This window comes from Balaenoptera ricei, chromosome 7 (assembly GCF_028023285.1).
Source record: "Balaenoptera ricei isolate mBalRic1 chromosome 7, mBalRic1.hap2, whole genome shotgun sequence".
Lineage (NCBI taxonomy): Eukaryota > Metazoa > Chordata > Mammalia > Artiodactyla > Balaenopteridae > Balaenoptera > Balaenoptera ricei.
The window spans coordinates 79667068-79739156 of NC_082645.1; positions in this window are offsets into that span (position 1 = coordinate 79667068).

Below are 72089 nucleotides of genomic sequence, written 5' to 3' on the forward strand. Positions count from 1 at the left end.
GCACTTTTTTTAAAAAATTTTATTTTATTTTATTTTTTATACAGCAGGTTCTTATTAGTTATCCATTTTATACATATTAGTGTATATATGTCAATTTCAATCTCCCAATTCATCACACCACAACCACACCCCTGCCACTGTCCCCCCCGGTGTCCATACGTTTGTTCTCTACATCTGTGTCGCTATTTCTGCCCTGCAAACCAGTTCATCTGTACCATTTTTCTAGGTTCCACATGTATGCGTTAATATACGATATTTGTTTTTCTCTTTCTGACTTACTTCACTCTGTATGACAGTCTCTAGATCCATCCACATCTCTACAAATGACCTAATTTCGTTCCTTTTTATGGCTGAGTAATATTCCATTGTATATATGTACCACATCTTCTTTATCCATTCGTCTGTCGATGGGCATTTAGGTTGCTTCAGTGACGTGGCTATTGTAAATAGTGCTGTGATGAACATTGGGGTGCATGTGTCTTTTTGAATTATGGTTTTCTCTGGGTATATGCCCAGTAGTGGGATTGCTGGGTCATATGGTAGTTCTATTTTTAGTTTCTTAAGGAACCTCCATACTGTTCTCCATAGTGGCTGTATCAATTTACATTCCCCCCAACAGTGCAAGAGGGTTCCCTTTTCTCCACACCCTCTCCAGCATTTATTTTTTGTAGATTTTCTGATGATGCCCATTCTAACTGGCATGAGGTGATACCTCATTGTCATTTTGATTTTCATTTCTCTAATAATTAGTGATGTTGAGCAGCTTTTCATGTGCTTCTTGGCCATCTGTATGTCTTCTTTGGAGAAATGTCTGTTTAGGTCTTCTGCCCATTTTTTGATTGGGTTGATTTTTTTTTAATATTGAGCTGCGTGAGCTGTTTTTATATTTTGGAGATTAATCCTTTATCTGTTCATTCATCTGCAAATATTTTCTCCCATTCTGAGGGTTGTCTATTTGCCTTGTTTGTAGTTTCCTTTGCTTTACAAAACCTTTTAAGTTTCATTAGGTCCCATCTTTTAATTTTTGTTTTTATTTCCATTACTCTAGGAGGTGGATCAAAAAAGATCTTGTGATTTATGTCAGAGTGTTCTTCCTATGCTTCACTCTAAGAGTTTTATACTGTCTGGTCTTACATTTAGGTCTCTAATCCATTTTGATTTTATTTTTGTGTATGGTGTTAGGGAGTGTTCTAGTGTCATTCTTTTACATGGAGCTGTCCAGTTTTCCCAGCATCACTTATTGAAGAGACTGTCTTTCTCCACTGTATATCCTGCATCCTTTGTCATAGATTAGTTGACCATAGGTGTGTGAGTTTATCTCTGGACTTTCTATCCTGTTCCATTGATCTATATTTCTGTTTTTGTGCCAGTGTCATACTGTCCTGATTACTGTAGCTTTGTAGTATAGTCTGAAGTCAGGGAGTCTGATTCCTCCAGTTCCGTTTTTTTCCCTCAAGACTGCTTTGGCTATTCATGGTCTTTTTGTGTCTCCATACAAATTTTAAGATTTTTTTGTTCTAGTTCTGTAGAAATTTCCACTGGTAATTTGATAGGGATTGCACTGAATCTGTAGATTGCTTTGGGTAGTATAGTCATTTTCACAATTTTGATTCTTCCAATCCAAGAACATGGTATATCTCTCCATCTGTTGGTATCATCTTTAATTTCTTTCATCAGTGTCTTATAGTTTTCTGCATACAGGTCTTTTGTCTCCTTAGGTAAGTTTATTCCTAGGTATTTTATTCTTTTTGTTGCAATGGTAAATGGGAGTGTTTCCTTAATTTCTCTTTCAGATTTTTCATCATTAGTGTATAAGAATGCAAGAGATTTCTGTGCATTAATTTTGTATCCTGCAACTTTACCAAATTCACTGATTAGCTCTAGTAGTTTTCTGGTGACCTCTTTAGGATTCTCTATGTATAGTATCTTGTCATCTGCAAACAGTGACAGTTTTACTTCTTCTTTCCCAGTTTGTATTCCTTTTATTTCTTTTTCTTCTCTGATTGCCGTGACTAGGACTTCCAAAACCATGGTGAATAATAGTGGTGAGAGTGGACATCCTTGTCTCGTTCCTGATCTTAGAGGAAATGCTTCCAGTTTTTCACCATTGAGAATGATGTTTGCTGTGGGTTTGTTGTATATGGCCTTTATTATGTTGAGGTAGTTTCCCTCTATGCCTACTTTCTGGAGAATTTTTATCATAAATGGGTGTTGAATCTTGTCAAAAGCCTTTTCTGCATCTATTGTGATGATCATATGGTTTTTATTCTTCAATTTGTTAATATGGTGTATCACATTGATTGATTTGTGTATATTGAAGAATCCTTGCATCCCGGGGACAAATCACACTTAATCATGGTGTATGATCATTTTAATGTGCTGTTGGATTCTGTTTGCTAGTGTTTTGTTGAGGATTTTTGCATCTATATTCGTCAGTGATATTGGTCTGTAATTTTCTTTTTTTTGTAGTATCTTTGTCTGGTTTTGGCATCAGGGTGATGGTGGCCTCATAGAATGAGTTTGGGAGTGTTCCTTCCTCTGCAGGTTTTTGGAAGAGTTTGAGAAGGATGGGTGTTAGCTCTTCTCTAAATGTTTGATAGAATTCACCTGTGAAGCCATCTGTTCCTGGACTTTTGTTGGAAGATTTTTAATCACAGTTTCAATTTCAATGCTTGTGATTGGTCTGTTCATATTTTCTATTTCTTCCTGGTTCAGTCTTGGAAGGTTATACCTTTCTAAGAATTTGTCCATTTCTTCCAGGTTGTCCATTTTATTGGCAGAGAGTTGCTTGTAGTAGTCTCTTAGGATGCTTTGTATTTCTGTGGTGTCCGTTGTAACTTCTCCTTTTTATTTCTAGTTTTATTGATTTGAGTCCTCTCCTGCTTTTTCTTGATGAGTCTGGCTAATGGTTTATCAATTTTGCTTATCTTCTCAAAGATCCAGCTTTTAGTTTTATTGATCTTGGCTATTGTTTTCTTTGTTTCTATTTCATTTATTTCTACTCTGATCTTTATGATTTCTTTCCTTCTACTAACTTTGGGTTTTGTTTGTTCTTCTTTCTCTAGTTCCTTTAGGTGTAAGGTTAGATTGTTTATTTGAGATTTTTCTTGATTCTTTAGGTAGGCTTGTATAGCTATAAACTTCCCTCTTAGAACTTCTTTAGCTGCATCCCATAGGTTTTGGGTCATCGTATTTTTGTTGTAATTTGTCTGTAGGTATTTTTTGATTTCCTCTTTGATTTCTTTAGTGATCTCTTGGTTATTTAGTAACATACTGTTTAGCCTCCATGTGTTTGTGTTTTTTACATTTTTTTCGCTGTAATTGACTTCTAATCTTGTAGTGTTGTGGTTAGAAAAGATGCTTGATATGATATCAGTTTTCTTAAATTTACTGATGCTTGATTTGTGACCCAAGGTGTGATCTATCCTGGAGAATATTCCATGTGCACTTGAGAAGAAAGTGTAATCTGCTGTTTTTGGATGGAATGTCCTATAAATATCAATTAAATCTATCTGGTCTTTTGTGTCATTTAAAGCTTCTGTTCCCTTATTAATTTTCTGTTTGAATGATCTGTCCACTGGTGTAAGTGAGGTATTAAAGTCCCCCAGTATTATTGTGTTACTGTCGATTTCCTTTTTTATAGCTGTTAACAGTTGCCTTGTGTATTGAGGTGCTGCTATGTTGGGTGCGTATATATTTATAATTGTTATATCTTCTTCTGGATTGATCCCTTGATCATTATGTAGTGTCCTTCCTTTTCACTTGTAACATTCTTTATTTTAAAGTCTATTTTATCTGATGCGAGTATTGCTACTCCAGCTTTCTTTTGATTTCCATTTGCATGGAATATCTTTTTCCATCCCCTCACTTTCAGTCTGTATGTGTCCCTAGGTCTGAAGTGGGTTTCTTGTAGACAGCATATATATGGGTCTTGTTTTTGTATCCATTCAGTGAGCCTGTGTCTTTTGGTTGGAGCATTTAATCCATTCACGTTTAAGGTAATTATCGATATGTATGTTCCTATTACCATTTTCTTAATTGTTATGGGTTTGTTTTTGTAAGTCTTTTATTCTCTTGTGTTTCACTCTTAGAGAAGTTCCTTTAGCATTTGTTGTAGAGATGGTTTTGTGGTGCTGAATTCTCTTAGCTTTTGCTGTCTGTAATGCTTTTGATTTCTCTGTCGAATCTGAATGAGATCCTTGCAGGGTAGAGTAATCTTGGTTGTAGGTTCTTCCCGTTCATCACTTTAAATGTATCATGCCACTCCCTTCTGGCTTATAGAGTTTCTGCTGAGAAATCAGTTTTAACCTTGTGGGAGTTCCCTTGTATGTTATTTGTCATTTTTCCCTTGTTGCTTTCAATAATTTTTCTTTGTCTTTAGTTTTTGTCAATTTGATTACTATGTGTCTTGCCATGTTTCTCCTTGGGTTTATCCTGCTTGGGACTCTCTGCACTTCCTGGACTTGGGTCGCTATTTCCTTTCCCATGTTAGCGAAGTTTTCAACTATAACCTCTTCAAATATTTTCTCTGGTCCTTCTCTCTCTCTTCTCTTTCTGGGACCCCTATAATGCGAATGTTGTTGCGTTTAATGTTGTCCCAGGGGTCTCTTAGGCTACCTTCGTTTCTTTTCATTCTTTTTTCTTTATTCTGTTCCACAGCAGTGAATTCCACCGTTCTGTCTTCCAGGTCACTTAACCGTTCTTCTGCATCAGTTATTGTGCTATTGATTCCTTCTAGTGTATTTTTCATTTCAGTTATTGTATTGTTCATCTCTGTTTGTTTGTTCTTTAATTCTTCTGAGTGTTTGTTCTTTAATTCTTCTAGGTCTTTGTTGAACATTTCTTGCATCTTCTCGATCTTTGCCTCCATTCTTTTTCCGAGGTCCTGGTTCATCTTCACTATCATTATTCTGAAAGCTTTTTTGGAAGGTTGCCTATCTCCACTTCATTTAGTTGTTTTTCTGGGGTTTTATCTTGTTCCTTCATCTGGTACATATCCGTCTCTCTTTTCATCTTGTCTTTCTTTCTGTGAATGTAGTTTTTGTCCCATAGGCTGCAGGATTGTAGTTCTTCTTGCTTCTGCTGTCTGCCCTCTGGTGGATGAGGCTATCTAAGACCTTGTGCAAGCTTCCTGATGGGAGGGAGTGGTGGTGGGTAGAGCTGAGTGTTGCTCTGGTGGGAAGAGCTCAGTAAAACTTTAATCTGCTTGTCTGCTGATGGGTGGGGCTGGGTTCCCTCCCTGTTGGTTGTTTGGCCTGAGGTGACCAAATACTGGAGCCTACCTGGCTCTTTGGTGGGGCTAATGGCAGACTCTGGGAAGGCTCATGCCAAGGATTACTTCCCAGAACTTCTGCTGCCAGTGTCCTTGTCCTCCTGGTGAGCCACAGCCACCCCCCGCCTCTGCAGGAGACCCTCCAACACTAGCAGGTAGGTCTGGTTCAGTCTCCTATGGGGTCACTGCTCCTTCCCCTGGGTCCCATTGTGCACAGTACTTTGTGTGTGCCCTCCAAGAGTGGAGTCTCTGTTTCCCCCAGTCCTGTTAAAATCCTGCAATCAAATCCCACTAGGCTTTAAAGTCTGATTCTCTAGGAATTCCTCCTCCCATTGCTGGACTCCCAGGTTGGGAAGCCTGACGTGGGACTTAGAACCTTCACTCCAGTGGGTGGACTTTTGTGGTATAAGTGTTTTCCAGTTTGTGAGTCACCCACCCAGCAGTTATGGGATTTGATTTTATTGTGATTGCACCCGTCCTACCATCTCATTGTGGCTTCTCCTTTGTCTTTGGATGTGGGATACCTTTTTTGGTGAGTTCCAGTGTCTTCTTGTTGATGATTGTTTAGCAGTTAGTTGTGATTCTGGTGCTCTTGCAAGAGGGAGTGAGTGCATGTCCTTCTACTCAGCCATCTTGAACCAGTCTCCTAAAGGAACACTCTTAAACTTACTCAAGAACATGAAGAATACTATTACTGTGTGTTGCTGAATTGGCATGAGGTGATGCAAGAACCATGCACAGGTGAATCTTCATCAGCCAACAGATGTGGTTCTATGGGTCTGTTTCTTTCAAGGAACTTCTACCTTCCAGTCGGGCAAGGAGCTCTGCCCCAGACTCAGCCCTATGGAAGTCACTACACATCGCCCCGGAGGCTCAGCACACCAGCCACATCAATAAATATTTTTGAATGAATAAATTAATCTATTACCTTGCACCTGTTCATCATTATTATTAAGTTGCTCAAACACTATTTACTTCTTGTCTTGATTTATTTATTTGAGAGAGAGGGAGCTGTGTTAATATCTCTCACTATGGTTGTGGATTTGTGATATTTTTCTCAAAAATTTAATCATGTTGTATTGTGTTATTTTAATATGTTGTGTTAAATTGTATTAAAATCATTATAGTCTGCATTTATTGTTGGCTTGTCTTTTTACCATCATAAAATGCATAGATTCTTTTCCTCATGTTGTTTTGTTTGATATTACTATTGTTCAGTTGCTGCTGTCTTCCTTGGCTTTACTCATCGAATAGGCACTGCTTGTGCCTTAGATAGGGTCTCCTTAGGGAGTTGTCTTGCCTCAGGAGAGAGTCAGCATGTGCAAACCCGATTTTGCTTTTCCAAGCAATCCTCTGCCTATGGCCTCTTTGCTTCTTCTGCTCTTCACTCCCACCACCCCAGGAGCTAAGCTCTCTCTGTGTTGTGCCCATCTTGGGCCATGGTTTCTCTCACAGGCTCTGGACTGTCATTCTCAGGGCTATTTCACTCTACCCTGCTTGCTTTCATCCCCACTGGAATTCCACACTGTCTGGCCACCTGATAATTTTCCTGGTTTGGGAGTGGATAGTCACTTAGGCTAAACTTATTTTTGTTCACTTCTATGTTTGGCACAGGGTAGTGTCACGGCAGCTTGTGCTCATTGGACTGTCTTGAAACCTGGACCTTAGCATGTACTTGAAAATGGATCTACTTTTCTATTTCTGGACAACACTATTAGTTATTACTTACATGTGAAAGGAAGAACTGAGTTATTTGTCACTAAATCATGTTTCTTTCTGAAATCAAAATAGATATTGGGACTCATTCTGTTAATTAATTGCACAAAAGTATTTTAGTAAGTGGCACCAATCCTGTAACAATCAGACATGAAATATCCCTTTCACCATTTTGACTATGGAGAAAATTGAGATTTAGCTCAGAGATCTTCATCACAATATGTGAGAAAACCTCCGTATCTTAAAATAGGTTTCTTTACAGTCTGCCACATAAATGAGCCTACCTATAAATAGTGACTGGCATCCATGTATGTGGACATATAAGATGCAATATCTGTATTAATATGACTTTTAAATTTTGATATGTTTATTGTTTTATTCCAATTTTATTTCATATCTAAACTTTTATATTTTCAGGGATATATACAGATATTTAAATATTCTTCTTCAACTGGGTAAATGAAGGATATTTTCATATTAATATACTTAAGAGGACCATGTCTTTTACTCTGGTTCCTAATGGAAATGATATATTACACTCTAAATTCAAAAAAAAAAGAGAGAGAGAATTAAATCAGGATTTTCCCCTTTTCCTTCTCTTAACAAGGGTTCCAAAAGCAGGCTTCAAAATTGATTGCTTTTTTAATGAATTATAGTCAACCATCTTTAATTTGGTCTTTTCACTAATATAAGTATTAACTTGTTTCTTCTGTATTAGAAATCAGTAAGTAATTCAGATAAGCATTTAAGGATTCTGTCTCCTGAGCCCAAGGAGTCAAAATCCTTTTGATTTTAGTATCTTTTAGCCTATACCTTATCAAGGAGATTTGCCATGGGTACTAAGTAGAACATCCTAATGTCAAATGTATTAACGAAATGCAAGTCTCTTAACCAACTTCCTGCCTTGGCTTAAGGCTACCTCTGAGTTCTCCTGCCAAGGATAAATTTAACACAATTTGTGATGTGGAAATATTATACTTTAGCTGTTTTTATAACTGTGACTTCTTCCTTGGAGACTTACTGAAGAAGTTTTCTGTCCTTACTTCTGTCTTTGATCTAAGGCTGTCAGAACTTCATTTACATTTCAGACTCTCTGGTTAAATACATGTCCTTTGGGTTTTGAAAAACTGTCAGATGACAGAATTGGACATAAAGCATATAAATGTCATGATCTATTGAAGTACTGGGTACTACATTTCATCCTCTTTGTATAGTGCTTGTCTGATATGTGTTTGTATATATATGTGTGTATGCATACACATATATAAATACCTATGCATGTACACACACATATACACAAACTTTAGATTCCATTTTTTAAAAAACTCCATATGATGCAATTACTAATATTGTATTTTGAAGAATAGCTTTAATTTTGGTTTTGCAGTCACTCTGACTTTGTAAAACAAATACTGTTGTTGCCTCAGTTTTGGCATTTCTTTTAAGAAGCACTTGTGTTACTAGAATTGTATTTTAAAATCAGCTTTCTTGACATGTTTACATTATTTTACCTGATAATTTTTTTGTTAAGATAATTGGGTTTTTTTGAGATTACTGCTAACATGCTACTTCTTCTGGTTTGTTTTACTTAATATGCTACAGAAGAGTTGATATAAATATACTTGTCTTTCTTTTGATAATAATCTAAACTGTTGGTAATATGTTTCCCATTTTAGGTAGCTATGGCCTCAGACAATTAGTATCCATTATTTTTAAACTCACTGGTTTTGTAAATATAATTAAAATACTTTCAGTTTGAAAAAAGTAAATAAAATCTAATGAGAGCAGCTATAAAAGTAGTATTGCAGTTTAATCTAAAACTTTCCCAAAGCTCAATGTTAAATTAGTTGGATCTACCAGATTGTGAAAAATACAATTTCTGTGTTTTAAACAGGGGCAGCAAGTAGCATTTCTTAAATATAAATGTTATTGGAATATCCTGTGTAATTTCTAATTTAAAAAATAGTTTAATATTAGCTTATTTTAGACAATATAAACCAGGTGATTTTCTTAATTATTCACTATCTTTACTGTTGTTTATAACACACTTGTCTCAGCCTACACCTTGAGAAGGTTAAAGAATGAGCAACAGAAATTCAGTCAATTGTTCAAATAGTTTGTGTGAAGTTTTTTCCTCCATGAATTTAGTGAAGAAAATTACTAACACAAACAAACTGTTAGACAATAAGAAAAATAATAAAAGTCGATTAAAAAAATGGAAAAATCAACATGGTAATGTAGAGTAATAGGCAGTAGAAGAAATAGGAATTAAGCCAGGGTTAAATAACCAAACCAAAATTTTCATAAAAATTTCATTGCAGAGGTCAACTTTTAATAGAATATAGGACATTTTAGACAAAAAAGAAAATGTGAAAAATTGGAACTTGATATATAAAATTTAACAAAGAATTATCTACTAACATTGACTTCAAATATAACTTTGTGTTGTGTTACTATTATGTTCTAAAAAAAAATTGTGGTTTTAAGCATTTATGAACATTAATAACCTTAACATGTTTAGATGCAATAATAACTTTAAAATAAAATACAAAAATAAATGGTTTTCATTGTTTTAAAAGTTATCTTTCTTACCCTCATCACAATTTACTGAAATGTAATTTTTAAACTTTCTGCTTAAAACAAATAAATACAAACTAAAAGCAAATATAGTGAAGAGAAAGAAGAGTCTAGTAGACATCATTTTTCATGCTTTTCAACACTTTATCCCTCAGTATGCCAACAAAATACAGTTATCCTTTCTGGGAGAGGAGGAAAAGAAGATACCTGAGGAGACTCTCAAACACATGGTACTTCCTTCTGTTCTGTTGGGCACTGAGAGTGCTCAATAAGGAATCATCTCATTTATTTATCAAGTAGTTGTCACATGACTCAAGCCAGGACAACCAGAAGCCTTCTCTAAGACTAGTTACTCTTCTTTGAGTTAGAGATTTTCCCCCTATCTTTGGGATCTTCAGCTGATGGAACAGTAACTAATTTAAACCAAAGTTATATTCCTATCCCTTTTAATTATAAAAACACCCTGAATAGAAATCTGGAAGAATTGCATTACAAGTGACATACCCTAAATGGTGGAATTTTCCATCTCAATGTGTAACTGACACAGTGAGTCTTTCCCGTTTATTTCCTGAGAGATCATTGATCATTGCAATGTGGTGAAAAAGCTGTTCTGGGACCATGTATTCTCTAAATGCAAATTCAATAGGAATCTCCTAAAACTTTAAGGGGATTTTTTTGGTCTGTTTTGGCTTGGTTTTGGTTTTGGTTTTGGTTTGTTTTGCAAAATAATGTCAGGCCTGGTGAAGAAAGCCAAAGAATATTTTTGTTATCATTAAGGCAATCTCCTGGCCATTAAACCTACACACTAATAGGAAGCAGCTTGTTCAAGTGGTCAGTCTTTAAAAGAGAAATCCTCTGTATCACTCTTTCAGATATTGCCATTAGGACATAGACAATGGGTGTCCCAGAATTCTATATCCTCTTTTGGATTTGCTCAGATATTTCCTTCTGATTTTACTAAAAACCCTCCAGGAAGATCACTTAGCACCAACTTGCTCTCTTGAAGATCGCACTGGGCAGGTTTCAATAATCACTGGAAGGATGATTTGAGTGCACTTTCTGTCTTTGGCTAAGGCCATACTCTTATCTTCTTGCACCTGTTTGGCTACCTAGACCCTCTGCAGTAGCTGCTTTTTGTTCTTCATGACTCCTAGGATATGCCTTTTAAAATCATATGAAAACAGATTCACATCTAGTTAAAATAAATTGGAGGCTACTGGAACTTGAAATGATAGTTTGCTGAGTTTTAGAAATAGTTGGAAGTTACCAGGCAGATTCTCAATTTTATTTTTCTCTTTTTTTCAAGTTTAATGGGACAGTTGATGTTATTTTAAGTAATTTTTAAAATAAAATCATCCCATTTATCACATGACAGAGAAAATTTTATATCTTTTGTTATTCATGACTCTACATTTTGACAAAGAATAACCCACTTTTTTTTTAAAACATCTTTACTGGAGTATAATTACTTTACATTGTTGTGTTAGTTGCTGTTGCATAACAAAGTGAATCAGCAATACGTATACATATATCCCCATATCCCCTCCCTCTTGCGTTGAAAGCATATAATATAAATTCTAAAAGCAATTCATAAAAAAGAGGATTCCTCTTTATGTGTATGTGCACAGATTCTCGTGGTTTCTACCCAAAATTTATATGACTAGTTGGATAATCGATTCAGGTGGCAGCACACACAAATGTTAAATGTATCCTGCCATACCACCTCTCCTCCTAGATTAATATCAAGTTAAAACTGGCATAATTATATAGAAGTATATCAATTTTATATAGATATAAAAATTATAAGGATGGCATAATTCTTCATAAGCACTCATTTGATATAAATTGTTCCTCACTCTTCACTTACTCTCTATGCTGAAGAGGAAAATAAAATCTCTGGCTCTTTTATCAAAGTCACTTCTTTCTAATTTAAATTTTTATTCTCCAAAATTTTTTATTATACTCCTTCCAGGAGAACACAAGTCAGTATCAGAACCTGGAAGAAATTTTTAATCAGTATTATTTACATTATTTTAAACATCTGTGATAGGTAGAAAACACACAAAATATACACAAGCTTTCTTTTTTATTAATTTAATTTTTATTTTGTATTGGGGTATAGTTGATTTACAATGTTATGTTAGTTTCTAGTGTACACCAAAGTGGTTCAGTTATGCATATGCATATATCCAATTTTTTTCAGATTCTTTTCCCATATAGGTTATTACAGAATATTGAGTAGTGTTCTCTGTGCCATACAGTAGGTTCGTGTTGAGTATCTACTTTATATATAGTAGTGTGTATATGTTAATCCCAAACTCCTAATTTATCCCTCCCCCCACCTTTCCCCTTTGTTAACCACAAGTTTGTTTTTGAAGTCCGTGAGTCTGTTTCTGTTTTGTAAATAAGTTCATTTCTATCATCTTTTTAGGTTCCACATACCAAGATTTTCTAATTAATATTTTCCCCATTTATTTATATCCCTTATTGAACATCATTTTAAATTTTATGTGGAAATGCTGTCCAAATAAAAATATACTAAAATATATTAAAGTTTACTTATTGATATTTCAACCAGTATTTTTATAAGTTTAACAAGGGTGAAAAATATATAACTGCAGCCCAAATCAGTAAAAGAGGTACCTATGAAATGTTAAAAAGTATATTCTATGTCTCAAATTATGCATTTCTGTTCATCCTCCTAAATGAGCTTGAAAATTATCTTTGTGGAATTTTTAAGAACTATTTATAGAAGCCCTTACAATAATATCAGTAGAAGAAGTTACTAAAATTTTATCAGTGCAGCTCCCTGGTTTTGAAGGAAGAAGATTTTTTTTAGACAACTCATATATGACCCTGTACGTCCTCCTGATTTTGGATTTATGAGTTCCCTGATGGTTTTCTTTTTATACAGTGTATCCTATTATGTTTCCATATACATAATGAGCTATAAGAAAAGATTCATTATAATGGGAAAAGTTAGAGTTATGTCATGTGAAATAACACTTATTTCAAGTTTGCATTTAGAAGACAAAGAGCAAAACATAAGTAGACTGAATTTCAATTAGGTACCTGGAAAAAGATTAATCCTATCAGTTTATATGATTAAAATAATTTTTTCTATCTATCTACCTACCTACCTATCTATCTATCTATCTATAATGGATCTACTAGGTAGAATAATCTAGGTTATTCTGCAGTAATAAATAAGCCAAGATCTTTGTGGCTTATAACAATAAATGTTTGATTCTCAGTTAGGCTACTTGTTGACTGCAGATCATTTAGAGATTCTTCTCTACGACTCTTTCCCATGGACCCAGGCTGACAGAGCAATTGCTATCTGAAGCACATCAGGGCAATGGAATGCAAGAGTGAATTACATCAACAAATTTCCTGTTGGTTGAACAGATATAGTCATATGACCCATTCAAGAAGACCAGGAACTGCATTCTTACCCTGTGTCTAATAGGAAGAAAAATGGAAATATATGATGTAAACAGTACTGGTTATATTACAGTGAAATCATAGTTTCCTATGACTACTGTAACAACATCCTTATTTAAGTTTTTGTTTTACTTGTTTTCAATTTTAATCTATAAAGGAACTGTTAGTTTTTAATCACCCCTAGGTGCAAAGAAAATATTTAAAATGAGTGACTAAAAAAAATTAACAAATAGAAAATACCCTATTGATCCTAGGTAACAATGTTTAAGTTTTGAAATAAATCTTCAATAAATAACTGTCAAAAGTAAGTTTAAATTAATAGACTTCTAAGTGATAAACATTTTTTTTCAAAGCAAAAAACAAAGATCAGGGAAATAAAAATCAAAAAACAATAACAAAACAAATCATATGATATGGTATTGCCCAAAAGACCAGAGCAAAAACTGATTTATAAAGGAATGAAAAGAAGTCATCCTAATAGTAAGGAGTAAGCCAATTATACTTCTAGTGCCATGCAACTGGCTACTTATGAAACATTAAAATCAAATCACTTCAGGCAAGTGCTTTGTAATGGATTAACTTGTCCATGATGTAATCAAACTTTAGAATAATATTACAAATGCCAAACAGGACTTTCAAACAGCAACATTAAGACCCTTTGCCAGCTGAATCTATTACTGTAGAGAGAAATCCTTCAGGCAATGTTAGGTCACTGATTATAGCAATTTATTTCTCATTAGCTTATAACAACCTGACCTCTTCATCTGTTTCTGCTCTATGAAGTTGCACTTCAGAATTTATATATACAAACTCATAAGGAATCATTTTATTGCTTTCATTCAAAAATGAATTCTATTCACTAGAATTCTAGTCAGGAATGCTGACCAGTTGGCTCTTCTAGTTGGAATTTCACAAGATAGTCATACTCTATATAATAAAATCAGAATCACACCCTGTAGAGGTGCATAATTGGAACACTCATCAAAGTATATTCAAAATAGTTAATATTGGTAGAAAAATTGAAAATTTAACCTCATTCAATAAAATTATAAAGACACAGAGCAAAATTCAAGGAACAGAAAATCCTTACGTCATTATAAAACAGAAGTTTCAAAAGTATAGAAAGTTACGTGAAACATTCTAATTCATCATTAAAATTTAGCATAACTTTGTCATTAAAACTAAATAAGTGTTCTGTCTACCTGTCTGTCTGTCTGTCTATCTATCTATCTATCTATCTATCTATCTATCTATCTATCTACCTGTCTTACCGTTCTGGAGACTAGAACTCTGAAATCAGTTTCACTGTGCTAAAGGCAAGGTGTCAGGAGGACTACCTCCCTCTGGAGGCTCTAGAGGATAATCCATTTTATTGCCATTTTTTATTTTCTCCAAATGCATTCCTTGGATCAGGCACCTTCTTCCATCTTCAAAGCCATCGGCATAGCATCTTGTTTGTCATCATATTGCCACATTTTTCACTCTGTTTATGACTTTTTTCTCCTTCCTTCTTCTCATTTTTGGGGAATTTTCTCTAAGCATTGAAAGAATGAGAACACTGGACTGGAGAAATATAAGAAATTTAAAGGGTTACTCAAAGAGAAAGCAGTCTCTGAATCTGGTTTAAAATTTCCAGTAAAATATTCTAATAGTCTCTGTATTATGTGCCTACCATTTTGTCCAAATACTGTGGGCAGGAAGATGTTTAAACATACTTAACCACTATTTGGTTATATGCTCACCACTATATCAAGCAGTAGGGTACTATGATTGCCAATCCTAGAAATATATAGACTGGGGGCTTATAAAAGGAAAGTGGAATTCCTATTATCAGAATAAGAAATGCTCAGTACAGAGGCAGTTCGTTATAAGCTGATGTACAAACAAATCTTAAGTCTATTTATCAACAGTTGATTTGCTAGATTTCTGCAACATTATGCTGGTTTCAAGAACACTAAGAGTGAAATTCCAAAACAGGCATTGCCATTCTTACAATAAGTTCCAGTGTCTTAAAATGTAGACTGTTCTGCGTTAGCTCTTAACATTAGGCATCTTGTGTCTAATATTAATAACTAATGATAATGCCTAAAAATTGTGTCTAATAATAGAGCTCTTGACTTATGAATGGAATCATCAGTCAAACACAGTGGTTCTTTCATTTCTCTTTATCCTGGGTACTGCCAATCTAATTTAAAATGTCATTTCTCTCACCTGAATAATGACAACAACATCTTATCTGTACAGTTTCACATCATGGTCTATCTACTGCAAAATATTCTCCATATCAAATCAAGCTTTCAGATTAATGTTTCTTTTTTCTTTTCACGGAATTACTAAATTATGTTCTTTCAGTTTGAAAAGGTCAGAGGTACTCTTATGTATATTAAGGAATGGGAGGTTGTTGTAATTTAAAAGAGTAAATTAAGAAAGAGTAGTGGTAAACAGGCTTGGTAAACAACCAGAAAATAGGAAGACGCACTTCAGCTTTGGTGACACAATTATCTTGCTGCCTCTTTAGAAATGGTATTTATTTTTGTGATTTTTGACTTTGTTGACTGTCTTATTGATGAGAGTCTTTGGATCAAGTACTCCTTGACCATAATCTTCATAAGGACAGCGACTGTCAATCCTGTACAGCATTATATATCTCTAATATATGATTAGCTATATACCTAGTTTCAACTAGAAAAGAAGGATGAAGGATAGATTTAGAGGAAAATATAAAAATAGATTATTTTATTTGGTATAAATGATTCTTCTTACTCAAAAGGCCAAACAGAATCAAGAGTAGAAAGAAGAGGAGCAGCAACCATAATTAAAACTATTAATCACAGTCACCTGTTCTGCAATACATGCCAAGTCATCACACAATACCTGTGTTATAGTGAAATTCATTGGGAGCTATGAATAGTAAAGAAGATCCAACTAAACATAATTACTAGCCCTGAGAAGAGAATAGGATCAGTTGAAGATAGTGTATATTCACAGATATATTAGGGAAAGAAAAACACATTTTTGAAATGAAGAACTGAAATTTTAAGTGAAAAAGTACATGATGTTCTAGAATAGAGAACAAGGTATATATTGGTGAATTTATTCAACTTCATGGTAAAGAAAATTTTCTGCTATAATTAAAACAGAAAGAACATAAGTAAAATGGACTAAGATAAACTTGGAATGAAAAAATATGAATGCTAGAAATGGAGAAAAGTCAAAATATTCTAAGAAAAATAAAAGGGAATTTTATGCCCAAATAAGTTGTAATTCAATTAAAAAGTAAACAGGGAAACATTCTTGATTATGAAGGCTCTTACTCCATTGAGTAGTGATTAATAAATTGAAAGTAAATCAGAATACATTTTAAATTAATAGATTTCTAAAAAGAAAGAGGCAAGATAAATAGAAGTATAAAATGCAGCAGATTAATAATATCAGAGAAAAGATAAAAGCATTATGCTAAAAATTTAGTCCATAAATTAAAAAAAAAAATAATACATCACATGTAGTATTTTAGTTTCCTAGGGCTGCAGTAACATTACCACAGATTTGGTAGCTTAAAAACAACAGTAATTTATTCACCCACAGAAGGACTGAGTACTGAAATCTGAAATAGGTGGTGGCAGGGCTACACTCCTTTGGAAGACTTTAGAGAAAAATCCTTCATTGTGTTTTTCTAGCTTCTGGTGTGTCCCAGCAATCCTAGGTTATAGTCTTTTTGTTCCAGTCTGCCTCTATGTTCACATGGGCTTCTTCTCTGTGTACGTCTCAGTATTTGTTCCCTTCTTATAAGGACACCCATTACTCTTATAGGAGCCACCCTAATCCAATATAACCTCAGCTTAACAACATCTGTAAAGATCTTATTTCCATCTAAGGTCGAATTCTGAAGTTCTTGATGGGCATGAATTTGCGGAGAACAATATTGAATCTACTACATGTGGAATACGAAAATTCATCAAATTTACAAGACCTAAGAGAAAATAAGGTGAGACAAGAGGAGATGACATATGGACTGTCAGAATTCAGGAAAGAAAAAATGTCCCAGAACAGAGGGTCTTTTTGTAGAAAGCACAAATTAGAATAGACAGTGTCAGAACATAGTCACAGACATCAAATAAGAGATGAGAAAATAGAAAATGAGAAAGTAAAAAAAATAGTAAAGCACTGAGTGAAAAAAAGTGTGGCTGAAATTTTCCATATTGCCAAACATTTCCGACATGCAAGAACTCATGGAATTTTGTTTCTCTGAGCCCTTCATTATGAAACTACAATTGGACTAACTTCAGTCAACCAAGAAATAAATGGAGAAACTCGTGGTAAGTTATCAGTGATTAAATTGGACCACGCAGTTTCAGGGAAACCCGTCTTCAGGTGGTGAGGAAAACTCAAGTAGCCCTCTCTAGAGGCCCAGGAGAATAAACCAACATCTAGCACCAACTTGGCAAAACATGTGAATTGAGTTACCTTGGAAGGAGATTGTCCAGCTCCAGGGAAGCCTTCAAAGGACCGCATCCTGGCTGACATGAGTGCAACCTCTTAAGAAACCTGGAGTCGAATTATCCAACCAAGATAGTCATGAATTCCTGATCTACAGTAACTGTTAGAGAGTTGTGGATCTCAGAATAAACAACTGCTGTAGTTCTGATTTGGTAAAAGATTACGACTGTTATGAATCATTAAAATGTAGACATTATACAAATAGGAATAGTAGTGAGTAGATAAAAACACCACCTATTTGCTTGACCTTTCTCTAATAAGAAAGCTTTGAGCCTTCGGATAAGAGGCTGGAACCCCCTTGCCCTCAATGACCCAGGCAAAAATCCACTTCTGAGGGAGGAGTAGAAATAAAAGGTATCTTTTTTGGGGGAAGAGTAAGAAGCATTCGTAGATACAGTATTGGCACTGATTCAGATCAGAAGTCAGCCCCCACCGGAGGTATGGAAGGATCTGTTTCTCTCCCCAGGACACTTTAAATATACGAGGCACATTTTTGCTTTCATGAGGGAGGTGTCACTGAGAAAGTCACATTACTGAGGCCAATGCAGGACCAGGAGACGCAAGTCCTGCTCCTCCCCATTAATACAGTAATGAGGAAATCTGATATATCTGAAAAAAATACAAAAATTTTCCTAGAATTTTCCTAAAGCATGAAACTGTAATAGCCACAAAGGAAACCTATACAAATAACACTGATTACAAATTGTATCAATTTGCATTAACTGGTATAACAAAGTAAGAAAGTAATTACAATCTCAAAAATTTGTTCTAACTTGGTTTTTAAAATTCTAGATGATTCTTGGCAATAGATGATCAAATTAAAACTAAAAATATTGACTAACAGTTAATTAAATAATTCATATCATCTAGAAAATTAAATCAATGGTCAGAAAGACTGTTTAGGTTAAAATATATTAATAAACAAAAAGCACAGAAATAAATTATTGTGAAAATATAAAATGTATAAAAAATTTATAAAAATAGTATTTCTACTCTAATTTTAATTATTTCTTTTACACTGTTTGCTTTAGGTTTAGATTGCTTTTTTCTCTAGTTTCCTAAAGTAGGGGTTTAGATTACTGATTTTAGATTTTTCTTTTTTTCTAATATATGCATTTGATCCCTGTAAGCACTGCTTTTACTGCATCTCACAAAGTTTGTTTTCTTTTTATTTTCATGTAGCTCAGAATATTTTTTCATTTCTCTTGAGACTTCCTCTTTGACCCACATGCTGTTTAGAACTGCACTGTTTAATTTCCCAATATTTTGGGATTTTCCAGCTATCTTTCTGTTATTAATCTCTAGTTTAATACCACTGTGGTCTTAGAGCTTGCTTTGTATGATACATACTTTTAAAAAAATTTTAGGTGCTTTTTATGGCCCAGATCATGGCCTGTCTTCATGAATGTTCCACGTGAACTTAAAAATAATGTATATTCTGCTATTGTTGGATGAAGTATCCTATAAATGCCAATTAGCTCCAGTTAATTGAGGTGCTGTGCAGCTCAACTATGTCCTTACTGGTTTTTTTGCCTGTTGGATATGTCAATTACTGATAGAGAGGTGTTGAAATCTCCAACTAATATAAATATCAGTTTTTGCCTTATATATTTCATATTTTGACTCTCTGTTGTTAGGTGTTTACAGATTAAAGATGTGTCTCTTTGGAGTATTGACCCCCATACGATTATGTAATGCTCCTTTTTATCCCTGATAATTGTTCTTGCTCTGTAGTCTTTCTATGAAATTAATATAGCTACCTGAGGTTATTTTTTGTTCTGTTTTTTGTTAGTCTTATCTTGGCATATTTTTCTCCATCCCCTTACTTTTAATCTATCAGTTTAATTGTGTTTAAAGTAGTCCTTTTTTAGACAATATGTAGTTGGGTCATTTTTTTTTTATCAGTTCTGACAGTCTCTGTATTTTAATTGGTATATTTAGACCATTTATATTTTAACTGATCATTGATGTAGTTGGATTAATATCTACTGTATTTGTAACTATTTCCTACTCCTTGCAATTCTTCCTTGTTTCTATTTTTCCTCTTCTTTTTCTGCCTTCCCAGGTTTTAACTGAGAATTTAATGATTCCATTTTCTCTCATTTCTTACCATATCAATTAAACTTATTTTTTAATCTAGTTGTTGCCCTATAGCTTGCAGTATACATTTACAACTAAACTAAGTCCATTTTCAAATAATACTATACTGTTTTATGAGTATTTCAGGTGGCTTATAACAGGAAATACCCAATTCCTGGAAATTAATAAAGAAAACCAATGCAACCACAAACTTGTTCTGTGGAAATATCAATAAAATTGATAAACCTCTAGCTAGGGTAAGCATGAAAAAAAGAGTAGATACAAATTACTAATACTAGAAATGAAAGAGGGATAAACAGTACTGATCTCATAGACATTAAAAAAGTGATAAAGGAATGTTATGAACCATTTTATGCCTACAGATTTGATAACCTAGAGGAAATGGAGAAATTCCTTAAAAGATATAATCTACAAAACTCACACATGGAGAAATAGATAATCTGAATAAATCTATAGCTATTAAAGAATTTAGACCAATAATCAATAAACAACCAAAAAAGGAAGCACTAGCAAAGACGGTTTCACTACTGAATTCTACATACTATTTAAGAAAGAAATGATTCCAAATCTATGCAATCTCTTCCAGGAAATAAAAGCAGAGGGAATGCTTCCTAACTCATTCTGTGAGTCCAGCATTATGCTAATAACAAGACCAAATAAAGACATTAAAATAAAGGACAACTACATATAAATATCGCTCACAAACATAGATGCAAACTTTTTAAACAAAATATTAGTGGAATAAATAAAAATAAATATAAAATAATTATACACCACAAACAAGTGTGATTTATTCCAAATATATGAGTGCTTCAACATTTGAAAATCAATTAATGTATTCTATCACATCAACAGGCTAGAGATAAAACATCTCTTGATTATATCAATAGGAAAAGAAAAAATACTTGACAAAAACAAGCATGTATTCAAGTAAAACTCTTAGCAAACTAGGAATAGATGGGAAATTCCTCAACTTAATAGATCTACAAAAAATCTACAGCTAACATCATACTTAATGGTGAGAAACTATGCTTTCTCTTTAACATTGGGAATAAGACAAGTCCCTCTTACAATCCCTATTCAGTATGAACTGGAAGTCATTCTTGAAGTCATACTTGAAGTAGCTAATTCAATAAGACAAGAAACAAAAATTAAAACATATAGAGACTGGGGAAGAAGAAATAAACTTGTCTGTGTTCATAGTGACGTGATTTTCTATGTAGGAAATCACAAAGAATTCACTAAAAACCTCCTAGAACTAGTAAGTGATTATAACAAGATTGCAATATATAGGTTTACTAAACAAAGTTTAATTATAAGTTCAGTATATAAGTTTTATTTAAATTGGAAGGGGAGAGATGAATAGGTTGAGCCCAGAGGTCTATTAGGGTGGTGAAAATACTCCATGTTATTATAATCAGGAATATATGTCTTTATATATTTGTCCAAACCCATTGAATGTACAACACCAAGAATGAACTATAACATAAACTATGGACTTGGGGTGATTATGATGTGTCAGTGTAGGTTCATCCTTGGTGAAAAATGTACCATTTTAGTGAGTGATGTTGATAATGGGGGAGGCTATGCATATGTGAAGGCAGGGGGTATGTGGGAATTCTCTCTACCTTCCTCTCAATTTTACTGTGAACTTTAACTGCACTTTAAAAAAATTATTTAATTAAAAACAACAACAAACAACTAGGTGACCTTGGGTTTGGGTATGAGTTTTTATATATAACACCAAAAGCATGATCAGTGAAAGAAAAAAATGGGAATTTGGACTATATTAAAATTAAGAAAAATTTCTCTGTAAAACACTTTTAAGAAGATAAAGAGGCAAGCCACCATCTTCAAGAAAATATTTGCAAAACACATATCTAATAAGGAACTTATATCCAAAATATACAAAGAACTCTTAAAACTCAATAATAGGAAGATAAGCAACATAATTTTTTTAAATGAGCAAGTGATTTAAACAAACACTTCACCAAAAAATATATACAGATGTCAAACAAGCATGTGAAAACATTCTCAACACTATGTATCATTAGGAAGTCATAAATTAAAACATTAACAAGATATGATGACACAAAAGTACTAAAATCAGAAAAACTGAAAATACCAAATTCTGGTAGTGATATGCAGAAACATGAATATTCATCCATTGCTGCTGGGTGTGAAAAATATAATTTCAAAGTGAATTCTACAATAATTTTCAGGAAGAAGTAGGTTCAGTGCTTTATTAATAATGTCAATAGAGAAAAAAGAAAGAACAATTCCAATACATTCTATGATGCAAAGAGACCACTCATTTAATCATAGACACACACAAATAAGACACAAACAGAAGTTATAGGCAAATATGAGTTATGATGGAGCATAAGAATCTAGTCATGAGTATAATCCAATAGTATATTAAAAAATAATGGACCATATTCATGCAGTGCCCCTACTAGGAATCCAATCATAGTTTAGGGTAAATATTACACTGAGCACACAAATATATAAAATGTCAAAATATCATATGATAATCTCCTTTTCTCTCTTTCTGTCTTGTGTATGTGTGTGTGTGTGTGTACGTATGTATACTAGATCTCTGTCTTTCTATGAACTTATTTACTTATGTATCTACCTATCTCTATCTTTACTCAAAAGCCAGTATTGTGCTTAATAACAAAACCCATGGGGTATTTAAATTAGTATTAGTAGTGTTATATTCTTTTTGGTGGAACACCCAAGCAATACTCTTCCTAAAGAATCAAATTAAAAATAATATTATGGAAAACATCCCATTTATTATTGGAATGAATATATAACAAGTAAGTGCAACGAGAAATGTTCAATATATATAAAGAAATGTTTTAAATGTTACCGAAAGGAGATTTAAATAAATAGAAGATGAAGTATGGCAAGTATCTCATTATTTATTCTAAAATTAATTCTTGACTGATCAAAAATTTAAATTTAATACAGTCATTAAAATGGAAGAAGAAAACTTGAGAGAGTTCAGTTATAATGTTTTAGTGGGGAAGGCATTGCAAGCAAAAAAAAAAAAAAAAATTATCCATAAGCCTAAAACAAGTCCATGCCTTAAAAGTTAGTAACACAAAGTCAAATAACAAATGAGAAAGTTGGAGAAATATTTTATGTCATATATATACACACACATATACATACAGTTGTTAAGTCATTAACATTTAGCAATTCTATATTTTCCACTAGATAATATTGTAAAATTAAACACACCATATTACATTGTTTATACCTTGTTTCTTCTACTCAAATTTCTTCTACAAGTAAATTTGAAACCCTGATGATAGGTAAATATAAAAATAAGTTTTTCAGGTGTTGTATTTTAAATTGTTTCTGGTAAAAATTTTTAAGACCATACACATTTCCCCATTAATGTAAATATGCTGTCACTGTGTCATAAGCTGATGTGTTTTGTTTCTCTGTTCACCTTTAAATGAAATGTGTTTTGAAGGATGAAATCTAATGTAATGAATATAAGTCTGAGGTAAAATTACTGAAGTAGCAAAAAAACACAGAATATATAAATACCTCAGAGTTCTAAAATTTGGAATTAATGCTGACAATATACTCGGCAGTGTGCTTAGAGTATCTTTATCGTTATCATCTATATTCTGGAGGTTCTCTTGGGATTGCCTTTTCTTGCTCATGGAATTTTGTTGACACATTAGATGTCAGCTTCTAAAAAATTTATGGAGTGGAACAGAAGGGTGTTTCCTTCTTAAAGTTTTATATACCCAAGCTTTCTTCTTCTGATGTGACAGCTGGGATTATCTTTGGATCACACATTGGGATTTTTGCCAGAATACCTTTGAACAGGAAAATAAAGAAAGGAGAAGAATACCAAAGTTTGACATGGACAGCAAATCTTCAAGTGAGAAATCTAAGTAATACAGATACTGATTTGATGATTTTAGCATAAGTATATCTTTATATTTTACATATTTAATTTGCATAACATTTTTAGTTTTGCATAGTTTACCTATTTAATGATCTTACTTATTTTGATTTTTTTGTACTTCTGCAATAAGGTATTCCTATGACAGTGTTTTACATATAGTGCTTTAAAGCTAATTCATTGTATTTGATCTTAGAAACTGGGGAAGGCATCTCTTCTGTTCATCAGATATCACTGGCTTAGCCTACCCAGCTTACAGAAACCAGGCCAAATTACCTCCCCACTTGGGCCCTTCTCTCTCTGCACCCTTTCTTTTTGTTTAGTCTTCTGCTTGTGAGGGTAGCTAAGTTAGTAGGACCAAGCCCGAAATTCACCATGCTGCATTTTACTAAATGGCAGAGTCACTGTATGCACTCTTGATGCTTTCTGTTACGTACTATATTATGGCTAAGTGATATAGACCTTAAATTATTGTGTACAGGCCTAGGTCAATACAAATGAATATTATATGTATATACATATACATATACACACATATATAAACATATATATATAATATTATATACATATACAGAAAACAATATTTCTGATGGATGTAGGAATCATGAATAGGTAGGAAGATCTGTTTAGAATTTCAGGAAGAGAAAGTTATAAAATGTGGGAAATTTATTGTATGTATTAAATATTTTATTCACTAATTATGTTAATGGAAGAATAAACTTCTTCAAATTATCCAGGAATAAATTATTTTCACATTAGAAAGAACCAGTAGCAGGGAAAATACATTCCACTGTTGTTCAGCAGAGCCTTATATGAAACAATGGCTCTGCAGCAAAATTTGCCCAGTGTTTCCACCTGTCGAACAACCTTGTGGATTAATTTCCAAGACAATAGGGAATGAAAAGGAGAATACAATATCTTTTGGGGGAGAATGTATTTTTACTCAAGAATATGTTATTGTGTCCCCCAATATTGACATTCACAGATAACCCTATGGGTTTACTTCAAATATTTTGTAGTATAAAAGGAAATAAGCATTGCACTGAAGATTCAGAGATTAGTCCTACTTTGACACTTTTTCTATAGAAAACAGGTAATTTTGAGAAGAATATGTTATATGTGATTTATAAAATTTCTGAAAACGATTAACAGCATAGAACAAAACGTTAAAATGAGAGAAAAAGACAAAAAGGAAGCTGGCTGAAAAGCTGAAGAGAATTTAAGGGAAAAGTTATAGGGCACTAGAATAAATGACCAATATTATTATCTATGAAAAAAATAATCAAGGGTAAAGAAAAGTGACTTTACACAATCTATCTTAGCTCTCAAACTACATTTAGAGTCAGATAGACAAACAACAAATAAGGATGGAAGAAAATCCATCTATGAAATCCTTCATAGGATTAATAAAGACAGTCTTAAAATTACAGATATCAGAGTAGTAGGCAAAATAATTTTCTATAGGTAATCTGTTTTTAAAATGCACTTTCCTTTGCATGAGTTTCTTTTAACAAATTATTTTTCTGAAACATTGTCAGAACTTCCCTTTTATTTTTAATGAAGAGTTTAGGCTCATGTTTTTAAATATGTTACATTTTCTGGATAGTAGTCTTCTGAAAATCACTTTTCATCAATGAATCAAAGGAAAAAAACCCACAAAATTTGAAACACCTTTTATAAAATAAAATGAAAATGAGTGGTGGTATCTTTATGTTTAACTCCTCTTGTAAGTATTTTGCCTTGAAACATTCAATGTACCTCTACATGATAGAATTTTTATTGTTACTCCCGTTTCATTATTAAATTTCTATAAAGAGTCTACTATATTTAAAGATCTTGATTTTAGGATTTCAGCTATGTTGATGGCATCCTAGAGTTAGCTTTAGCTTTGTTATTGAAATAGTCCCTGTGAATAATGTAGTGCTTTCATTCATACTAGTGGATCATCCATATTCCAAATGCCTATTCCAAAAATATTTGCAAGATTCTAGGTGCAGCAATTCAAGTTGTTAGTGTTCTTTGCCACTGTAATGTAGCTGTTGAAGAGCATATACTAGGGTAAAGATAAATAGTAAATTGATCCATTTTTGTTTCCTCATGTTTGCATATTTACTGTAATATTCACTCTGTGGTTTTATTGAAGAGTTTTTTAAGCTGCATGACCATTTTGTTAGAATTATTTTAGTTAAAATTAGGAAAAATTATCCTTAAACACACTTCCCTAGGCATATACATATGAAAATATTGCAGTACAAATGGAGGAGTGAGGATGCTTCACATTGTGGAACTTATACTTAAGGGTTCCTGTGAATTGTGATACATAATGGCCAGTCACCTGGAGCCAATAAGGGTAGTGGTGGCAAGCCATGTGTTAAATATTAGTACTGCTTAATATCTGTGCTAGTTTTAGATGAAATCTAAATAAATAGAAGTTCTAATATTTTCCCCAGCACTCAGTTTTTTCGTGCATACACTGGAGTCCATGGCTGTTGGGGGTACAGCCCTTGATCAGAACAGCAGTATAAGGTAGAGGTTACAATCTCTATGTAAACCTGCTTGAATTCTAATCCTAGCTCAGACAGGCATTGGCTGTGTTTTCGTTTCCTGCATCTAAAATATTTATATTTGGCAAAATCTTATGTAACGTTCATAACACTTGCAAGAAGTATTACCTCCTTTACAGAAGAGGAAAGCCAGGTACCAAGATGCAGTGTAACTGCATAAGATAACACAGCTAGTAAGCAGCAGGGATGGAATTTGAGCCAAAGCAGTCTATTTCTAACTTCCACAATACGCTGCTGCTCAAAATCCAGATCACATTAATATTTACCTCATAGGCTTATTGTTAGGATTCAAGGACATGTGAAACATTAAGAACACAGTTTAACATGTGATTTGCACTCATTGTATTTTAGTTATTGTAATAGACCTTTTATTACCATGTGGTTGAGACTACATGTGGGAAGGAGATGAGAAGAAGGGCAATGATATTCAGAGAGAACTGGAACAAGAGACTGAGAAAAAGCTTGAAAGTACACCGAGGTATTAACCATCCTATCTCTAATCGCTCTTGAGGTTTGGCTGCTTCTCTACTTGCATTTTCATTCTTAGTAAAGGTGATTTTTAGATTAGAAGCTTGACAATTTAATTTCAGTATCCCATTCACCATGCTTTACATTTACTATAATGACTCTGTGTTACTAATTTTATTGAATAAAATGCCTAAAGAGTGGAAAGAAAAAAAGAAAGAAAAAGTGAAAAGGGAAGAAAGGAAGAAAGCAAGTTCAGTTCTGACCATAGAGTAAAATTTTACAGGTAAAAAGAACAGGCAGTATTTATTTAGCATAAAAAAATGAAATATAAAAAGAAAAATATGAGCAATTTTACTGACAACACATATCCGGATATTTCCATTTACTTTAATATTTAGAAACAGAAATATTACATGAAACACCATTGCCAAATATCACACAAAACATTTGAATCACTCATTATATGTGTGTGTATATATGTGTGTGCATATTTTCCAACCTTTTGCTTTTCAAAAGTTTTGGCATTTTGTACATACATTCTGAAAGAATAAACGAAGAATCCTCATCCCATAATGGAAACAACCATAACCAAATCACATGGAAAATCTCACACAGCTCACCTACTTGCTCTGGACATCTGTTACTTCATAAATTAGGTAAATTGTTAGCATTAGCATTACTGAAAGCAAATCAAAGCAGATTATAAGAGGTTGTTCCAGTTCATTCTCCCTCATGTTGCCTACAGATGTTTGACTTAAGGTGTTTGAAGTGAAAACCAATCTCGCTTTTCTTAAATACCAAAATTTAGAGAAAAATCTTTCAGTAACAGACAAAATAACAACTTATCCATTCTACTGTGACCAATATTGGTGTGCTTTATACCAGTGGGAAAGCTTTAGAAATTGACACTTGAGATATTTTTCTAATGTCAAATATTTTCCCAGTGGTTGAATGAGACTATATAATTAAAAGGAAAGTCTCTCAGAAAATGACAGGCAGTGACCACTATTGGGTCATACAATATATGTTCATTTTTAAAAATTTATTTTATTGAAGTATAGTTGACTTACAATGTTGTATTTATTATATGTATTCATTATTAATTGGCCCTGCCAAATGACAATTGTTTAGTCAAGAAAAATAGCTGTAACTGTTTTATGTATATTCAGAATTAAATGATTCAGTGATTTAAATAATCCATGCATTTTAATGGCTGAAAACTTTTGCTTGATTACCTGATCATGAACACATTTGGAACTTCCATTCATTTCCTAGGAAACTTACACAAAAACCAAATAGAAGTAATTACTTCTAATTACTCTATTTTTTTTTTTTTATCCTATAACACCAGCACACCAACATGGCACAAAACAACTACTTATTTGAAATTAAACAATGGCTTTTCTGTATAGAACTGGTAGAAGAGAAATAAACAAACCCTTTTTTTGTATTATCTGGATTAATATTTCTGTTTTATCTTTTATACCTAGCAATAGAACTTGATACATAGCAGCATACATATATTTTTTCCTAAAATACAGTGGTAGATAAATTCTGAACTCAGCTATAGGTATCCTCTTTGCTGATTAAGTTACTTCATTAGAGCAGTGGCAGATTTCTTCATAAGGCAATTTGCTGAAAACTTTATAGTCTTGCACATCACGTCTAATAATACAAAAAGGAATCTGGTATGATCATAGTAATATAATTAATACCATATGAATTAATAATATTTGGCCACTTCTTGAAGTTTTAATGGCTTCATCTTTTAGTTCATTTAAAATAATTAATATTCTCTTGTTTTTTTGTACGACAGTGACTCACATATTCTAGCCTCTGATGGGTATATAGATCCCTGATAATGCACCTAACTATTTGAGTTAAGAGAGGATGTGGGGATTGCATCCTTCTTTTTAACTACTTTAAGAAAAGACAGCCCCACATTTGCCAGGTGGATTTTTATTTATGAAATTCAGCCTTAGGTTTGCCAAGATGGCACAAAGAAGGAAATAAATGCAATGCTTGTGACAAGCACATAATTATTGCTACTGCAGTAAAGAAAACAAAGTGAAATAAGTCAAATAACTTTTATCATGTATTCATCTGAATTACATGTTCTCAAAATAGTCTGTAGATTGGCATGCCTTTACAGAATGCAATGGTTTTTCAATTGTCTACTAGCTGACATTTTCTTATATTTTTTCATATTTTGCTTTACTTATTTACAGTTACCTAAAGCAGAGTGCTCACTTGAAAGCTAAGCCTATGAATAAAGAATTAAAGGAAACGCTTTAGGAAATAGTTTGAAACTGTACTTTAATAGAGAAAATGTTAAGAAAGTTAAAAGAATAATTACAAAAACTGAATCTCAGCTTTGTTTCAGCTGGCATTAGCACAGATAGAGGAATTATTACAAAATAAATTCGGGAGGTTTTTTTAAAGGTGGAGAGAACTTTCAACTGTATGACTACACTATACGGAGAATTGGCAGTCTGTGCCAGACATCATAGCAGAAGTTGTACAGAAAGTTGCTGGCCTGACATATGAAATACAGACTTTATTGATTGTGAAGAGTGTGAGATGTCTGGCATATTAGTCTTTAGGATCAAGGGATTCATACCAACAGAGCTGTCATTTTAAGGATAATTACTAATTGAGACACACTGAAGAATGGCCTTATAAAAAAATTCTAGCCTTTTAAAATACACACAAGAATATTTAATGAACAGTAATAAAAATAATGACAAATTTTATACTTAGATCTTAAGCTAAACCAAAATGTTTGGGGGTAAGACAGAGAATTCCAACATCTATGACTGGTCAATCATATGGGTGAAATACATGTGTAGATTTTTTCTTTCTTAAAGCTGTTAATGAACATTTTGTTTTCAAACTTAAAAAGCAAAAGTTTGTAATATATGTAAGTGCAAACACATTCACAAACTACATTAAATAAACTGAATCTAAAAGAGAATACTAAACAGTACCTGAGTTATAAGACTGCATAATTGATGAATTGATGAACTGATGAACTTATGATGAAATCTTGGACTGATGAATCTTACGGGTAGATGAAAAATAGGAACACAATTTTAAAAACATGTAGCTAATCAAACAAACTTAAAATTTTATAAAAATTGGTTAATGAATAGCAATACTGTTTAATCAATATCAAATATGCCACTTTTAAAGACTACATATTGAATTAACACTAATTTCACTAGTGCATTCTTTAATTTATTTGTTGGCATGTAAAATGTTTACCTAGTGCCTAATTTATACACTGGCTATGGTAAGATCAAGAGATCTCCCTTCTTGACAAAAGCTCTGTTCCTGTCCTAATTATAACTTAGCTTATGTTTTTAAAAAGCAACCTCTTTAAACAACTAGAAAGAAAGAAATCATAAAGATCAGAGCAGAAATAAATGAAATAGAGACTAAAAAACAATAGAAAAGTTCAATGAAACCAAAAGCTGGCTCTTTGAAACGACAAACAAAATTGATAAACCTTTAGCCAGAGTCATCAAGAAAAAAAGGGAGAGGGCCTAAATTAACACAATCAGAAATGAAAAAGAATAATTTAGAACTGACACCATGGAAATACACAGGATTGTAAGAGACTACTATGAGGAATTATATGCCAATAAAATGGACAACCTAGAAGAAATGGACAAATTCTTAAAAAGGTACAATCTCCCAAGACTGAATCAGCAAGAAATAGAAAATATGAACAGACCAGTTACCAGTGATGAAACTGATCAGTAATTTAAAAACTCCCAACATAGCAAAAGTCCAAGACCAGAAGGCTTCACAAGTGAATTCTATGAAACATTTAGAGAAGAGTTAACACCTATCCTTCTGAAACTATTCCAAACAATTGCAGAGGAAAGAACACTTCCAAACTCATTCTATGAGGCCACCATCATCCTGATACAAAAACCAGAGAGAGATATCACAAAAAAAGAAAATTACAGGCCAATATCACTGATGAATATAGATGCAAAAATCCTCAACAAAATACTAGCAGAGCGACTCTGACAATACTTTAAAACAATCATACACCATGATCAAGTCTCATTTATCCCAGGGGTGCAAGGAGTTTTCAATATATGCAAATAAAACAGTGTGATACACCACATTAACAAATTGAAGAATAAAAACCATATGATCATCTCAATAAAGGGAGAAAAAGCTTTCAATAAAATTCAACATCCATTTATGATAAAAACTCTCCAGAGAGTGGGCATAGAGAGAACATACCTCAACATAATAAAGCCCATATATGACAAACCTATAGCTAACATCATACTGAATGCTGAAAGCATTCCCTCTATGATCAGGAACAAGACAAGGATGTCCAGTCTCACCACTTTTATTCAACATAGTTTTGGAAGTTCTAGCCACAGCAATCAGAGAAGAAAAAGAAATAAAAGGAATCCAAATTGGAAAGGAAAAATCAAAACTGTTGCTGTTTGCAGATGACATGATACTATACATAGAAGATCCTAAAGATGCCACCAGAAAGCTACTAGATCTCATCAATGAATTTGGCAAAATTGCAGGGTACAAAGTTAATACACAGAAATCTGTTTGTGTTTCTGTACACTAAAAATGAAGTATCAGAAAGAGAAATTAAAGAAATGATCCCATTTACCATCACATCAAAAAGAATAAAATACCTAGGAATAAACCTACCTAAGGAGGCAAAAGACCTATACTCTGAAAGCTATAAGATGTTGATGAAAGAAATTGAAGACTATACAAATAGATGGAAAGTTATACTGTGTTCTTGGTTAGGAAGAATCAATATTGTTAAAATGGCCATAATACCCAAGGCAATCTACAGATACAGTGCAATCCCTATCAAATTATGAGTGGCATTTTTCACAGAACTAGAACAAAAATTTTTAAATTTGTATGGAAACACAAAAGACCCTAATTGCCAAAACAATCTTGAGAAAGAACAGAGCTGGAAGAATTAAGCTCCCTGACTTCAGACTATACTACAAAGCTATAGTCATCAACACAGTATGGTACTGGCAAAAAAACAGATTATGTAGATCAATAGAACAGGATAGAAAGCCCCAAAATAAACTCACACATTTATGGTCAATTAATCTAATTGACAAAAGAAGCAAGAATATACAATGGAGAAAAATTCTTTTCAATAAGTGGTGCTGGGAAAACTGGACAGCTACATGTAAAATATGAAATTAGAACATTATCTAACACCGTACACAAAAATAAACTCAAAATGGATTAAAGACATAAATGTAAGACCAGACACTATAAAACTCCTAGAGGAAAACATAGGCAGAACACTCTTTGACATAAATCACAGCAATATTTTTTTGGATTCATCTCCTAGAATAATGAAATCAAAAGCAAAAATAAACAAATGAGGCCTAATTAAATTTAAAAGCTTTTGCACAACAAAGGAAACTACAAACAAAATAAAAAGACGACCTATAGAATGGGAGAAAATATTTGCAAACAATGTGATTGACAAGGGATTAATTTCCAAAATACAGGAACAGCTCATACAGCTCAATTAAAAAAAAATTCAAAAAATGTATTTAAGACCTAAACAGAGATTTCTCTAAAGAAGACATACAGATGGCTAAGAAGCACATGAAAAGGTGCTCATCAATGCTAATTATTACATTCACACAGGTCAGAATGGCGATCATGAAAAAATCTACAAATAATAAGTGCTGGAGAGGGTATGGAGAAAAGGGAACCCTCCTACACTGTTGATGGGAATGTAAATTGGTGCAGCCACTATGGAGAACAGTACAGAGGTTCTTAAAAAATTAAAAATAGAGTTACCATATGATCTAGAAATCCCACTTCTGGGCATATATCTGGAAAAGATGAAAACTCTAATTCAAAAAGATACAGCACCCTAATGTTTTTTGTTTTTTGTTTTTTTAAATTTTTATTTATTATTTATTTTTGGCTGTGTTGGGTCTTCGTTTCTGTGCGAGGGCTTTCTCTAGTTGTGGCAAGCGGGGGCCACTCTTCATCGCGGTGCGCGGGCCTCTCACTATCACGGCCTCTCTTGTTGCGGAGCACAGGCTCCAGACGTGCAGGCTCAGTAGTTGTGGCTCACGGGCCTAGTTGCTCCGCAGCATGTGGAATCTTCCCAGACCAGGGCTCGAACCCGTGTCCCCTGCATTGGCAGGCAGATTCTCAACCACTGTGCCACCAGGGAAGCCCCAACCCTAATGTTTATAGTAGCACTATTTACAATAGTCAAGACTTGGAAGCAACCTGTCCATTGACAGATGAATGGATAAAGAAGATAAGATATGTGTGTGTGCATGTATATATATATACACATATATATATGTGTGTGTGTGTGTGTGTGTGTGTGTGTATATAATGGAATATTACTCAGTCATTAAAAAGAATGAGATAATGCCATTTGCAGCAATATGAATGGACCTAGAGATTATCATACTAAGTGAGGTAAGTCAGAAAAAGACAAATATCATATGATATCACTTATATGTGGAATCTAAAAAAAAAATGATACAAATGAACTTATTTACAAAACAGACTCACAGACTTAAAAAACAAACTTATGTTTACCAAAGGAGAAAGGTGGGAAGAGATAAATTAGGAATTTGTGATTAACAGGTACACATTGTTATATATAAAATAGATAAACAACAAAGGCTTCCTGTATGGCACAGGGAACTATATTCAGTATCTTGTAATAACTTATAATGGAAAAGAATCTGAAAAAGAATACATGTATGTATATATATATATACACACACACACATATATAAACTGAATCACTTTGCTGTACAACTGAAACATTGTAAATCAACTGTCCTTCAATTAAAAAATACAAAAAAAGAACAATGCAAAAGAAAAAAGCAACCTGTTTAAATCAAAATGCCACCTTTGAAGACATATTGCATACAGAATAATTCTATTATTATTATGCTTTTCTTCCAAACATTCTTTTGCTCTCTATAAAGTGATTACAAAAGGCATTCTTCTCTAACTAGTGGCATAGCAGCCTCTTCTGCACAGGTCTCATAGGGAGTGGAGTGAGTGACATGTGTACTTCCTTTTCCACATAAGGAGTTATGATGAATTTGGTAACAACTCTATCCATTTGTAGAGTGAGCATTAGTATAGAAAGTGGATGCCATCAATAAAGTGGAGAAAAAGGGAGAAGAAGACAGCTAAATCTCCATTTTTCTGTAAGGGGAAATCAAAGTTAATAGTTAAATCTGAAAAATCAAGATTTGAAAATTTAAGTATATTATTTAAATACGTGGAGATAAATATCAAATTTTTCAGCTAAAAGAAATGAAAGTAGTTTCTTCTGGAAGAGGGAGATGGGATAAAGGAACAGGAGACTGCTTTTTTCCATAATGAGTCTCATCTATCTCACTGACCATATTGTGTGCAAATGCACCTAAGGTAAAAGTTAAAATTTTAAAAAAAGAATTAAAATAAAAGTAAAAACATTGAATTAAAGCTTAGTTACTAAACCAGAATCAAAACATTTACATGTGTTTTCCACGCCTGTTAAAAGTAAAATAGAGGAAATTTTAGAGCCTTTCGGGTAAGGTGCCATCTTTGAGTCTTGGTGTTCTTTGATCCCTTAATTTAAATTTTTAGGTAACATTTTACACTAATTAATGTTTCTATTCTAAAAGAAAATTAACTTTTTCCATAATTAATTTTATAAGCTTATATCTATGTAATACTAATCTTCAAAAAATTATAGAAATATTTTGTTCCAAATATTAGACCATTTTCTTTGTATTTTAATATATGAAGTCACACTAGTTTAAAATAATGGACAATAAAGCTGTACTTCACAATGAATTAGTGTGTTAATTGTGAGACAAATCAGGACAGCCAATGTTTCTTCTTCAGTTTCCTTGAAATTTCAATGAATACAATTTTGCTCTAAAATAAACATTTTCACATATCAAATAATGAATAAATGTCCTAATTGTGTGTGATAAATACACTTTATTGAAATTTGAATGTCTACTTTTGCCATTTGCTCTCAAAATGCTTTATGCTATTGAATTGCATATTTCCCATGCAATTAATTGTACAGTTTTCTTTTTACTAATTTAAAAATAACAGATACAGATGATTAAAGGTTATTGGAGGGAGAATGATGTATAAGAACATAAAATCAAATATATTGAAAGTCAATGGAAAGATATGCCATAAGTCTGACCTCAGTAAAACATATTTGTAAAATCATGCTCATAAAACATTGTCTTTAAATTTCTCGGACTTAAAGGATATGCATACAAATAAAAGATGCTCTCCATTTTATTTACAATTCATTCACATTACTCACAGTAACTAGGTACTAGTATAAAGTTGCTGCCAACTCTGAATTAGCAAATACTGAATCATTGCCATGAGGGGAAATACAGGATTATATTCTAAGCCTCTGGCCACAATATTTTTTGTCAATTGATCAATACATAACCTTGTTCCATAGGTCTTTCTGTTTAAAGATACCTTGTTTAAGATATATTGTTGTTTCATTAATATTGAATTCATGGCCAGCAGCACTGTAACGCCTGCCTGAACAAATCTTAACCTAACAACAGGTATCTCTATAAGACACATTGCAGATATCTTAGCCAGTAGGAACACTAAACAGCACTTCAGCACTATGCTTGGGGGCATTTTAAACAATGAAATCACCATCCGAAAACACAAAAATGTGAAAAATATTTCACTGAATGGACCATGAAAAGTACACTTGTTTACAGTATCAGAGCTGAAACAAGAAGGCAGAATATCGCCTTGTGCCACCTCAGCTGGGAACTTGAGAGTCAAGACAGTCAATTTTTTCCTGCTCTGCCCATGTCCAGGAAAGCACCAGTGTGTATTGATTTGGGAGTTACAAACACATTGTAGTGAGTAGGTGAATTTACAAGTACAGAATACATGAAAAGTGATTAGCTGTGCTTTTATTCTTATCATCTGTATACCAATGACTGCAAAACAGATAAGACCTGCTCAAATCTTGACTAAGTCCTTGGATCCAGATTGTGCACTCCTTGAAAATTCCCATTGAAATGTCTTAAAGAAATGACAATCCCAACTTGCCCCAAACTGAATTATTCTTCTTAAAGAGCAAAATCTAATTTTCTGTATTCTGAATAGTATTTTAAATTTTAAAAAAATCACAGCCAGCTTGCAATTTGTTATAATTCCCTATCTTTAATGTGAGCCTGTAAGATCTGACCTCTTTCCATCCTCTCTCCTTATCCTTTAAACTCCAGCCATTAGGATGCATTTCATTTCTTCAATATGCAATGTTATTTCTTGTTTCTGGGTCATTAAGCAACTTGTTTTCTCTGTGTTTGGAACACCTTTCACCCTCAACCTCTTTATCTAGATAATTACCATTCTGCCTTTAGGTTTCATTTTAAATATCACTTCTTCAGAGAGACTTTTCTTGACTCCAAGAACTGTTTAGATCTCCCTTCTTACACCCTAATCTTTGACTTTGACATTGCTCATTATATTTGTAATGTATGGCAGATTTAATTTTCACTGTTACACACTCAGGGTGAAAAAATATAACTGTATTTACTGATATATTCAGTTATATAAGATATATTCTGCCTTTTTACTACAAGCCTGATGTGATACAACTTAATCCTGTCACTCTTCTAATAAGATCAGCTACTTTAAGATTATACTAATTGTATTAATTAAGTTTAGTGTACTGTAAGAGATTGCAAAATATAGAGAGGATTTACTAATATAGCAGTAAATGATCTCTCAATAACAGATTAGGCTCACAGTTTAGCTCTGTTTTGAAGAGGTAATGCTGTGATCCAGGTTCCTTTTATCCTACAGCTCTAACATTTCTGAGTGGATCATCCTACACTGCATGTTTGAAGCTGGGTTACCTCCGTATTTACATTAAAGCCTATGGGAGGAGAAAAAATTGAATTCTAGGAAAAAGATCTTAGAGATGGCCTGGAGTTACAGGCATAATCTGTTTTATTCAATATGTCAAATTGGATTCTTGTTCACAATTCTTCTTTCCTTCCCTTTAATGGAGTTATACATCCACACTTCTTGCCACATGATATTGCAATGCCTATGGGTAGATTAGGTAGGGAAGACATCCCTGATGTGTTGATTTGGGGTTTGGCCACTTAACTATTGGAATGTGAATGGAAATAACTATGCTAGTTCCAATCAGAGGCTTGAAGAGGTTTTTGTTTGTTTTTTCTTGTTTCTCTTCATTCTACCGTCCTGAAAGAGAAAAAGATGTACTAGACAGAGACTGCTTCCTGAGGTTTCCCCAAATAAGAAGTTATTATAATCCATTGAATGGATACATCACACTTTGTTAATCTATTTTTCAGTTGATGAACACTGGTTTGTCTCTACTTTTGGCTAGTATGAATAATGCTGCTGTGGACATTTGCATAAAAGTTTTTGTGAGGGCATGTTTTCATTTCTCTTGTGTATATATACCTAATAGGGAAATGACTTGTTCATATGGTAACTTTATGTTTAATGGTCTGATAAACTTCCAGACTATTCCAAAGTGGCTGTACCATTTTATATTCCCACCAGCAGTTTTTAAGGGTTCCAATTTCTTCATATCCTAATACTTATTATCTGACTTTTTGGTTCTCTCCAATTGGAACTAGCACACTGTTATTTCCATTCGCATTCTCTTGTGATGTCTTTGGTTTTGGTATTGGGGCAATGGTGACTTCACAGAATGAATTGGGAAGTGTTTTCTCACTATTTTTTAGAAAATTTTGTAAAGATTTGGTATTAGTTCTTAAAATGCTTGGTAGAAGTGCATCCTGTAAATAATATATAGTTGGATCATGTATTTTGCCTAGTCTGACAATATTTGCATTTGGTTGGACTATTTAATCCATTGATTTTAGTGCTGTTATTGATATACTTGGATTTATGTCTTCCATTTCACTTTTTAAAGTTTCTATAGCTTTCATGATTTTTTTGTTCCTCTACTTCTTTTCTTTCTTTCACATTAAGTAAATATATTCTAATGTAGTAGTTCAATTTATTTAATGATTGTTTTCACTGTATATGTTATATATATATATTTTGGCTGCATTGGGTCTTCATTGCTGCACGCAGGCTTTCTCTAGTTGCGGCGAGCGGGGGCTACTCTTCATTGTGGTGCACGGGCTTCTCATTGCGGTGGCTTCTCTTGTTGCAGAACATGGGCTCTAGGCATGCGGGCTTCAATAGTTATGGCACATGGGCTCAGTAGTTGTGGTGCACAGGCTCTACAGCACAGGCTCAGTAGTTATGGCACATGGGCTTAGTTGCTCCGTGGCATGTGGGATCTTCCCAGACCAGGGACCGGACCAGGGATTGAACCCCTGTCCCCTGCATTGGCAGGTGGATTATTAACCACTGTGCCATCAGGGAAGTCCCATATATGTTATATTCTAAGTAATGCTTTAGGGTTTACCGTATACACCTGAACTTATCTAAATCAGCTTCTGATTTAAAATAGCTTAATTCCAGTGATATATAGAAATGTTACTCCTATATAACTCTATTCCCTTTTCCCCTTTTTGTGGTATTATAATTGTACATATTACATCCACTAGTTTTTTAAACCCAAGAATATATAATTACTGCATTTTTATCTGTAGTTATTTCCTTGCTTCCATTCACCCCCTTTCCACTACTGTTAACAAATATATTACAAATAAATTATATTTCAATATTTTATATGCCTGTTTATATATACGTATTCTTTCTTCTGCCATTTCAAATCTACTATCAAGCCACTCTAGTAAATGTTTTATTTCAGTTGATACACTTTTCAACTCCATAATTTCCATTTGGTTCTTGTTTATGCCCTCTCTTTATTGATATTCTCTGTGTGATGTGACATTGTCACTATATTTTCATTTTACTTTTTAAATCATGATTTCCTTTAGTTCTGTAAACATGTTTATAATGGCTACTTTAAAATCTTCTGATAAATCTAACATTTAGTTCTCTTACAGGAGTTTCTTTCTCTTTTTTTTTTTTAATGTGCTTTTATCCTGCTCTATGCGCCATATTTTTCTCTCTTTGTATGCCTTATAATTTTTTGTTGGAAACTGGACATTTTAGATAATATATTGTGCCAATTTTGGAGCAATTTTGGTTACTTGCTCCCTCCTCCCTTTGGGCTTGTTTTTGTCATTTGCTTATTTATATATTTAGAGACTAATTTAGTGGAATATTTAGTGAAGTCTATCCCCCGCCCCCTCAATGTGTAGACACACACACACAGACACACAGTGTTCAGCCTTGAATGTTTTTACTCACGAAAGTATACCAGCCACCCAAGGATGACAGTGATTTAGGTAGAACTCTCTTACCTGACCATACGCAGCTGTTAAACTGCACTAGCTGATTACGCTATTGTTTTCAATAATTCCTTGGAGCATAAATTAATCCAATAAATTATACAAATAAATCTAATCAAATTCTTGCTCCTTTCAAGGAATAGTTGAGATTACTGTTTTATTTTTGTTTTGACCCTAAGAAGACTCCTTTCAGATGTCTTATTCCAAGTTTATAGGAATAGCTGGAAACCAGCTGGGCTTCAGTTTAGTCTATTTGGGATCTCCTCTTAAATTTCTTTCACCACAACCTCCACTGCTCTTGAGAGTGACTTTAGTCTTGAAATTCTTCACTCTCTGTTGCAAATGAATTCAGTTCGTGTGGGAAGAGATCAAGAGCTATCACTTTTATGATCTCTTTCTCCTTATATGTACCTGGGAAAATCTCTGAGCCTGGGCTTTGGAGCCAAGGATAAGGACAATACCAAGCTTCTCTGTGAATGGCACCTCTGTGCTAGGGGCTGAACACTTGTTGGGGTGGGCAGCAGCCTGGAGTCCTTTTGACTTGCCTCTCCTGGCATGAAATTACTGTCTCAGAAGCTAGGGCAATAGTGATCAGGACACCAATATTCTCAACATGCCATACCCAAAGTAGACCCTCCATTTCACAAATGGGGGTTCGGGATAAGAAGGAATTCTCTATCTCTCTACCACAGTTTCTGAAGCTTTGCTTTAGCAACAGGGAACTGGGGACAGGATGAGAAATACTGGCATCCTGTTCTTCCCAGACAAAAGCCCTCCGTCTTCTGAGGAAGGGATCCTAGTTTTCTTGACTTTAGCAACTCAGAATGAAGTCTCTGCCATGCTGATCTGGGAGGAGAAAGGGAGGGAAAATTATTGGTTCAAATATCACAGACTCTCACCTTTCTAACCGAATTTTTGTAGACTTAGAGATGTTTCTTTATTTGTTATTACCCCTTAGGACCATTTATAGAGGCTTTAAGATATCTGTATAGTTTTCCTCAGTTTCACTGGGAAGCAGGTCAGAGGAGTTCTTCATACTCTCATGTTGGAAGTAAATCTGTTGAGTTGAGTTGTTTTAAAGTGGAATCCTATCTTAAGTGCTAAATCTTGGCTTCTGAGGCCCTGTCCAATGCAATTATTCTGTCTCCTTTTCTTTGTTCCTTACATTGTTTTATTTTTAATATTTCAGATTTAAAGTCTAATGACCACAACCTTTTTTTCCAAATTATTCATATTATTTTTATTTATAAAGAACCCTACTAACTGGCTTGCTCTTAAATGGTAAAATGATTTAACTTCCTCCTTCATTCTTGTGCAGGAACATGAAAACATGTTCAGACTTAGAAAAATAACTGGAAAAATGCGAAAATTCTTTTCTCTCATAATTATCATGTTTGATGTTTATATGATATATTAGATATGCATGACCTAAAAACATGAATAATGTCAGATGATGCATCACAAGACACTCAAATTTTTTTAAAAAGTGAGATATCTCCTTAGATAAACATTATGCAAGTGTCAGACACCAAACACAAAGACTATGGTAAGCCCACCTATTTGATTACTCTTAAACACATAGAAGTTGACTTCAGTGTTGCTGAAATATCATGAAAACTCAAACCTGTGTCTATATATAGTACTGTTAATTTATAGGTAGATTTTAAGAATGATTCAGACTTATTGCAAAAGTGAAAATGAATAAATTATAATAGCTCAAGAGTCAGTTTATATGCCATTTGAGAAACACACATTAGTTTTATTTTACATCTTTCCAGAAGACAGATGGTTATTAGCTAGGCTTTAAAATGAAACTTGTATACTAACCAAGTAACAAGCAAAATGCTCAAGATTACATTGGCATAATTTAACAACTGCAATTATTGGGCAAGACAATCTGTGAAATTAATGATCTCTGCATGCATTAATGATCTCTTCTAAACATACACGATAGTGATTGGTAGAGGTGTGTTAAACTTAATGCCACAGTAGTATCTAATAGATTCTGTCCCCAAGTTACTAACTCAATCTCTGGTGTAAAATGAGATTATTATCACTTCAAGAGTTAAGAAAGTTACTAAGTACCTCATTTGCTACTAGTAGATTTTTAATCACCAGGAGAATTAAGCTTGTGAAATAATGGACATGCTAGTTTTCTGCTTCAAAAAATAATCATCATATAAACAGTTTAATTCTTAATTGTTGTTAAGCCAGGTAATTGTGACACTGGTGTTGATTTTAGAAAATTTTTTGATCAGCAACTGAAATTGGATGGATATTCACAAGTATTAGTTATATAAATTATTTTTTGAAAAGTAACTCTTGTACATAAGCACTGTTCTAATTGCAAAATAATAAAATGTTATGAAAATAATGCAGTTGGCATTTATAAAGTTATATCTTTCAACTGAGTTTGAAATGCTTTACAAACACAATTTCTTTAATCCTTACATTGTATTTCTTATGCAACCTGTTATAAAAACTGTTGTAGTTGGAAACGATAATATCTGTATTTCAGTTTTAGTAGATTACCTTAGTATCGTACAACTCAGTATCCCAGTAGGAGTCCTGTTTGTCATGCCTAATGAGTGCCCCCTGGAAGCAGAGTGTTACCATTATTCAAATTTACATGATCAGCCTATCCTATCTGTACTCATTTGCAGTGATAGATAGATTAATAATACTTCCCTGTACTTGTGTTCTTCTTTATACTTTTTAAAGCAAAATAGCTGAATCTTCTAAACATTTGAAAAAATGATCCTGTAAATTATCTTGGTTCATTCTGAAATGGCAACCTCATTCTTAGCTCCCACCAGAAACTGTCAGCATCTTCAGAGTGAAAAACAGAATATAACTTCAAAATCAAATTAGACTTAGAGGAGGGAAAAAAAATAACTGGATATAAGAAAGATAGCTTAAAGCATCAGAGGAAAAACAGCTAAAAAATAATAAAGTTTGAAATGCATTAATTATTATAAATAATGAATTATTAAGCATAATTTTAAAACAATAGTTATTGGTATGTTATATAAGTACTATCAAATTATTATTATGGTTATATATTATTATAAGTATAATTATTATTGGAGGAGGCAATAGAAGAGCTCATAATGGGATTAGTTCCCCACACTGACCCCAACACATATTTCTGTCCCATGAGAAGAAAAATGTGTAATCAGAAAGCTAAAGAATGATATAATAGCAAAGCACAAAAGATTTATGGGGATAAGAGAATCAAACAGAATGACACAGAGGGATCCTTGAATGATGGGGTTAAGATGGATTACACTGTGATCTCAAAGCTTTCCAGAGAAATAGGAATCTGCTCAGAGAGTTATGTTATCACCTAAGACTTTTGCAACATTGACATCAATGGCATTCAGGTGTTTCTGTGACTTCATGGGCTGCAGGCATTTATGAGTGGACTAGAGTACATTACTCATGAGCATAGATGGAGTGCCCTGATATAATAAACAGTGATATTTTTGGATGACAAACAATTTTTGCTAGGTAGGAGTTAGAGACATTCCTTTTTTGAGAATGAAATCTAGACAGTGATTTATGCCCATAATCTGATGAAGTATGAGGATATGAGATTTCAGTAGTGTATTAGTTAAAAAATGTAGTATTCAAAAGCATAATCTATTTGGAAGGGGGAAGATTATGGAACACTAATTATAGTTCAAGCCTGGGAGTTACTTAAGTCAGTTCTGCCTTCATTCCATTGGGCAGAGATGCATGACAAGAACCCAACTAACTGCAAAAGGAAAAAGCAAGTGGAGTCAGCCACACATCTCAAGATACGCACTGACAAAAAACTAAGATATCAATTCAATGTTCAGCAAAAATACAAACAGTTACTAAGCATATAATGATGTTCAAATTCACTAGTAATCTAATAAAACAAATTCAAACAAAATATGTTGAAGAAATTACTCTCATTCATTCTTGGTAAACATGTATGAAATTCACTTCAACAGGAAAATTTTGACGTTTTGATTTGAGTCTTAAAAATCTTTTAACATAGTTATTTGATTTCAACAACTCTGTTCATAAAATAATAAGAAATGTAGGCAGATATTTATGAGTAAGTATGCCATTATAATGTCATCTGAAGTACTGATTAGATTGAATTTTTAATAATGTTATTTCTAAATGTATGAGTTATGGTAAGTTTTTCCTTCTTTTTTGTATTTGTCTATGCTTTGCAGATTCACTGATATTAGATTATGTTATTTTGACATATTTTTAAAGAAGGGACAAAAAACAATTTCATCAGTGAGGATTAGGTTCCACTTTGAGTAAAAGAAACTCAAAATAAAAATGACTTCAACAGAGCAAAAACTGTGTTCTCAGTTAACAGTTAGGAGATAAGTAGCCCGGACTGATATGGTAGCTCAGTTTTATGAGATTCTCAGGGGCCTAGCCTCATTTTATCATACCATTTCACCAGGCATCTAATATAAACCTCATCTTCATGGTGTCGTCACCTCCATATTTGAGAGGAAGATGGTATTGGGTGATAATTCTCCTTGGTCTGGCATTTCTTTTTGCACATGTTCTGAGGCTAGAAGCCAATTTAAGAGTGGTTGTAAGAGCAGGCATCCCTGGAAAGATAAAATAGTCACTCCCTCCACAGAGCTTTATAGACATGTCTCCTCTTTGAAAAATCTCTCTCCTCCCCAGAGACATCCCAGGATAGAAAAGTATACCTTCCTTTTGCAAGGAAGATTTGCTTACATTCAGGACAATCAGGTAATGTCTTCCTAATGGGTGAACATTGGAAAGGTTTGCCAACAAGTCCCTTACAAAATTAGGAGTTTCTACGAACTGAGTGTTCCTCATCTGTGAAACAGAGCTGAGTGCATAGCATTTGCCTGGGTGTACTCTGCACCCTCACAGACTTGAGGGTAGGGCAAGGGGCAGTGATGAGAATGAGTTTATGTTGCCTGCTGTGGCCTGAGTAGAGCCCAACTGTCTAAATCCATTTGGACACATTGGACTCTACCAACGAGTGTGGCAAGTTAGCCTAAGAGCTATGCTGCTGCTTAGGAACTGCTTGACTTAACAAATGGAAAAAAGAAGAAAAGGGGCAAAGCACAGATAAAAGCTGTTCTTGAAGACAGCTTCATGGAACCTAACATGGAACACTTGGTAAGAATTAGTCATGGAACCATATAAAATTCTAAGGGTGGCTGGGAATTGCAGTCTTTATCATTGCTATGTGTCCAGCAAAATTATCAGCAGTTCTATTATGCAAGAAGTGGAACACATATTATAGGACAACAACCTGTTGTGCTATTGCAGGAATCATGATAAAACAGGAAATAGATGATTGGCAAGAAAGCAATGCAGAGTGAAATAAAACTCATTTATGAATGTTTTTACTATGTATATTCACATACAAACAAATATCAAGATATCTGAATAATTTAGATCACTCTGTTGATGAAAAATATAAATTTTAACATTTAGAATAAAGTATTTTAAATCACAACCAGATTTTAAGAATTTTTGAAAGAGAAAATGAAGATAAATGCTGAAAGACAGTTTTATAGTAAAAGATAAAAGAAGGTAAACTTTTAGCTAGTATGTCATCAGGGAAATATCCAGTTGAAAATCAGGACAGAGGGCATTGTTAGAATACACATGAATGGGATATAAGGAAGAAAATATTGAGAATCTGGAGGCATTAAGGCACTACCTAAGAACTTCACCACTAGTTTAGTCCAATTTATTACTATTGTTTAGTAACATAAACTAAAATTAGATTGTCTAGACGGCAAGAAATAAGTCAGGGTCTCATGAAATGACTTTTTCCCATTTGAGGTTATTGGAATTGTAAATCTACTATCCAGTAGAGAGAGAGAGAGAGAAACAGAGCACCAGAGTGAGCGAGAGCAAGTCATCTTGTAGCTCACTGGAAGATATATTTAAATACTCTAAGTAATTTCTCAGTCCGTTTTGAGGAGGAAGTAAAATACTAAAACTATCAAGGATCAGATTTAGACCTTTGGTGGTAGTGATTTTGTTTTATTTTCTGTAATTAAACCTGTTCATTCATTTCCTGGGATTTTTCAGCAGGTATTAAGGTGGTTTAAGAAAACCTAATTGTATTGAATATTTTTAGAAGGATGTGATTTTGTTATTGTCATTCCTTTGTTTTATTCACATATTATGATAGCCTTATCTATTTTCCAATTAGCTTCCTCTGTTTTTAGATATCAAGTGATTCTAACAGAAAACTCTCAATGTATTTTATTATAGGTTTCGTAAAAATGCCTGATCTAGCAGATAATTACACATTCTAAGACAATTTTTATAGGCTTTTATTTCATAGCCCATGAAGCTCAATATTTCGTGAATTTTATAGTCCATGAAATAAAGAACTGGTGTAGCAATAAGTTAAACCATTTAGATTTCAAAAATAAGTGTTAATTCTGAGATTCATTATGCTATAGGCCAGTTGTCTAATGAGTTTGAGAGTAATTTTATTTTTATGTATTTAAGGCAAACTCCTTATCACACAAACAAATTTTTACTGAAGAAAAAGTCTGAGACCAAAGAAGTTAGATAAAAGGAGAGTAATAAATTTTCATCTGTAATTTCAATCCCGATGTAGATAGGACATTTCTGTACCCTACAGGGTTCATTTGAGACTTATGTAACCCATGGTGAGGTTTGAAGAAAATCTTGATATACTATCCAATACTGACAAATGCAGGACATATCAAAATTAAAAGCAGTAAAAAAAAGTATCAACTTGAGTCTATGAAATCATGGAGTAGTCAATAGAATGGCTCTTAATCTGAATGAATCCTAAATATTTCTTCTAACCTGTATGAAAGGAGTGAGAAATATACATTTATTTTAACATTGACATGGGTATTATAATACTGCCCATGGCTTGAGTGTGTTCTAATGTGTGTTCCATGAGATACTAGTTTTGTTACAAATTAACAAGAAATCTGTGAAAGAGAACTCTAGTTTTTTTAAAAAGTGAAACACTTTGTTAAACCAATTTAAACATTTTTGTTCGCTTTAATTTTACTGAAGTATAGTTGATTTACAGTGTTGTGTTAACTTCTTCTGTACAGCAAAGTGACTCAGTTATACATGTATATTTTATTTTTCATATTCTCTTCCATTATGGTTTGTCACAGAATATTGAATATAGTGCCCTGTGCTATACAGTATGACCTTGTTGTTTATCCATCCTATATATAATAGTTTGCCTCTGTAAACTATTTAGGCAGGATTTCTGAGAGATCTAAATGTGCAGTATGCAGGGCAAAGCTCCAAGAGGGTGACAGATGTTGTACTATTTCCTAAACCCATTTTGCATGGGACTCACTTTTTAAAGAGCTTCACCTAAGAGTAGTATTCCATAGAACACATTAAATTAAACGGTGACAAGGAGTCTATGGATTCACTCACTTTCTGAGTATTCAGACAAGGATCCTTCACAGATAAAAATGATTCTCCCTTAGCCTCATATAATTTAGGTTTAAAGGAGTAATTTGGGCATATATTAAGAAAGGCTTTTTTTCTCTGCTCTTTCTATTCCATATTATCCTTCATATTAGATCAGTCCATTATTAAAAGGTGTTTTATTGTGAACATACTGTATACACAGAAGTATACTGGGTGCTCAGAGAGAAATAAAATGAATTTATGGTCTGGTATCAGTTTTTCTGAGACTTATGATATAGCTGTACCGCAGTTCAGGTACCTCTGACATCATCCATTTGAACCACTCCAGGGCAACCAGCAGAGCTAGGCTGGGCCCTGAGCACCTCTTGAGTGATTTCACATACATAGGTTTATTTAAAATTTCCAGTACCCCTAAGAAGTAAGTCCTCTAAATATCCTGCTTTGCAGAGAGAAAGCAAGATCACAGGGGTCACAGAGCAAGGAAATGGCAAAGTCTGGATTCAAACCCAGGTTTCTGACTGGAGTTCTGCCTCTTTATCATCATATTTTCAGTTTGTACATGGTTCTAAAAACTGATAGAGTTAGACAAGCACTAGGACTGAAGTTAGTGATCTACATTTCATAAATAATTTTTCCATTTAATAATTGTGTGACTATGTGCACGTTACCTAACTTCTTTGGCTTCAGGTTATTCATCTATGTAATTATATTAATTATACCTTTTTATATGTCTATCTCAAAACATAGTAGATTTTAAACTTTTTAAAGCAAGTTTTTTTTTTAAACAAAGTGTTATTCATAATTCCAATTAATGAGAGATTTAAAAAAAAGTTTATTTTGAATGAAAAGGCGATGGCAGGAAGCATTGAAGAAGAGGTAAGTCCTCAAAATTTGCTTCTTTCCTCTTGCCCAGTCTAAATACAGGCTACCTTAATAACAACTTTGAATATCAATAACAACTTTGCTTAAAAGAATTCTCTTTCAAATACTTTGTCATTTTAATATTCTCATATATCTAAATTTGCTTTGTATAAATTCAGTATTAAATAAATTAGTGGTACTATGTTGCTAAATTAGTGAGTCAAATCTGTTCCCCCCCATTTTCTGGAATGCAGAACCTTTCAAATATTATATCAATAATATCTAACGCCTATGACAGAGGTCAAATACATTTTTTATTACATTCTTAAAATTTATAGCTTTAATCATGCATGAGAATCATCTTCAGAATTCTAAACTGCCTTAAACACAATTCCTTTTTCATATTTACTGAATTTTTGAAATAAGATAACAAATATGGTAATACAGCTGAGATCTAAAAGGACAGAGATTTATTGATTATACATCTTTGTTTCGTTTAGTACAAATATCAAAAGTGTTCCTGAAAGGAATTTCTAATGTGTTGTTGGAGTAGATTTAATCTAATTTTAAATGTTTATATTTCTGACATATTCAACACAAAGCAAATAAATTCCAACAAAAATTAAGAATTTCAGTTGGAAAATAAAATTAGTAGCTACCAGATCTCCTGTGTATATTGGGGGAGAAAGTGTGGGGTTCACTATTAGTTTTATTGGAATTGTTACTTAGATGATAATGTAAACTTTATTTTTATTACATTTTCAAATAAATAAAATAACATGCTTATCACTGAATATAAAAATAAATCCATTTCAGAAAGAGTGAACTATAGTATTACTTAAAATTAGGGTATGGAAGTTTTTAAAATACATGTATAATTTACATTATTCTTGAAGGCTTTCTTTGAATTCTTTAGTCCACATTTATTTCTCCCTTCTGTTAATGCTTATATACAAATAACACTTATAGGAGCTCATTTAGTATATGAAATGCTGAGAGAATGCAATAGCATGTACAAGATTTAATCTAAAAGACATGTGGGCATGTGGATTGTGAAAGAATGGCTCATCCATACATCTAATCAGGACTTCATCTCTAGTCCTACAGTTGCAAATATGAAAGAGGGCAAGTTTTAGCACATGATATAAACACTCACCCAGACACTACCATGGGCTTAAAGAGGACTGATTACCAGGAACTCAGTTTGAAGAAAAACAATGTTTAAGGACTATCCATAAAGAAAGAGGACAAAAGCAACAAATGACATATACTATAAACTTCAGTTTTCTTTCATATGCAAACACATATATGTTTCCAGCTCAAAGCAGTGGTTTGTAAAAATCCTCAAACCTCTTAGCTCTATGGAAGCTCTACCTTTTGTCTATTGCCTTTTAAGTTAATTCTGTGGGTTAATAAGCCAAGAGTATGACAGGTTTTATTTTTAAACTCAGTCCTCGTGTGGTTATGATACATAACTTTCACTAATATATCTGATTATGTGTATCTCATATAATTTTTGAATTGTTTCCTATGAAGCTGATATTAAAACTTATAACGTCTTCTGGAAGAAACACTGTTTATTTCAAAATAGTATATCCAAAACTCTTCACATATTTCTAGAGATTTTTCCAAGGTATATGCCAAGGTAACTCCAGGCCTACTGAATTAGAAGCTCCATGGGTGGGATTCAAGAACATCTATCTTTTTTTTTGTTTTTTGGTGTAGTTTATGCAGTATTTTTGTACTGGGGTTGGAGTTTTGTCAATATTGATCTATATAAGTATTATTTCTAAAACATGAACAATTTGTCTTGTTTATTGTAACATTACCAGTATCCTGTACAAAGTTTGGAACACTGAAGATCTTCTGATAGGCAAATGGTTTTAAAAATAGCTTAAAATTAACAAATATATAACCAAATTTAAAAATTGAGAGTAATTATTGATTTTATTTTAAATGTTTTTTGATATTTGCCCTTATTTCCTCCTCAGGTAACTACTTTAAATTCTGTAATTTTTGGATTATTGGTTGGCTTTTCATTTAATGAACTTGGTTGTTTATAGTCAGCCATCTGAAGCTTTGGCTGTCTCTGTTAAAATAGTTCACTGCTCTAAAGTCTTTATTCTTTTTTGTTTGTTTAGTGACTCCATTTGATTCAATTTATGCAGAATTCTAGAAAATCCAAACAGATTTCTTATGACAGAAGTATATCAATGATTGCCTAGGAATAGAGGGGGCTTATGGGAGGGAGGGATTGTAGAAGGCATGAGGAGACTTCAGACTTGATACATATGGTCCTAACGTTTTTACATATGTAGAAAGCTACCAAACTATACTTTTAAATGTGTGCAGCTTAGTTTATGTCAATATTTTTCTTCCAGTTTTATTGAGATATAATTGACATACAGCACTGTATAAATTGAGGTATACAGCATAATGATTTGATTTACATACTCATGAAGTGATTATCACAATAAGTTTAGTGAATCATCATCTCATATAGGTACACAATTAAAGAAATAGGAAAAAAAATTTGTCTTGTGATGAGAACTCTTAAGATTTACTCTCTTAACAACTTTCATATAACATACAGCAGTGTTAACTATATTTATCATGTTGTATGTTACATCCCTAGTACTTATTTACCTTATAACTGGAAGTTTGTACCTTTTGACTGCTTTCTTCCAATTCCTCATCCCCCTACCTTGACCTCCCCCCCACCCCACCCCCATCTCTGGTAACCGCATCTGATCTCTTTTTTTTTTTTTTTTTTTTTAATTTTTTTTTAAATTTTTATTTATTTATTTATTTATTTATGGCTGTGTTGGGTCTTCGTTTCTGTGCGAGGGCTTTCTCTAGTTGTGGCAAGTGGGGGTCACTCTTCATCGCGGTGCGCAGGCCTCTCATTATCGCGGCCTCTCTTGTTGCGGAGCACAGGCTCCAGACGCGCAGGCTCAGTAATTGTGGCTCACGGGCCCAATTTCTCCGCGGCATGTGGGATCTTCCCAGACCAGGGCTCGAACCCGTGTCCCCTGCATTGGCTGGCAGATTCTCAACCACTGTGCCACCAGGGAAGCCCCCCGCATCTGATCTCTTTGTTCTATGAGTTTGTTTATTTGTTTTTGAAGTATAGTTGATTCTCAACACTGTGTTAGTTTCTGTTACACAACATGGTGATTTGATGACTCTATACATTTCAAACTGACAACCGTGATAAGTCTAGTTATGATATGTCACCATACAAAAATATTACATAGTTATTAACTATGTTCTCCACACTGTACACTTCATACCCATAACTCACTCATTTTGCAACTGGAATTTTTGTACCTTTGACCTATTTCTTAATATCTTTATTCTTGATAAGCCAGAACATACATGTCTTTTAGGAATACAATCATTTTTTACTAATGCATTATCCATTCAAATTTCATGAATTGTGCAGGTCCCAGTTAAATGGCTGGTTCTATTCCCAGTAGCAATCAGGGAATCTCTTTCCATAATCCAGTTTTATTAATTGAGAAAGTAGGGTTTAGAGAAAAAGATTAGGTTCCCAAACAGACAGGAATAAGTAAAGAACTATGATTGAAATCCAAGTCTGCGTAGCTGCAAACCCTTGTACTTAAACAGGGCAGCATGGTATTACCTTTATTATTAACTTTTTTGTTTTCTTATTTGTCAAATCAGGAAAAATCTAAATGATTACCTTACTTCAGTACTCAGATTTGATTTCTCCTAGGGTCTATCAATACTTTTATTTTAAACAACTATATTATGGTATAGTTGAAATACATAAACTGAACATATTTAAAGTGTTCAATTTATATGTATTGACCTAGTTATACCCCTGTAAAATCATTACAACAATCAAGATAATGAACCTATCCATTACCCGCCTGCAAATTTTTTTGTGCCTGTTTGTAATCCCTCCATCCAGCCTTATCCAGTCTTCTTTCTTATCCTCCCATGGTAACCACTGATCTTTCTGTCAATGTCAGCTTACATTTTCTAAAATTTTACAAAGAATCATACAGAATGTACTGTTTTTGGTCTTGACTCTTTCACTCAGCATAGTTATTTTTAAAGTTGTATATGTTAATAAGTTGTATAAATAGTATATGCTTTTTTATGTTGCTAAGTAGTATTTCATTGCAAAGATATTTTGGTTATTCCAAATATAGCTGCCATAAACAACTGTGTTCAAGTCTTTGTATGGAATTAGCCTTTATTTCACTTGGGGAAGTACCTAAGAGTAGAATGGCTGGATCATATGGTAAGTGTATGTTTATCTTTGAGAAACTGCAAAACTGTTTTACAAAGTGATTGTCTCAGTTTATATTGCCACAAGCAGTGTATGAAAGCTCTAATTCCCCCACATCCTAGTCAGCATTTGAAATAGTCAGTTGTTTGTTTTCTCTTATTGTTGTTATTTTTTTGTTTGTTTTAAGCTTTAGCCATTTTAACAGGTGTGCAGTGATATCTTATTGTAGTTTTAATTTATATTTCTCTAATGACTAACAATGTGTAGCATCATTTCATGTGTTTGTTTGCAATTCATATATCTCCTCTGGTGGACTTTTGAAATCTTTTGCTCATTTTTAATTGGGTTTGCTGTGTATTATTGCATCTTGAAAGTGCTTTATGTATTTCTAGACTTTAGTTTTTTGATTTGCAAATATTTTACCAAGTCTTGTGTTTTCATTTGTTTAACAGTTTCTTTCTAAGAGTAGGTATTCTTACTTTCATTGAAGTACAATTTATCAATTATTTTTTCTCAAGGACCATATTTTTAGTGTGTATATAGGAAATTTTTACATAACTAGGGTTCACAATGGTTTTCTATTATATTTTATTACAGACATCACAGTTTTAGGTTTTCCCATTTAAATTTATGATTTATTTTGAGTTAATGGTTTATATGATGCAAGCTGTGGATCAAATATCTTATATTATTTGCATATGGATATCCAGTTGTTTTGGCACCACTTGTTGAAAAGACTATCCTTTTTCCACATGATTGTTTTGCACCTTTGTTAAAAATCAGCTACCCATATGTATATGGGTCTCTTTCTGAATGCTCTATTATGTTCCATATTTCTATTTTGAAACCACATTGTCCTATTTAATATAACTTTATAGTAAGTCTACAAACATAGTTGTTTTACAATGTTTCTTTGACCTGTGGGTCCTTTGAATGGTTATATGAATTTTAGAATCAGATTTCAAATTTCTATGAAAAAGCCATCTAGGATTTTAATTGGATTGCAATGAAACTATATATCACTCTGGGGAGACTTGTCATCCTAATAATATTGAGTCTTCTGATTCATAAGTATGGTGTGTATCTCCATTTTTCTAGGTTTTCTTTTTTCTTTCAGTAATGTTTTACAGTTTTAAGTGTAGAGGTATTTTATATCTTTTTTTCAGATTTACTCCTAAGTGTTTTATAGCTTTTCATGAAATCATAAACGACTTTTAAATGTTCAATTGTTTGTTCTAGTACATAGAAATATTTTTGATTTTTACATATGGATTTTGTATCCTGCAATTTTGCTAAACTCACTTATTAGTTCTTGTAGGTTGTAGAGTCCATCAGATTTTTTACATAGACTATTTGTGAATAATGATAGTTTTACTTCTTGCATTCTAATCTAGAGACCTCTTATTTTACATTTCTTGCCTTGTTGCACTGGCTGTAACCTCTAATAAAATGTTGAATAGAAATGGGCATTCTTGTCTTTTTCCTGATCTTAGGGGGAAAACATTCACTCTTTCACTGTTAAGTAAAACCTTAGCTGGGGATTTTCATAGGTGTCCTTTATCAAGTTAAGGAAATTTCCTTGTATTTTTACTTTGCTATACTTTTTTTTTTTTTTAATCATGAATGGATGTTACATCTTATCAAATGTTTTTCCATGCCTACTGAGATGATCCCATTTTTTAAAAATTTTATAAATATAGTGAGTTCCATTGATTAATCTTTGAATGTTAAGCCAACTTTCATTCCTGGAATCAACCGCATTTAATCATGATTATTCTTTATATATATATATTATTGTTTCTGATTTGTTAAAATTGCATTTAGAACTTCTACACTTATATTACTGAGGGATATTTGTTTATACTTTTTTAATATAATATCTGTCTAATTGTGTTATAAGAGTAATACTAGCTTCATCAAATGAGTTGGGATATATTCTCTTCTCATCAAATTTCTGCAGGAAGTTGTGTAGAACTGGTAATATTTATTTCTTAAATGATTACTAGAATTCTCCAGTGAATCTAATTTGTCCTGGAGCTTTCTTTATATGAAGGTTTTTGCCTACAAATTCAGTGCTTTTAATATATATAGGGTTATTCATGTTATCTGTTTCTTCTTCTTTGATTGTTGGTAGTTTGTCTCTTTCAAGGAATTTATTCACTTTGTATAATTCATCAAATTTATTGGTGTAAGAGTGTTTATAACATTTCCCTAATATGTTTTAAAACTCTGTAGTAATTTGGTGACTTGTGTCCTTTATTTTTTTCTTGATGTGTTTAACTTGTGTATCAAATTAATTAGCTTTTGATTTCATAGTTTAGTAGTAGGCCAGTGACCTTTCAGAAGATTTTCTTAAATGTGTTGACCTAATATTCCACCTTTTTTGTCATGGGATCTGTTTGTGAGTACACACCTTCAAATTTTAGGAAGTTTACAAATAAGTTTTAGCTTTCACTTCCTGCTTTTGGAGGTCCTAATTGTCAGCTAGAAGTTAGGGTTTTGAGCCCTCTCTTTCCCAAGTCTTTCCTGGGCATACACACAACCCTGTGTATGAATGCATCTTTCATATCTTCAAGAATATGTTGGAACATTTCAAAATCTGCTATTTGTGATCTAGTTCATTAGGTATTTCCTTCTAATCTTGAGCAGGCTCTTGTTTGCTACAACTGAAATGGTAGCCTTAGGCAGCTATGATGTTATTGATTGAAGTAGATTGCTGTTGTTTTTGAAAACACCATGGGAATGGGATTATTCCAGGCACGCCTGAAGAGCAGTTGGCTGTGCTCTGGTTATAGGAATATAAGAGCTTCGTAAAAGGTCAGCCCTCACCATTGGCTGTAAGACTGTTGCCTTTTCCTGGCTACTACTTCATGGAGTGGGAGAGGTGTAGTTCTAAGTTAAAATATCATAAACCTGAAGTTCTCACAAGGCTCAGTAGTTTTCTTACTTTTAGCTTGTTCTGTGCCTTTGATTAATTTCCAGAATTCTGAAATGGCTCATTTTGATAACTTTGCTGGTAATTTTGTTGCTTTTACCAGGGAACAAATTTACTGAGCTTCTGTGAGTCCCGCCTACACAATCCCATATTTACTGACCATAACTATTATATGTTTTTGTTTTCTTTTATATATGATTAAACAAGATCCTTTTTTCTCTTTATTTGGGGCTTAAGACTGCGTTAAGTGTATTTGTCATTAATTTTCTCTGGATATTCTTGTTCACTACCTGATCCTCAGGAGTTAATGATACAGTGTATTGAAAAAATATTCCTAAGATGTACACTGGCACAGAGCTGAACTGGAAGATAGGCATAATGAGGATGAATTTTATGCTCACTCGAAGCTCACAGTTAAAGTCCTCAGTTAAGAACTGGGTCTAAGGGATCGTATACATCAATTTAATATTTTAAGGTAAATTTAATATTACTGATAATTTTGTACAGTTTGATCCTGATTTTTTAAACAGATGTACATTACTGATACTTGTTCTCATTAGGACATTGATTATTCAGAAAGCTTCTTCACAGTTTGTGTGTGTGTGTGTGTGTGTGTGTGTGACAATTTATAAAGACATCCAATGGGAAGATTATAGGAAAATAATAATTCACTGATAATTTCCAACGTTTGTTGTCATATGATGAGTACTTCAACCTCTCCAACACCCCCAAGAGATAAGCACAATTGGTGTACCCACTTAACAGCTAAATAAATTTACCTCTAAAAAGGTAATGACTTAATGAACTAGGAACATTTGAGGAAGAAATGGATCCCAGGCAGTCTTGTTACAGTAAATTTAAACTGGATTTAATGAAAACAATGTTAAATAAAGAGAGGAAAAAAATGGAAAGGTAAGCAAGCCAAAAAGATATGAAATATGAAATCAATAAATAAGAACAAAGAATTGGGTAAGCCTATTAAGAGAGGTTTTAGGTGAATCACTAATAGCACACATGTGATAAGATGCTGGCAGAATAAGCAGCATTTGAAAAGAGAAGCAAAGATTCAGAATTAGCTTATCCATATGAAGTTGGAAATTTAGAAATATAGATCATAAGTTTGCTACTTGGAATGATTCTAGATTCTAAATTCTAATTGCAACAACACAGATTGATTGCAATTTTCTTTTCAATTATAGTTAACTTCATTTAGTCTTTAACTTTACCCACTTTATTTTACATTGTTAATTATAGTATCAATAAAGCAAACAAGGCTAATCAATGACCTATAATTCCTAACACAAAAAGTCACTTACTAGCTGGATAAGCTAGTAGCTAGTGATCACTTAAGAATAAAACTAAATATTAATTTAAAAATTATCTTCAAATCAAATGCCATACACATGAGAGAATTAATAATAAGTAATTTGAACAATCAATTATGGGACTTAAACTCAATGTTTACCTGAAATATTGCTGTCTACTTTACTTCAGACAGGTCTTTGTTTTGTCAAGACACTCATAGAATACCTTAATCAAAACTTGAATGACCATATTATTTGCATATGTTAGCCAAACATACATTTTTAAGAGTAAGAGATAAAAATGATTTGTACATTTTAAAAATAATTTCTAAGATATGCACACACTGGAGAAAATACTTGGTTATCAGATACCGCTGTACTAAATATTTGGGGCAATTATAATCAATTTTAACTATATTGTGAAGACATTACAAATATTTGGTAAAATTATAATCAATTTTAACTGTATTGAGAAGACATTACAAAATAAATTTTAACTATATTGTGAAGACATTACAAAAAATATGTTTTACGTGTAAAAACATAAAAATCAAAAAATTTCTTTTTTTTTAAATAAATTTATTTATTTTATTTATTTATTTTTGGCTGCGTTGGGTCTTCATTGCTGCGTGCAGGCTTTCTCTAGTTGCGGTGGGCGGGGGCTACTCCTCCTTGCAGTGCCCGGGCTTCTCATTGCAGTGGCTTCTCTTGTTGCAGAGCACGGGCTCCAGTAGTTGTGGCACGTGGGCTCAGTAGTTGTGGCTCACGGGCTCTAGAGCGCAGGCTCAGTAGTTGTAGTGCACGGGCTTAGTTGCTCTGCGGTATGTGGGATCTTCCCGGACCAGGGCTCAAACCCGTGTCCCCTGCATTGGCAGGTGGATTCATAACCACTGTGCCACTAGGGAAGTCCGAAAATCAACAAATTTCTAAACAAAATTATAAACATAATTTTGGTAACTAAAATTAAAAATTCTGTTGCTTAAATGATGGAAAAGTAAGACACACTATTTTCTCTTTGAATACTTGAACAGATTGTCACCATAGCAGCTAATAGATACATCAGGAGAAAATCATTCAAATGTATATTGCAGGCGACTCCCACTCTCACATCTTTCTTTCAGCTGCCTTCATACTTATTATTGGAATCAAAACAAATATTAGTGAAAAAAAAGAGAATTTTGCTTGAAAAGCATTGCTTTCCAAGTAGCATTGACCTGCTAAATTTGTATATAGCCAAAGTGGTAAATATACATTTAGCCTTTAGTCTATACTATCAGTCCCTGCCTATTTAATTGCAATGGAACAATATTCCCTAGTTAGCACATCTTCTATTATATGAAAAGCAGTTCTTTCTGGTCTTCCTTTCTAACACATAGAGGCTTATCTGGGGGCGGGTGTGTGTGTGTGTGTGTGTGTGTGTGTGTGTGTGTGTTCCTAGAAGTAAATCCAAAAGACTAAGTGTTGATTGAGATGTCATCATAACTAGTGGACAAAGAATGTAATATTTCAATAAAGAACAATTTATAATTTCCTCTCTAATAATATTAATTGCTGTCATTTATTTTGACTTATACTTAAGTCAGCAAAGCTCTGAGTTAGATATTTTATCCACATTTCCTGAATGAGAGTACAGCCGCTCAGAATTAAGTAACTTGACAACTATTTACAGCTAATAATCAGTGGGGCTGGAATGCCAAACCATGCCCATCTATTTATAAAACTAAAGGTTTTCCACTTCAATGTACTGTTGCTTTCTTATTACACATAGAAGCCAGTTGGTAAATTGGCAATATATCAAGCAGGGAAGCTATGGTTGAGGTGGTAATTTTACTCCAATATCCATACTCTTCCTCCATATGGAAATATAAATGTCACCCTCCTCCCCCAATTTTAGCTAGGCACTTGACTGGTCCTTAACCATTTATCAGCTTTTTTTTTGTAGCTACGAGTTGTAACATGGTTAAATTCAGAGCAATGGCAAATGAGCAGAAATGATGCATGCAATTTCTGAGACTTCTTAAAAAAGATGATACTTTCCCAAGGCTTTCTATTTTTTCTTATTTTTGTAGGCTTATATATAGACATTGAGGGAAACCAGTTTCAGCCATGCAGGATTACAACCAAAAGAATAATGGCTCCATGAGATGTCAGGAATTCACATGCCTGAATAACCTTGTGGTGTAAAGCAACTTTGGCAGTCTTGGATTGTTCATGTTTGGACTCCCCAGAGAGAAAGAGAGAAATAAACTTCTTTTTAGTTACTATATGTGGGGTTCTCTTTGTTAAAAGAGCTTGAGTTTTATCCTAAATAATGTAGACTCATTCAAAACCTAAATAATGTAGACTCATTAAAAACCTATTTCAGTTTGGTCTTTCCTAGTTATCTGATCCCTAGAACAATTTTATTCACATGATAAATTTTAAAGAATCTATTGCTGATTTAAATTAATCTTATTTCTTGGTTAATAATAGGAAGAAAAATTCATAATAAAAGTGGTAGAGTTATTCTCACAGTTATCAAATACAAACGATAAGAGAGGTAACTGAAGCTAAAAACAAATTCAGAGTTCCATAGCAATCAAAGCTATAAGTGAAACAGTATGGATTCCTTAGCTTTCGTTGTCCAGTAAAATAAAACAAAGCAGTTCATCAGTAAAAAGAAGCTTTTTCTTAGCTTAGAATTCTGAGAAAATTTTATAGCACTAGGTTTTATGCCAGAAATAATTAACAATATTATTAATTAATGGTTCCATGCATAGCATTTTTACAAAATACAGGGTTATCGGATGTATAACCATTTCTTATTTTGTCTTTGGAGAGCAAAATGTTAGGATGAACTTGGGTAAGTATCCAGTTTCACAGTGTCCTTTCAATATATGTATCCTATTGAAGGTGAACATTTTTCATGTTCATAGTCTTATTAAAACCAAATTAATGATTACTTTTGTGTAATTAATATATCGCTTTTCTGCATATGAAAATTATTTTGTATGTACATTTTCTCTTCTTAATTGTTTGAAAATCAGTATTTTCTTTAGATTTAAATAATATTGAAAAGCTGGTAACATTATCTTAGAGTTTAAATATAGCATACGCTTTGAAGAAATCAAGAGGTAACAGAAAAGCCCCTTCTGTGTAGATTATTTGTATATTATTTGATATTCAAAGGAATACTTTAACAAATATGAACTTCATGAGGATTTTATGTAGGCAGTAAGGTGAAAGCTGGTAGTAATTAGAATTAAATATAAAATTTGTTATCCTCACTAAGAAAAAAATAATTCACCTTTTTTGGGTAACTCAGCCAAATGTCTGTTATTATTTTTAGTCTCTCTGTTTCTTCTAGAATAATTTTGTTTCACTTTAAAGTTTGACAATAATGATGGAAGAATGGTGATTTAGAATAAATCTTTTGAGCACTAATTTTTAGAATGTCCACAAATTAGTATCTGTGGTCAAATTCTCAAGACTATTGATGTTTAGATAACTTTTATATATGTATATACAGATTACTTAATTTAGTAAGGCGCATTGTCCATCCAGTGCTTCCTCCCAGCTCTTACCATGCTAAAGGATGTGTCTGACTACAAGCATCTGTTTTCTTCTGAAGCTCATCATTTATCACCCACATAAACTAAAAAAGTACATTTTGGATTTACATTCTTAAATGTATTTTGATTCCTAGTATTTTACTGTATATTAAAATTGTCTTTGCTTTTGTTTGTCCATAATTTTTTAAGCTTCAATATGATATTGTTCTATCACTCCAAGGACCTCTGAATTCCACCCAAGGCTTTCATGATTTTACAGATTACAAGAATACTTGTTCTTATTCTAGGTTCTCCCAGGTTAAAAATTTAAATATATTCTACTATTTTTCCTTCATTTCTTTGGTTTTGATCTCTGTTAATTTCTCCTCCTGAATATTTTTTTCTCTTTATTTATATCTTTAACTATTTATTTTCTTTGGAGAATATGAACTGTATCCTGGCTTCTTCTCAAAATACGTTAATATTTTGTTTGGGACCTTGACATTTTTCATGAAATATTCCATTGACCTTTTAATTACAGCAGCATAATGTCCACTGAAGATGACTACCGTGACTTTCAAATCTCTTTTATGGGTTCTAAAAGATAGTGTAAAGTTGATCATCCTATGTATAAAGTTTGGATTACTTTTTATCTAAATGCATTCCCTTGCTCTCACCTAAATAGAAGCTCATTTGTCAATGCATACCTACTTTTATTCTTTCATTCCTCCTAGACAACCTACCCCTTACCAGTTTTGAGGAATAAATGGTTGATTTTCTGTTCTCCCCTCCCTAATGTACTCCCTGGAGAACTGTTGTCATTGTTACAGCAATCAACAGTTTTCAGAATCTATTTAAAGGTTTCATAAGTGCAGCTGAAGAACTGGCCTGCCTTCTCTATTTTTATGAATGAAAGTGCACTCAAACACTGGCTAGAACATCTAATGGAGATATATTTTACCCTTCAGTCTTCCAAATCCTGTCCCCTTTCTCAGGTGGTCAGAACACTCTTCTGAATGTTTAAGTGGATATTCTTTAAAAGCACTTTTTAAAAAATTTTATTAGATTAATTTGGACTTATCTTTTATTAAGACTCATGAACTCACTTCAGCTCCCTGGGACCACTCTCCGTTGCATGTATGTGACTACTTTCCCTGAAAATAAATGAAATGTAGCTATGAATATCAGTAAATAAGTAGGATACAGTAAATGGTGATAGATGAATAGATATATAAATTTTTTGCTAAAATATTTTAAAGTGTTAGAATATTATTCACCATCCTGAGTTATTTTCTGCCTTAGGTTATTTGACCAACCCTGGGATTAGTATTGGAATGTTCTCAAAGCTCAGTTTTTATTATGATCTTTAAGCATGACAGTCTCATTGAGTACAAAGCATATTTGTTCAGTAAGTACATAGGGCTAATACCATCGGTTAACAAAATTCTCCAGCATGCACATGGTTACTAATGTAACAGGACAACATCATTCACCTGCATATGTTCATTTGATGTAGAATGTTTCTGAGGCCTTCTTAATAAAATGTGTGTATACTCGTGTCAGTTCCTCTAGATCCTGCCTAAGGGCAAAGAACTGAAAAAATTTATTCTCCTTAAAAAGGAGAAAGGGATAATTATAATCAGGCTATGAACTAATTGGTATTCCCAAATGACAATGTAGCACAAGACTTTTTGTTTCAACTTTATGAAGACGTCTTGATTATCAAATAGAGCACAAATAAAAGAAATTACAATTTTAAATCATAGGCATATAATTATAATTTTGAAAAGAATGCATATTTTTACATTTAAATTTTATTTTTTGGAAATTGGAGTAATGGGGAAAGTCAAACTGAAAAATATAATTAAAATAATAAACCTTTCAAGTACTCAAAACAATTGAACAAAGATCATGTAATATAGAGTCTTAAAGGGAATGGTGTTGACAAACAAATAAGAATGACTTATAATCACCCTATGAAATTCTATTAGTAAAGTTCTGGAAAAGAGGATATTAATATTTTACTTTAAAACTCTCCATACTTATATATCACTGGATGATCTTTTATAAAATAAAACACAGGAGTCAAATCTTTGTGGATAAACACTTTTAACTCAATATTATCTGATGTCTCCTGATACTCCTACTTAATTTCTGTAAGTGTGTGGAATTTTATGATAATACTATCTGTACTTCTGAAACTCTGGCATACCTATGCAACTTCTTGATCTAATTAAATAAGATATTAGTAATAATTGGGTCTACTTCTTTTGACTATAATTTCAAATTAATGGTCTTACATTGCTTATACTTACTTACAAGTTTGTTGTCTTAAAATGTCCCTGTGTTGTGTTGTCTTAAAACATTTCATGTGGAACCAAGGTGCATTTAGACTGCATTTATGGGCTATCGTTTTCTTATGTTTTCACTGCTCTTTCTCTATTAATCTTCATAAATTATTCATCAGGGAAAGCAGGGGTAATTGTGTGACTCAGAGTCTAGAACTGATAAACAATAGTAGTGATAGAGTAGTAGTAAAAAAAAATTGATAATTTCTATATTGCAAAAGCTACTGTACTTTATAAATTCAAAATGATTTTAATAATTGAGTTAAACATGCTGTTTTTTTCTGATATTAAATATTTTCCTATTAACTGAAATAACTGAAGAATACATGTGAAAATTACATAACAATAATTTGTTTCTGATATAGAATAAAACTTGGCTATTCAGTTTCTTCTTGGCTTTAAATTTCTGTTTCATTTAAAATTTCTTGTATAATTTGCTTCCCCACAGTTGATAAGCTAAGATTAGACAACTTTAAGGACTTACTTCTGATCTACTGAGTCCTTTTATATTTGCATAAGATGACAAAGAAATCCTGTCTTATAATCACTTATGCAAATTAAAGTAATTATATAGCATTTTATATAAGTAGATTGAAAAATTATGATAACACAGGGGTTAATACTAACCTATTGAGGATAAAAATTCAAAATATGAAAACCAGTTGCATTTCTGTGCAGTAAGAACAAGCTATCAAAAAAAGAAATAAAAACAATCCCATTGCAATAGCATCAAGAAAACAGACAAACAAACCAAAAAGCCTTAGGAATTACTTTAACGAATGAGATGAAAGAAGTTGAAGCAAACACAAATAAATGGAAAGGCATGTTCATGATTGGAGGAATTAATACTGTTAAAATGTACATACTACTCAAAAACATCTATAGATTCAATGCAATTCCTATCAAAATTCCAATGACGTTTTTCGCAGAAATATCAATGTGTGTATTATATGTTAATCCCAAACTCTTAATTTATCTCTCCCCTTCCCCCCCCCCCACCCCAGCTATCCCTTTTGGTAACCATAAGTTTGTTTTCTATGTCTGTGAGTCTATTTCTGGTTTGGAAACAAGTTCATTTGTATCGGGTTTTTTTAGATTCCATGTATAAGCGATACCATATATTTGTTTTTCTCTGTCTGATTTACTTCACTTAGTATGATATCTCTAGTTCCATCCACATTGCTGCAAATGACATTATTTCATTCTTTTCATGGCTGAGTAATATTCCATTGTATATATATACCAAATCTTCTTTATCCATTCATCTGTTGATGGACATTTAGGTTATTTCCATGTCTTGGCTATTGTAAATAGTGCTGCTCTGAAAATTGAGGTGAAAAAAAAAAAACATAATAAGAGGGGATGGAGGTGTTAGGTGTTAACTGATCTTGTAGTAATCATTTTGCAATATATACATTGCACATTTTAAACTTACATATGCTAATGCCAATATTATCTCAATAAAGCTGGAAAAAAAAGAAAGGAAAAACAAAATAAAAAACCTTAGGAGAACCACCACTGGGTTGTTCCTTGGTTCTTGAGGTCCCTAGCCAATCTGCCTTCTTCTCTCCACCTTTCACAGTCTTCTTATGTTTGTTTTATACATCATATTCAGGGTTTTTAGTTTACTTAGTGGGAGGACTAAGGAAAAGCATGTCTAGTCCATCTTCCCAGGAGAAGAACTCTACCCTCTTGTTTTATAATGTGCTTTCAATGGAATATATTTTCATGCAAATGTGTATCTCACAGTATCATTTTAAAAAAACAGACCTGCTTATGTAAGACGAGGATACATTGATTAACACCCTTCTGAGTGTAATTTAAAAATATGTATAAAAGCCTTGAAAATATCATATAGTTAAGTTAGTGATGTCTGTCAGCCAGGTCTGAGCATCTCAATTCTGCTCTTTGACTTGGTTAATCAATATCAGCCACCTTTGGAGGAGAAAAATATCGTGGGAAGGAAGATGAAAAATTAGTGAGTAGAAAGGTGAAGTAAATTGTTTAAATTACAAAACTGTGATTCAAAGTTCAGATCATCTGATTCTAAGCCAGGTCTTTTTAATTTAGATGGGATAAAAGAACAAACACATGAAGCAATGAACAATTTAAAAAAATTAAAGTATAGAATAAGAAGGTGGAAATCCACATGAAAAATATAACTTAGAATACTTGTAGAAAAATAGCTAACATGAATAAGTGCATTCTGATTATTTTAAAGATTAATGCATGATTTCTTCAGCATCAGTCATAATTAGAACTTCAAAAATACAGTAACTTGTTACTATATAAATGGTTGGGAGTTAGTGATTTGGTAATAGTTTGTTTTCTTCATTACTGTCCAGTCCTCAGGATGAGGTATCCCTATTTATAAAGGATATTTCTCATTTTGTCTTCCTCAAATACATCTTTTGATAAATATCGTTATTTAAACATATACTTGTAGATGATGGTGGGAAGCATATCACTCCATCCCCTGGCCACATGAACAATTAACAATGGTGCCAATCATAGTGTTACATTCCCTTCAACACAGCCCTTGTTCCAAGGATATGTTCATGATCGAAGCCAGCTACTCAGAATAGTTTCTTTGTGGTTACAGAGGAGTCATGTAACCACAAAGAGGTGAGACTAAAGATGTCTAGGGCCAGATGTCCAATCTTTGGAGAAGTTGCTCAGAGAGAATTATGCTGACAGTTGTGAGAGTATGAAAGCAAAGGAGTAATGGCATTTGTGTCATTGTTTCTATTCATCTTGAAGGCCAGTCCCACCTGCTTCACAAATTGCCCATTTTCAATGTCTTAATTATTTCAGTTTATTTCTTTCATGTGCACACAAGGAGTCCTGATTGACTGCATACTTCTCAAATATCTCCGATAAGGGGAAAATATGTTTACATGATGATATGTCATTCTTTCTGAACATTATTTTTTGGTGTGTTTTAGTTTGTCAGGAATATCTAGATTTGAAAACTGGAAGAATGTTTCTGTCCTTCAAATGTTCTTCTCCCAATCAACCTCAGTAGGCTGATCTGCCTGCTCAAGGACCTCATGTATTAGAAGTGCTAAAATTTTATAACATGCTGTTACTATATTCCCTATGATTATGAAATGTATCTGTTATGTGCTTCATGCCACTGATTACCACTTTAAACAGATTTGTTAGAAAAGAATTTACATATTAATTCATATCAAATATTACTAATAATATACTAATATATATTACTAATATGACCTGAAGTCTTTATCGTCCCCATCAAAATACCAAAATCTCTCTCTCTGCATCTGTGTCTCTGAATCTCTCTTGTAGTTGTTATTGTGGTGGCCATGGTCCTTGGAATTTAGACATTCGGTTTGAAGGAAATCTGAAAATATGTTATATCATAATGTTAAAATAAAAGATGACAGTTTAAGATGATCTCTCAGTGAAATTTGTTCTTTAAGAGCAGACTTAAAACCTAAATTAGTACTATAGACTAAAGATGAGATTTTTGACACCATTGTAAACTGGATGGGTGAGACATTTTGAGCTCTAGGAACTACAAAGAAAACTATTTGTCCCACCTGCCCTAGGACAAAGCAAGTTTAAAGCTTTTGTATACATCTCAGATAAGATTTAAACAGATTCCTGGAGTCTTAGAGTTAAAAAAAAAAAAAAAACAACAACAACAACTCCAGAGACTATATATCCTATACATTTACTATAGAGATAAAAAATCTGACAAGCAGAGAGGATATTTAACAAAGCCATACAAGGATTCTGAGTTCTGGCTTGGGACTTTCCCTTTCTATGGTACTGTTGTGTTTGGAGTAATATAAATAGACTTGGACTGGGATTGTATGGCAAAGGGCTATATTGTTTAGAACACCTTCATGGGGATCTAGCTTTTAATAACCTTCATTTATGTGTGTTTGTGAAATTACTATCCATTTACGCTACACTCAGCAGCAGTATGTAGCTTAAGTATAAATTGTTTATGATTGCATTGGCATTATCATTTGTTTACATTTTAAGGTGAATAGTGATTTCATTTTTATTTTTCAGATATCCAAGTCAGCAATTCACATTTGAATATCTGCCAATATGTATATTTTATTTGGCAAAACTGATAGAACAGCCTTCTTACTTTCCAGATGATTTTGTTTATATTTTATTTTGAAGTCTAAATTTCTACTTAATCAATTTGTGTAAATAACGTTATTTGTACCAGTAAAAGCTCTCAAACAATACAAGGAGGTAAGTGCCACAAAGACAAAAGTCAGTTGATTGTGGAGAGAAATCAAGAACAGAAATATTTTGAATGATGAATGCAGTTACTTGAATAACGTATGCTGTCCCTGAGCAGAAAATAAACTGTTTAATTCGTTTTAAATGCCACATAAAGATAGGTATATTTTTCTCATTTTAATATAATAATAATGCATTGAAAATGTAAACCAGACATTCAAAGAGTCCAATTATAAATTAATTTTTATGTTGAAGTGGGTAAATAAGAGTAAGAGATCATAGAAAACAGTTCAAAAGAATTCTTTCATCTCAATTTGCTGCTTTACCAGCCCAGAAACTGAAAATGAAGAAGGAAAAATTACAAATAAAAGTCTGTGTACCTCCTGGGGAGATAGACTTTTTGGTAGAACTCTTCTGTGAAGCTATATCTTTTAGGTCAAAACTATGAGAAAAAATACATTGTATTTCAAGTTGTAAGTGTTTTAACAACAAAGATGAATTATATGATAATATACTGGGAATCAGTGGGTATTCAGTACAAGTTATGCTGTCACCCTTAAAAGTGTGTCCTAGGAGTGTGCAGATGTGTACAGTGCACAACATCACTGTTGTGTGAGTAGCACACTGGTGTAGTCATTGGTTTCACACCTGGAGAAGGATCAGAGTCCTTTGGATTTTCAGTTCCCTTGACCTTAATTGCTACTGGCACTCACCCACCCACCCCTCTAGCTACTGGATCAGGAGTTTGTAGAGGCCTCAAACTAGGGGAAAGTGACCAAAGGGGCAACATGCATAGTGAATGCAGAGTCAAAATCAACCTTAAAAGAAAAAGGTAATCATAAGTAAATAGAACTTATACTAAATAAATTTTTTTTAAAAATTGAACACTTCTGATAAATATCTTTTGACCACACAGTAAACTAGTCTTACTTGAAACCATCATGATGGATAGAAGATCAGAGCAATAGAAAAAAGTGTGGTCCCTCACAACAGGAACTGCTAAATCAGGGGCTGATAAATCAAGAAATTTGAGGCCTGTCATATCACTGAGTTCTCAAGTAAGATAAAAAAATACTTTTACTTTTAAAACCATCTGGATTCAGGATTATTTTACATGTAGTTGAAACATATTTACAGGATCACTACTGTAATTATACCTTTGTATATTCTGATATTTCTGACTGAAACCTCTTGTTTTTGTTTTTTTCTGGATTGTAGTGGTTTTAATTTTTTGTTTCTTTTTGTTGTTTTTTTAATATTTTAATTGAGATATAATTGATTTAAAATATTATATTAGTTTCAGGTGTACAACATAGTGATTCAATATTTTTATAGACTATTCTCCATTTATAGTTATTATAAAATATTGGCTATATTCCCTGTTCTGTACACTATATCCTTGTAGCTCATTTATTTTATAAATAGTAGTTTGTACCTCTTAATCCTCTACCCCTATCTTACTCGTCCTCCTTTCCTCTCTCTACTGGTAACCACTAGTTTGTTCTGTATATCTGTGAGTCTGTTTCTTTTTTGTTATATTCAATAGTTTATTTGATTTTTTAGATTCCAAACATAAGTTATAACATATAGTATTTGTCTTTCTCTAACTTATCTCACTAAGCATGATAACTGCCAGGTCCATCCATGTTGTTACAAATGGCAAAATTTCATTATTTCTTATGGTTGAGTAGTATTCTATGGTATGTATGCACACTACATCTTCTTTATCCATTTGTCTGTTGATGGACACAGATTGCTTCTATGTCTTGGCTCTTGTAAATAATGCTTCTATGAACACTGGGGTGCATGTATCTTTTTGAATTAGTGTTTTCATTTTCTTCAGATATATACACAGGGCTGGAATTGCTGGATCATATGGTTGTTCTATTTTTAGTTTAGTTTTTTTTTTTTTTTTTAAACTTTGGGTTTATTTTATTTATTTATTTATTTATTTATGGCTGTGTTGGGTCTTCGTTTCTGTGCGAGGGCTTTCTCTAGTTGCGGCAAGTGGGGGCCACTCTTCATCGCGGTGCGCGGGCCTCTCACTATCGCAGCCTCTCGTTGCAGAGCACAGGCTCCAGATGCGCAGGCTCAGCAATTGTGGCTCACGGGCCTAGTTGCTCCGCGGCATGTGGGATCTTCCCAGACCAGGGCTCGAACCCGTGTCCCCTGCATTGGCAGGCGGATTCTCAACCACTGCGCCACCAGGGAAGCCCTATTTTTAGTTTTTTTGAGGAATCACCATAATGTTTTCCAAAGTAGCTGTACCAATTTATATTTCCACTGACAATGTACAAGGTTTCCCTTTTCTCCAAATTCTTGCCAACATTTATTTGTGGTTTTTTTTGATGACAGACATTCTGAGAGCTGTGAGGTGATACCTCACTGTGGTTTTGATTTGCATTTCTCTGATGATTAACAGTGTTGAGCATCTTTTCTTGTGCCTCCTAACTATCTCTATGTCTTGTTTGGAAAAATGTTTATTCAGTTCTTCTGCCCATTATTTAACTGGGTTGTTTGTTTTTTTGATATTAAGTTGTATATTCTTTATATGTATTAACCCCTTATCGGTCATATAATTTGCAAGTATTTTCTCCCATTTCAGTAGGTTAAGTTTTCATTCTGTTGATGGTTTCCTTTGTTGTGCAAAAGCTTTTAATTTTAATTAGGTCCCATTTGTTTTTTGTGTTTTTTATTTTTTTGCTTTTGTTTTCTTTGCCTTAGGAAACAGATCCCCCCAAATATTGTTGTGATCTATATCAAAGAATGTTCTGCCTGTTTTCTTCTAGGAGTTTTATGGTTTCTGGTCTTACATTTAGGTCTTTAATCCATTTTGAGTTTATTTTTGTATATGGTGAGAGAAAATGTTCTAATTTCATTCTTTTACATTTAGTAGTCCAGTTTTCCCAGCACCACATAATGAAGAGACTGTCTTTGTTTTTTCATTGCTTCCTTTGTCATAGATTAATTGACCATAAGTGCATGAGTTTATCTCTGAGCTCTCTATTCTTTTCCATTGCTCTATGTGTCTGTTTTTGTGCCAGTACCATACTGTTTTGATGACTGTAGCTTTGTAGTATAGTCTGAAATCAGGGTGCATGACACTTCCAGCTCTGTTCTTCTTAAGATTGTTTTGGCTATTTGGGGTCTTTTGTGTTCCCATACTAATTTTATAATTATTTGTTCTAGTTCTGTGAAAAATGCTGTTGGTATTGTGATGGGGACTGCCTTGGCTATTATGGTTATTTTAACAATATTAATTCTTCCAATCCATGAACAAGATATATCTTTCCATCTCTTTGTGTCCTCTAAAATTTCTTTCATCAGTATTCTATAGTTTTCCAAGTACAGGTATTTTACCTCCTTCTGTAGGTTTATTCCTAGGTATTTTATTCTTTTTGATGTGATGGTAAATGGGATTATTTCCTTAATTTCTGTTTCTTATAGTTTTTTGGTAGTGCATAGAAATGCAACAGGTATCTGTATATTAATTTTGTATCCCGCAACTTTACCAAACTCATTGATAAGCTCTAGAAATTTTCTGGTGGCATCTTTAGGCTTTTCTATGTACAGTATAATGTCATCTATAAACAATGACAGTTTTACTTCCTCCTTTCCAGTTTGGGTTTCTTTTTCTTCTCTGATTGCTGCATCAAGGACTTCCAATAGTATACTGAGTAAAAATGGCAGGAGTGGACATACTTGTCTTGTTCCTGACCTTAGAGGAAATGCTTTCACCTTTTCAACTTTGAGTATGAGCTTAGCTATGTGCTTATCATATATGGCTTTTATTATGCTGAGGTATGTTCCCTCTATGACCACTTTCTGGCGAGTTTTGTCATAAATGGATGTTGAAATTTATCAATAGCTTTTTCTGCATCTATGGAGATGATCATATGGTTTTTAATTCTTCAGTTTGTTAATGTGGTCTATCACATTGATTGATTTTTGGATATTGAACCATCCTTGCATCCTTGGGTAAATCCCACTTGATCATGCGGTATAATTCTTTTAACATATAGTTGGATTCAGTTTGCCAATATTTTGTTGGGGATTTTTACATCTATGTTCATTAGTGATAGTGGCCTATAATTTCCTTTTTTGTGTGATATCTTTTTCTGGGTTTGATATCAGGGTGATGCTGGCCTCATAGAATGAGTTTGGAAATGTTCCTTCCTCTTCAGTATTTTGGAATAGTTTGAGAAGGTTAGGCATTACCTCTTATTTAAACATTTGCTAGAATTCACCTGTGAAGCCATCTGGTCCTGGACTTTGTTTATTGGGAGTTTTAAAACTACTGATTCAATTTCAGTGCTGGTTATTGGTTTGTTCATATTTTCTATTTATTCCTGGTACAGTCTTGGGAGTTTGTACACTTCTAGGAATTTGTCCATTACTTCTAGGTTGTCCATTTTATTGGCATCTAGCTGTTTGTAGTATTCTCTTATGATTCTTTATATTTCTGTGGTGTCACTTGTAACTTCTCCTTTTTCATTTCTGGTATTACTGATTTGGGACCTCTCTATTTCTTGATGAGTCTGGCTAAAGCTTTGTCAATTTTGTTTTTCTTTTCAAAGAACCAACTCTTAGTTTCACTGATCTTTTCCATTTCTTGTAGGTCTTTATTTCATTTATTTCAGATCTGATTTTTATGATTTCTTTTTTTCTACTAAGTTTGGATTTTGTTTGTTCCTCTTTTTCTAATTCCTCTAAGTGTAAGTTTAGGTTGTTTATTTGAGATTTTTCCTATTTCTTGAGGTAAGCTTGTATCTCTATAAACTTCCCTCTTAGAACTGCTGTTGCTGAATTCCATAGATTTTGTATCATCATGTCTTTATTGTCATTTGTTTCCAGGTATTTTTAAATTTCTTTTTTGATTTCTTCAGTGAGCCACTGGTTGTTTGGTAGCATACTTTTTAACCTCCACATGTTTGTTTTTCTGCAGTTTTTTTTCGATTAGTTGATTTCTAGTCTCATAGTGTTGTGGTCCAAAAAAGGTACTTGATATGATTTCAGTTTTCTTAAATTTACTGAGGCTTGTTTTGTGGCCTAGCATGTGATCTGTTCTGGAGACTGTTCCATATCCATTTGAAAAGAATGAGTATTCTGCTGCTTTTGGATGGTATGTTCTTTATATATCTGTTAAGGCCATATGGTATAATGTATCATTTAAGGCCAGTGTTTCCTTATTATTTGTCTGGATGATCTGTCCATTGATGTAAGTGGGGTACTAAAGTCTCCTACTATTATTGTGTTTCTGTCAATTTTTTCCTTTATGTCTGTTAATATTTTCTTTATGTATTTAGGTGGTCCTATTTTGTGTGCATATATATTTACAATGCTATATTGTCATGGATTAATCTCTTGATCATTGTGTAATGTCCTTCTTTGTCTCTTATAATAGTTTTTTTTTTAATTTATTTTGACTGATAAAGTATTGCTACTCCTGCTTTCTTTTGATTTCCATTTGTATGGGATACCTTTTTCCATCCCCTGCATTTCAGTCTGTGTGTGTCTTTGTACTTGAAGTGGTCTTTTGTAGGCAACATGTTTACAGCTCTTGTTTTTTATCCATTCAGCCACTCTGTGTTTTTACGTCTTTTGATTGGAGCATTTAGTACATTTACATTTAAAGAATTATTGATAGGTATTTACTTATTGACATGTTTTCAGTTGTTTTAGGGTTGTTTTGTAGATCTTTTTTCTTTCTTCTTTTGTTCTCTTCCCCTGTGATTTGATGAGTATCTTTAGTGTCATGTTTGGATTCCTTTTCTGTCTTTTGTGTGTGTATCTAACATAGATTTTTGGTTTATGGTTACCATTAGGTCGGCTACTGCTTGCTTACTGGTGGCTGGAGTCTGGGTCAGGAGATCCAAGGGCTGGTACCCACCTACTGGTCGGTGAAACTAGGTCCTGCAGCTAGTGCCAGCCCACTGGCAGGTAGAGCTAGATCCTGAGTTCTTGCTGCAGGGCCCAGGGGTCCCAGAGCTAGTGTGAGACTGTTGGTGGGCGTATCTGGTTCCTGACATAGATGGTTGTGAGGTCTGATGTGTCCTGAAGCTTGTGTCGGCCTTCCGATGGGTACGGCTGAGGCCCAGCTTGTCCCATGGCTGGTGGCGGCCTGCTGGTGAGTCAGCTGGGTCTGTAGGATGCAAGGCTGAAGTTTTCCTGAGGCTGGTGTCCTTCCATTGGTGGGTGAGGCTGGTCCTGAGGCTAGAGCAGGTTGTGAGGGGTTGGGGATTC